Source organism: Enhydra lutris, unplaced genomic scaffold (genome assembly GCF_002288905.1).
Source record: "Enhydra lutris kenyoni isolate GAN:26980312 unplaced genomic scaffold, ASM228890v2 scaffoldscaffold67, whole genome shotgun sequence".
NCBI lineage: Eukaryota > Metazoa > Chordata > Mammalia > Carnivora > Mustelidae > Enhydra > Enhydra lutris.
The window spans coordinates 8,686,179-8,758,267 of NW_019154151.1; the positions used below are offsets into that span (position 1 = coordinate 8,686,179).

The following is a 72,089-nucleotide window of genomic DNA, read 5'->3' on the forward strand; positions in this document are numbered from 1 at the left end:
GAGAGATCACAAGTAGGCAGAGACAGGCAGAGAGAGAGGAGGAAGCAGGCTCCCCGCCAAGCAGAGAGCCCGATGCAGGGCTCGATCCCAGGACCCTGAGATCATGACCTGAGCCGAAGGCAGAGGCTTAACCCACTGAGCCACCCAGGCGCCCCACTCCAGCTTTCTTTTGACACCCATTTACATGATAAATACTTCTCCATCCCCTCATTTTCTTTTTTTTTAAAGATTTTATTTATTTATTTGATAGACAGAGATCACAAGTAGGCAGAGAGAGAGGAGGAAGCAGGCTGCCCACTGAGCAGAGAACCTGATGCAGGGCTCGATCCCAGGACCCTGGGATCATGACCCGAGCCGAAGGCAGAGGCTTTAACCCACTGGGCCACCCAGGCGCCCCTATCCCCTCATTTTCAATGGTGTGGTATTTTAGGTGTAAAATGAGTCTCCTATAGGCAGCATGTAGATGGGTCTTTTTTTTTTTTTTTTTTTTTTAAATCCATTCTGGCACCCTATGTCTTTTGATTGGAGCATTTATATTTAGGCCTCTTTAGGTCAGGCTGCTGTGTTCTGAGCCAGGTTAACTTATACTGAAAGAAAGGAACTGTTTTTTGATAGGCTGCCAGAAATTCCTTATTGTAAAATAACTGTTATATGCTACTCCTGCCCCTTGTCACCTTATCACAGGTAATGCTTATGCAAATAACTAGGTGTCTGGGTGAACACTACTCTATCCCCGGAGCCCTGGCCTGAACACCTGCCCACACTTTGTTTTACTAGAATTAGCTTTCAATCAGTATGCTTAGTTTTTAAAAGACTATGTTTAGGGTGTTTTTTTAAATTTCAAAATAATTTCAGATATTCAGAAGAGCTGTGAACATAGTACAGAGTTACTGTATATACTTCACCCAGCTTCCATTAACACTTCACATAACACTAGTATGGTGATCAATACCAGGACAATAACAATATAGTACAATACTATTTACTAAGCTACAGACTTTATTCCATCTTCACCGGTTTTTCCACTAACATCCTTTTTCTGTTTAGGATCCAATCTAGAATCCTATGCAGCACCTCCTTTTAAGAGGTGGAAAGGGTAAGCCAAGAGAGGTTCTGTGCAATTTATGATCCTGAGCTATTCTACCCAGAAGGGAACTTTATCAATTCTGTACCAAAGCCCTTAATTCATGACACCTCATGATGGTTATTTTCAGAAAACATGTCTTACATTAGCACTTCTCACAGCAGTACAAGGGGATTTGACAAATGGGTTATTTTAGTAACCAATATTTTGAGGGTGACAAAATGAGAGGGATGGCCTTATCTGTTTTCTATGCTTCATTTTTTCCTCCAAACTCTATTTAAACTTTTTACTAGAAGTCACATTATTTGACTATAACATAAATGCTGAGAAACACCAATACCAACAGGGAAGAGACTCTTTCCAATGTGTGGTTGGTTTTATTTGCCTGAAATTAAGTGTTGAAATCCGACAGAAACCAAATTGATTAGGTTATTTTGGTTCGTTAACCTCAAGAGAGGGAAGGGAAAGCAGACTATGACATCCATTTATTCCTTTAACTAGTAATTGGATTATTAATAACTCCTGCCGAGGGGCCCCTGGGTGGTGCAGTGGGTTAAGCCTCTGCTTTTGGCTCAGGTAATGATCTCAGGGGCCTGGGATCGAGTCCTGCATCGGGCTCTCTGCTCAGCAGGGAGCCTGCTTCCCCCTCTCTCTCTGCCTGCCTCTCTGCCTACTTATGATTTCTGTCTGTCAGATAAGTAAATAAAATCTTTAAAAAAAAATGAAATAAAGGGGCGCCTGGGTGGCTCAGTGGGTTAAGCCGCTGCCTTCGGCTCAGGTCATGATCTCAGGGTCCTGGGATCGAGTCCCGCATCGGGCTCTCTGCTCGGCAGGGAGCCTGCTTCCCTCTCTCTCTCTCTCTCTGCCTGCCTCTCTGTCTACTTGTGATCTCTCTCTGTCAAATAAATAAATAAAATCTTTAAAAAAAAATGAAAGAAAAAGAGGGGCACCTGGGTGGCTCAGTGGGTTAAAGCCTCTGCCTTTGGCTCAGGTCATGATCTCAGGGTCCTGAGATCGAGCCCCTAATCGGGCTCTCTGCTCAGCAGGAAGCCTGTATCCTCCTCTCTCTCTGCCTGCCTCTCTGCCTACTTGTGATCTCTGTCTGTCAAATAAATAAATAAAATCTTTAAAAAAAAAAGAGTAACTCCTGCCTTTCTGCATGCAAACTATGTGCCAGGCAATTTGCAAGGTGCTTTACAAATAATGTCTTGCTAAATGGGTCACGACAATCCCATGAGCTACGTACTATTATTACCCTTCTTTTACAGGCAGAGGGACAGGGAGCAGGAACAGGTTGGAGAGGTTAATAACTCACCCAAGTTCACACAGCATGTACGTGATGGAGTCAGGATTCAAGGCTAGATCAGACTGATTCCAAAGCTGGTCCTCTTGGCCGGTATGCTATATTGCCTCTCTGAGCACCTGTACATTTCAGACACTGGACTGGGTACTAAACAGAGATACAACAGTGAACAGGAGATAGCCTTATGCCTTCAAACTTACAGTCTAACTGGAGGAGGAAAACAATTAAACAGTTAAGTATATGATAAGGCCATCTCCTCAGGTATTCCTTGGACTGGTTACAAATAAAGGTAATCAGTCAAATGCAAGCAGTACATCCCAACAGTTTTAAATATTTAAATTCCTTTTTTCAGTCCTGAGAACAAAGGCCTCTCCCCCTCCATGTACTCTGAGGATCCCTAAAAGTTAGGAATGGGCTTGGTATTGACATGTTCCTCCACTATATAGAATCTGGGCTACATGTCAGCATTGCCATCCCACTTAATCTTTGACAAGAAACAATGGGAAATATAATGTGGAAATACATATAGTGATAAAAACCAAATCAGCTGATGGAAAATTTTTAAGTCTGGGACATAATTATATTCCATTTCAATTTTCCTTTTGCACTTGAATTAATTGATAAACTCTGAGGGAGCTTCAATTGGTTCATGACTGCATTTTATGACCATGCCATTTTGAAATGCATCTCTTAGAAAAATGACAATGATGCCCCTGTCAATTATAAATTGACAATATGATTTTGAAGGTGAAGGGTTAGAAGGCTTACATCTCAGCAAATGACAATCATCCTATTCTCTCTCCCAAACCCCCCAAAATCAAATACCCTCACCCTGTGGTTCTCAACACTTGGTTGCACATTGAAATCATGGGGAAACTTCAAAATTACCAACGCCTATGTCCCACTCCAGAGGCTGTGATTATTTAACTGGTGCAGGGTGTGGCCTGGGTTTTAGAAGCTTTAAAAGATTCCTGGGGAATTTTATTATGCGGACAGGTTTGGGAACCACAGCCCAAATCAGAGGATCATAACCCCCACTGCACATTTCAATCACCTTGGGGAATCCTTGAAAACCCCAGATCCTTGAGCCACACCCCAGATTAATTAAATCAGAATATCTGGGGTTAGGGACCAAGCCTCAGGAACCAGGAGCTTTTTTTTTTTTAAGCTCCCAGATGAGTCCATTGTGCAGCTAAGACTAGGAACCATTGCCGTAGGTAAAATTCTAAGCCTGCATTCAGGGCAATGCCAAAATCGCACTCATAGGTTCAGCAACTCTAGGTTGAGCCTAATGAGAAGAAGCTAGTTCTGGAAGACAGGTAGAGACAGGCTAAAGAGAAATCCTTAAAACAACTGTCCTACTTTAATATTAAAAGAGTTCACGTTTTGGGCTACCTCGGTGACTCAGTGGTTAAGTGTCTGCCTTCAGCTCAGGTTATGATCCTGGGGTTCTGGGGTCGACCCCTGCATTGGGCTCCCTGCTCAGTGGGGACCCTGCTTCTCCCTCTTCTGCTCCCCCTACTTGTGCTCTCTCTTGCCATGGCTGAGGGTTACATTAAAGCTTGGCTAGAATTAATAGCAACTGATCGTATCTCAAGCCCCGCTCACTACCACACCCACCAGAATTAACTGCTGGAAGAATGGGAAAGGGAATGCTTTCAAGGGATGAAAATCTTTTCAAAGGAGTGCAAACCAGTGCTTAGAAACCCTGGGTGGGCTAGACAAGGAGGAAGCGAAAAAGCAAGCTATTTGGCCTATGCATTACACACCTAGTTAGTTTTTTAATTTTTAATCATTTTTTTTTAATTTTCAGCATAACAGTATTCATTGTTTTTGTACCACACCCAGTGCTCCATGCAATCCATGCCCTCTCTAATACCCACCACCTGGTTCCCCCAACCTCCCACCCCCCCACCTCTTCAAACCCTTCAGATTGTTTTTCAGAGTCCATAGTCTCTCATGGTTCACCTCCCCTTCCAATTTCCCCCAAATGCCTTCTCCTAACTCCCCATGTCCTCCATGCTATTTGTTATGCTCCACAAATAAGTGAAACCATATGATAATTGACTCTGTCTGCTTGACTTATTTCACTCAGCATAATCTCTTCCAGTCCCGTCCATGTTGCTACAAAAGTTGGGTATTCATCCTTTCTGATGGAGGCATAATACTCCATAGTGTCTGTGGACCACATCTTCCTTATCCATTCGTCCGTTGAAGGGCATCTTGGTTCTTTCCACAGTTTGGCAACCGTGGCCATTGCTGCTATAAACATTGGGGTACAGATGGCCCTTCTTGTCTTTCTTTTTTTTTTTTTTTAAAGATTTTATTTATTTATTTGACACAGAGAGAGAGATCACAAATAGGCAGAGCAGCAGGCAGAGAGAGAGAGGGAAGCAGGTTCCCTGCTGAGCAGAGAGCCCGATGCGGGGCTCGATCCCAGGACCCTGGGATCATGACCCGAGTCGAAGGCAGAGGCTTTAACCCACTGAGCCACCCAGGTGCCCCGATGGCCCTTCTTTTCACTACATCTGTATCTTTGGGGTAAATACCCAGTAGTGCAATTGCAGGGTCATAGGGAAATTCTATTTTTAATTTCTTGAGGAATCTCCACACTGTTCTCCAAAGAGGCTGCACCAACTTGCATTCCCACCAACAGTGTAAGAGGGTTCCCCTTTCTCCACATCCCCTCCAACACATGTTGTTTCCTGTCTTGCTAATTTTGGCCATTCTAACTGGTGTAAGGTGATATCTCAATGTGGTTTTAATTTGAATCCCCCTGATGGCTAGTGACGATGAACATTTTTTCATGGGTCTGATAGACATTTGTATGTCTTCATTGGAGAAGTGTCTGTTCATATCTTCTGCCCATTTTTTGATATGATTATCTGTTTTGTGTGTGTTGAGTTTGAGTTCTTTATAGATCCTGGATATCAATCTTTTGTCTGTACTGTCATTTGCAAATATCTTCTCCCATTCCGTGGGTTGCCTCTTTGTTTTCTTGACTGTTTCCTTTGCTGTAGCTAGTTTTTTTTTTTTTATCTGCAATTTGATGTGCATTTTTGCTAATCAAGTCAAACACCGGGCTTGGAGACAAAAACCCCAGGTCACGGTTTTCAGCCTTACTTGCACATTAGAGTCATCTAGGGGAGTTTTTAAAATAACAATGCTCACAAAACAAACTGAGGGTTGCTGGGGGTAGGGGGGTCAGGAGAGGGGTCGGGGTTATGGACATTGGGGAGGGTATGTGCTATGGTGAGTGCTATGAAGTGTGTAAACCTGGCGATTCACAGACCTGTACCCCTGGGGATAAAAATACATTATATGTTTATTAAAAAAATTTAAAAAAAAGAAGTTAAGAAAAAAAAAAACAATGCTAGGGCCACACCCAAAATGAAGGCAATCTGACTCTTTGAAGGGGTGACACCCAGAAACCTGTTTTGAAAGGTCTCCAGGTGATTCTAGTGTGCAACCAAGGCTGAGGAACAGTTGCTCTGAACAAGTGGGTCTCAAACTTGAGTGAGCATCAGCACCACCTGGGGAGTATGTTACAACACAGATTGGTGGGTCCCATCCCCAGTTTCTCATCCAGCTGGGATGAAGTCTGAAAGTTTGCATTTCTAACAAGCTCCTAAGTGATGATGCTAATCCTGCTGGTCCAGATGCCACACTAGGAAAGGCAAAGCCCTGCCCAGATCACTGGTTCTCAACCCTGGCAGCGCATGAGAATCATTGGGCGGGGGGACAATTTTTAAATACTGACTCCTGAGACTCCTCCTAAACCAATTAAATTGTAAAGTCCCTGGCCCAGGGCTCAGTACTTTAATTTTTTTAAAGATTTTATTTATTTGACACAGAGAGAGATCATAAGTAGGCAGAGAGGCAGGCAGAGAGAGAAGGGGACACAGGTTCCCTGCTGAACAGAGAGCCCAATGCAGGGCTCAATCCCAGGACCCTAAGCCAAAGGCAGAGGCTCAACCCACTGAGCCACCCAGGCAGCCCTTGGGCTCAGTACTTTAAATTGCTCTCCAGGTGATATTAATGCACAGTGAAGTTTGTGATCCACTGCTCTAAACCTAGATATTTTACAGCTGGAACAGATTTAATACAAACCCTTAACTCCCCTGGTAATTTACAGCTACTTTAGCTACTACCAGTATACATATCACAACCCCAATTTCCATTGTTCCTTCTTAATCATTACTATTAACAATGTGACCAATTTAGGGTCACCACCTTGTTCTACCTGTTTGCATAGGATGCTCTTGGTTTTAACACTGAAAGTTCCAGGTTCAGAGTAAATCAGGACAGTTGGTCACTGTACTAATGCTTTACAGCTCACTGACAGAAATGCAGTAACTATTAAATTTTGCTTCTAACATTCAGCATCCAGAACTTGGTTTCTAAATACCATTCTCCATTAGAAGGAACGAGCGTTCCTTGGAAATGGCTGTTTCCAGGACTGGGGCAGGGAAATGTATGGTTGAGCCTAGGAATCTTGCACCAGAATCTAAGGAAGTGCTTGAAGACTCATGGAGGAATGTCAAAAGGACATGACAGTTTAGCCATTCTGAGAGGGGGAGGTGATACCTCATTGTAGTTTTGATTTGCATCTCCCTGGCGATGAGTGACACTGAACATCTTTTCATGTGTCTGTTGGCCATCTGTAGGTCTTTTTTGGAAAAATGTCTATTCATGTCTTCTGCCCATATTTTAATTGGATTTTTCATTTCTTGAGTGACTACAATCAACACAAGAAAGAGCAGGTGTTGGTGAAGATGTGGAGAAAGGGGAGACCTCTTGCACTGTTGTTGGTGGGAATGCAAACTCACGCAGTCACTCTGGAAAACAGTATGGAGGCTCCTCAAAAAGTTAAAAATAGAACTACCCTACAATCCAGCAATTGCACTACTAGGCATTTACCCAAAGAATACAAAAATACTAATTCAAAAGGATACATGCACCCCAGTGTTCATAGTTTCTTATACATGCACACACACACACACACACACACACACACACACACAGATTATTATTCAGCCATAAAGAGAATGAAATCTTGACACTTGCAATGACATGGATGGAGCTAGAGAGTATTATGCTAAGCAAAATAGGTCAGAGAAAGACTTCACTCATATGTAGAATTTAAGAAACAAAACAAATAAGCAAAGAAAAAAAGAGAGAAAGAGAGAGAGAGAGAGAGAGAGAGGTAAGCCAAGAAACAGACTCTTAATGATAGAGAACAAACTCGTGGTTACCAGAGGGGAGGAAGGTGGGGGTGGGTTAAATAGGTGATGGGGATTAGGGAGGGCACTTGTTGGCACGAGCACTGGGTGGTGCATGGAATTCTTGAATCACCAAATTATACACCTGAAACTAATATTACATTGTATGTTAACTAACTGGAATTAAAATAAAAGCTTTAAAAAATGGGGGTGCCTGGGTGGCTCAGTGGGTTAAAACCTCTGCCTTTGGCTCAGGTCATGATCCCAGGGTCCTGGGATTGAGCCCCACATCAGGCTCTCTGCTCAGCAGGGAGGCTGCTTCCTCCTCTCTCTCTGCCTGCCTCTCCCCCTACTTGAGATCTCTGTCAAATAATAAAAATCATTTTAAAAATGTACAAAAGAAGGACGTGGGAGCCAGCCTCAAGGGACTATATCACTGGACAAATGAGAAGATTTGAGCTAATATTACAAAGAAAATGTCTGAAATGAGTGTATAATACTGAATTTAAATAAGAAAAACACTGAGTCAAGTGACATGAAAATAAGTCAGTAAAACTAGCTACTACTGGAACTATTACATCAACTTCTTGCTCTGAAAATTGGTGTTCAAGGAGAAAGAATTAGGTTTTTACTTCCCCTTTTTGATTCATATTCCACAGATGAGGAAAATCTCATCAAAACACAAGAAACACAAAACACAAAACAGCTAAGAAATATAGACTGGATGACAGAATTAGGAAATCAACATTTTCCAACCCCAATTAAATCACCAAGCCAGGGAATACATTTTAAAAATCAGAAAACCAAATTACTAAATAAGGAAACAATAACCAACAGATGATGCTAAAATCTTTAGTTTCTGGGGGACAGGACAATCACACTGTACCAAAGTAACACCCCACAGATTTCTTGTTAATTACAAAGAGAAAATCACATGGAGAGTTCTGAGGGCCACCACCTAAATCATCAACCTAAGAGTGGACAACTGACATTACGTGTCTCCTGATAAGATGTGACTGACATAAAGCACACAACATTGCTTATGAAGCATTCTTATCAAAATATGGTTTAATTGAATCAAATCAAGCTTCTGATCCCAAGTACTCCACATTTACGGGAAATTCAGGGGCTGGAAGGAAGAGCTAAAGACCACCATAAGGAAACAAAGCATCCGATCCCAGGAGGGATACAGGATCAGTCCTTAAAGCAGGACAGTCACAGGCAAACCAGGATGGCTGGTGACACTACAGTCAGATTCCTAATGTGGGGCAGAGCCAGTCTCTAAATGTTAGTACCATTTAAAAAAAAAAGTGGAGAGACTGTTGTAAATTAAAAGAAACACCACACCCAAATGCAACCTATAAACTGGCTATAAAAGACATTTAGGAGGGTGCCTGGGTGGCTCAGTGGTTGAGCCAAAGGCAGCTTTGGCTCAGGTCATGATCCCAGAGTCCTAGGATTGAGCCCCGCATCAGCCTCCCTGCTCAGCGGGGAGTCTTCTTTCTCCCTCTCCCTCTGGTGTGTGTGTACTCTCTCTAATAAATATATAAAATATATATTTTATATATTAAATAAAATATATAATATTTTATTATTAAATAAAATATATAAAATAAATTTATATATATTTATCTAATAAATGTATTAAATCGTTTTAAAAAAAGACATTCGGGGTGCCTGGACGGCTCAGTTAGTTGGGCACCTCCCTTCAGCTCAGGTCATGATCCCAGGGTCCTAGGATGGAGCCCTGCCTCGTTGTCAGGCTCCCTGCTCAGCAGAGAGCCTGCTTCTCCCCTCTCCCTCTGATGCTCCCTCTGCTTGTGTTCTCTCTCTCTCTCTGTCAAATAAATAAATAAATATATACATACATACATATATACATAAATACATAAATAAACTAACTTAAAAAAAAGACATTTAGGAGACAGCTGGGGAAATGTGAATACAGAGCAGTGCTACTCAGCCAGCCTAGAAATGTAAATGAACAATGTCACTAAGAACATTGTTTTTTTTCAGCTGAATTTTTTTATGACAAAACTTTCTCAGTGAAGTAGGCAATGCACTGACTTACTACGGTCCAAGCTCCTTAACTCCCTGTGTACCAACAGGCAGTTTGCAAACCATACTTCAGGAAGCACTGGTTAGATATTAGACAATATTTGCAAAGATTGGTGAGGCAAAGATCGGTGAAGTACAGTTAATTTCTTTCAGCTGTGCTTACGGTATGATGTATCATACAGTTACACAGAAAAAGGTCCTGCTTAGAAGATGTATGCTGAGGGATTAAAGGTGAAATGTCATGTCTACAACTTACTTTCAAATAGTTTACCAAAGAGCAGATACACAGACAAAGCAAATATGGGAAAATACTAACATTTGTTGAATCTTGGTGAATATACTGGTGTTCGTTGCACTAGTCTTCCAACTTTCTTGTCTATTTCAAAGTTTTCAGGATAAAGATGACAGAAGCATGATTCTAAAATCATCTTACAAGATAATGACACCAACAAAATTAGCAGGAAGCTGATTATTTACAGCTAATTCTATATTCCTTGGGGAATACCTAAGTTAAAAACATAAAGATAAGTAAAATTAGCCAGAAGAGGCAATGAAAAGTGCATTCCAAGCTGTGGAACAGAGTATGAAAAGGACCAGAATAGAAGAAATTTATCTTTTCCAGGGAAAGGAATTTAATGCATATAGAAAAATGAGGCTGTCCAGATTATGAAGGGGTGTTGAGGGTGCATCAAGAATTTTGGACTTTTGGTGGCACCTGAGTGGTTCAGTCGGTTGGGTGTCTGCCTTTAGCTCAAGGTCGTGGTCTCAGGGTGCTGGGATCAAGCCCCCCCAACAGGGTCAGGGGCTCCCTACTCAGCAAGGAGTCTGCTTCTCCCTTCCCCTCTGGCCCTACCCCTCGATCATGCTCTCTCTCGCTCTCACTCTCTCTCTCAAATAAATAAATAAAATCTTAAAAAAATTTTTGAAAAAAAAAAGAATTTTGGATTTTTTAAAAGCAGTAAGAAGTCAATAATATTTTAAGCACTGGAGAAACACAATGACATTGGCATTTTAGAAAACACACTACGGCTGCAGAGAATGGAATGGATGGGGGCAAGAGTGGATAGAGCAGCAGCAGTTAAGAAGATGGCCTTCTGAGGGGTGCCTGGGTGGCTTGGTGGGTTAAACGTCTGCCTTCAGCTCAGGTCATGATTCCAGAGTCCTGGAATTGAGCCCCGAGTGAGCTCCCTGCTCAGCAGGATGGCTGCTTCTCCCTCTTCCTCTGCCCCCAGCTTGTGCTCTGTCTCTCTCTCTCTCTCTCAAATAAATAACAAAATAAATAAAATCTTAAAAAAAAGAAGATAGCCTTTTGAGCAATAATGTAATAAGAAATTATGGTAACCTACAGGGATGGAGACTTGGTGATATGTTGGGTAGGGGAAAGAGATAGAGAAGAAGGACTCAGATATAATTCCCAAGTTTTTGACTTGAGTGACTGAGTAGATTGGTATATTCATCAAGACTGGGAATATAGGAGCAAGAACAAGTTTGGGGGACAGATGTGAAGCATGCAACGTTAGACATTGAGTTTGGAGTATCTGGAAGATATCCAGGTGGAACCCCCTTTGTAGGCAGTTGGGTATGAGACTGAGAGAGCTAACTCTGGTTTCTGGCTTAGATAACTAATAGACAGTTTTGCCATTTACAGATATGGCCAACAAAAGGAGAAGATAAAAGTAGCTGTCCCATTACATAAAATGAAAAATCAGGAAATGAAAATAAAACTTATCTGACTGCCATAAGCCAACACTTTTTTTAATCACTTTATTCCCTTCTAGCATTTTTTTAAATGGATATGTATATAGTAGCCTTAATAGCCACATTTTTTTTTGAGAAGGAGCCTTCTCCAGAAGTATTTAGGATTGAGAAAAATACTAGTTGACCCAATATCATTTTGTAAATCAGATTTTTGTACATGTCCTTAGGCTATTAAAAGATTCAAAACATAATCTAAATTGTTGGGGAAGCAACCAAGGACAACTCCAGAGCTGAAGAAATTATGGACCAGAGAATGTCAGTTTCCATATCCAGTTTATTATAGTATATACTGGATCATTAGGGGATTCTGGAGCTTTCTGCGTTCACACTACATAGCACAATTATAGGTATTCAGTCTCTTCTTTGAAGATCTTCTTTCCCAGTGTCTCTACTATAACCAATTCTCCTTCCATAGGTGAGAGCTAATTGGTGCTATTGTTCCTACCATTTTTAAAGGGTATTCTAGAACTTCAAAGCCTAGAAAACCCAAAGGAATGAAGCTCTGAGATCATGCAGTCACCCCGCAATCACATTATAGCTTACTCTGCTTTTTTTTTTTTAAAGCTAGATTTTGGGGCACCTGGGTGGCTCAATGGTTAGGCCTCTCTGCCTTTGCCTCGGGTCATCATCTCAGGTCCTGAGATCGATCCAAAGGCTGGTTTCTCCAATAATGCTCTGAGGATCTACAATGTAGCAAGATGCCAAACCTGGAAGGAACTGAAACTTCAGCCTTAACAGCCTGCAGTCCCGCAGGAGGCTGCTTATCGAGTGAAGAGGAGCACCAACTCACAGTGTAGGGTGTGGGGGAACAGATCCACAGGCACAGCTTTTCTCAGGACAAAAGGCTCACCAAGGAGCTTCTTAGCCGAGTCTGGAGGACAGCACAGCCTAGAGAAACAGAGCATAATATCAGTTCCTCGATACCAAGGAGAACCTATAGGAACACAACTTCTTAAAAATTAAGCCCTTCTGGGGCACCTGGGTGGCTCAGTCGGTTAGGTGTCTATCTTCGGCTCAGATCATAATCCCAGGGTCCTGGGATCGAGCCCCACATCAGGCTGCCTGCTTCTCTCCCTGCTTGTGTGCTCTCTCCCCGCCACCCCCCATCAAATAAATGAATAAAATCTTTAAAAAAAAAACTTAAGCCCTTCCCTGTATTCTGACAGTCCCCTATGTTTCTCTCAATAACAGCATTTATCATATTTAGTGTAACTAACCTGGGTTTTTTTTTTTAAAACCTTCTTCTTCAGTGGAATATAACCTTTTCAAGGGTGGAAACAAGGCACTAACTGCTTATTATTCATCTCTGTGTTCCCAGTTTGTGATAGAGAGTTCAGTAGTGAATGGAGCAAGCTGTCCAAGTCATATATGCTTCTGTATAATTTGTATATGAAAGGTAATTAATTAACAAATATTACTGGATTAAGTTATTCTATTGAAATGTTTCAAAGCAGATTACTCTTTTCACTTATCTCAAAGGCAGTCAAGTAAAAATAAGCACAAAAATTCACCTATAAACTCACCAAGAACCACTGCTGACTTCTCAGGATGTATCTTTCTAAATATGTATATTTAAATTGGTTTCTTAAAATGAAGTCACACTGTACATATTGTACATACTGCTTTACAACTAGTTTCTTCAGTTCATCATAGATCACATCCATCTTTCCACTATATGTCAGATTACCTCACATTTATTGGCTATATGGTATTCCATTAAATGTGTTAATCATAGTTTATCTGCCTAATCCCTTGCTACTGGAAATTTAAACTGTTTCTAACACTTTGCTATTTCAAAAAGTCCCTCCATGAGTATCCTTAATAGTTACATCTTTGCATACATTTTTAGTTGTTTAGTAGAACTGCTGAGTTGAAGGGCCTATATGTTTGTAAGGCCCTAACATATATACCACTAAACTGTTCTAAAAAAAGGTTGTACCAATTTATTCTCAAACCAACAAAACAGAAGAGTTCTTGTTTCCCTGGCTGACTCTCAACAGTTTAAATAGCACTGTCCCACTGAAATCAGAATAAGGCAAGATATTCACTATTCCTTCTATAATGGAACATGTTCTTAAAAATTTTTTTAAAGGTTTTCCTTATTTATTTGAGAGAGAGCCCGATGTGGAGCTTGATCCCAGGACCCTGAGATGATGACCTGAGCCAAAGGCCAACCCTTAACCATCTGAGCCACCCAGGTGTCCCTAAAATGCAACATTTTCTTATCCAATGTAATAAGAAAGAAAAAATGTATTGGAAGGAGAGAGACAGAACTGGTTTTGAGATGGGGGTCACATGGCCAGCTACCAAGCAAGATGATCAACTAGAAAACAAATAAAATGAATAAAAGAATGAGGAAGCTGGGCACAAGGTTGGCAATAACCACTTAGAAAAAGTAATGAAAAAGATCCCATTCATAATAGCAATAAAAACTTTACAATATCTTATATTAACCTTAAGAAGAAAAGACCTATATTGGAAAAAATTAGAAAAAGCTTTATCTATCTAAATAGAGATATATAGATACAGATATAGATACAGATATAGCTTTAGAGAATTATGTAAGACTAGAGTAATTCAGGGTGCCTGGGTGGCTCAGTGGGTTAAAGCCTCTGCCTTCAGCTCCGGTCATGATCCCAGAGTCCTGGGATCGAGCCCTGCATCGGGCTCTCTGCTCAGCAGGGAGCCTGCTTCCTCCCCTCTCTCTGCCTGCTTCTCTGCTTACTTGTGATCTCTGTCTGTCAAATAAATAAATAAAACCTTAAAAAAAAAGACTAGAGTAATTGAAGAGACATACCATATACTTGGACAGAAAAAATACTGTAAAGATTTCAATTCTCCCTAAATTAATAAGTTCAATGTACTTCTAATCACAATTCCAAAAGGATATTTTTGATAAGTTGATTCTAGAGCTTTCTTAGAAAACAGCTGAAAATGTTTAAAGTAAATATCCTTTAACTTAGCAACTCCAGAACAGGAATTTATCAACTATATATACTATCACATACACTTACTCATCACTTATAATACCTACATACTGCACATTATGTACACAAGGATATTCACTGTAACATTGTGGTAACAACAGAATAGAAACAATCTCAAAATTCATAAGCAAAGGACTAGTTAAATGACATATTTAGGTAAGTTAAAATTACATAGCCTATTTAAAAAATTAAGTAGACCTGTAAGTATTGATGTAGATTCTACATCATTGTAGAACAATCTCAACAATCTAATGTTAGTGAAAAAAAGTGAAAAGCATGGTGCAGGGGTGCCTGGGTGGCTCAGTGGGTTAAAGCCTCTGCCTTCGGCTCAGGTCATGATCCCAGGGTCCTGGGATCGAGCCCTGCATCAGGCTCTCTGCTCAGCAGAGAGCCTGCTTCCTCCTCTCTGTCTCTGCCTGCCTCTCTGCCTACTTGTGATCTCTACCTGTCAAATAAATAAATAAAAATCTTTAAAAAAAAAAAAAAGAATCTGCCTTCAGCTCAGGTCATGGTCCTGGGATCAAGCCCCGCATCAGGCACTCTGCTCAGTGAGTCTGCTTCTTCCTCTCACTCTCCCTCTGTGCAATCTCTCTCAAATAAATAAATAAAATCTTTAAAAAAAGGAAATTAGTACTCTTATGCTTCAAAGGACATCATTGAGAAAGTGAACAGAGAACCCACAGAATGGGAGACAATTTTGGCAAATCATGTATCCGATAAGGGAGTGGTATCTAGAATATATTAAGAAATCTTAAAAGTCAATAATAAAGAGACAATCCAGTTAAAAAATGGGAAGAATCTGAATAGACATTTCTCCAAAGGAGATTTACAAATGGATGACAAGCACATGAAAAAATGCTCAACATCATTAGCCACTGGAGAAATGGAAACCAAAACCACAAGGACATACCACTTTTTATCCATTAGAATGAATATAAAAGACAGACACTGACAAGAGTTGGGGAGGATGTGGACAAACTGGAAGCCTAATAGGCTGCTGGTGGAAATGTAAAGTGGGACAGCTCTTTGCAAAAGAGTCTGGCAGTTCCTCAAAAGGTTAACACAGAGTTACAACATGACCTAGCAATTCCACTCCTAGGTATGCACCCAAGAGAAATGAAAGCAAACATCCACAGAAAAAATTGCATATGAATGTTCATAGCAGCCTTATTCGCAAGAGGTAAAAGGTAGAAACAACCCAAATGTCCATCAATTAACGCATGAATATATAAAATGTGATACATTAGGGCGCCTGGGTGGCTCCCTGGGTTGGTTAAACATCTGCCTTCAGCTTGGGTCATGACCTCAGGGTCATGGGATCAAGCCCCGAATTGGGCTCCCTGCTCAGTGGGGAGTCTGCTTCTCCCTGTCCCTGTGCCCACACCCCCTCTGCTAGTGCTCTGCCTCTCGCTTTCTCTCTTGAATAAATAAAAAAAAATCTTAAAAAAAAGAAAATGTGATATATCCACAAAATGCAATATTATTCAGCCACGAAATAACGAAACAACTGATATATCCTACCACATAGATGAACCTCGCAAACATTATAAGTGAAAGAAACCAGGTGCAAAGAGCCACATTTTGTACGACTTCATTTGTATGAAGTGTGCAGAACAATCCATAAATCCATAAAGACATAAAGTAGATTAGTGGTTGCCTAAAGCCTGGGGCTTGGGGAAAAATGGGGAGTAACAGGTGAGAGGTGCAGGGTTTCTTTCTGAAGTGAGGAAAATGTTCTGGAAATAGTGGTGATGGCCACACAAGTCCAAGAACATACTAAAACCCACAGAATTGTGCACTTTAAATAGATGAATTTTATATGTGAATTATGTCTCAATCTGTTTAAAAATAACACACCTTAGAGATCGCTCTAGATCTGTACACAGAACATCTGCATTCCTTTTTATAGCAGCACAGTATTGCACTGTATGGATAGAGCGTTGATTTTAACCAGTTCTCCACTGATGGACTTTTAGGATATTTCATTGCTTGCTGTTTTAATATTGCAATAAATAACTTTGTATCTATGTCATTTTAGGTGTGTGTCATTACATTTGAAAGAACAAGCCTCAGGGGGACAAACTGTAAGAGACTCTTAATCTCACGAAACAAACTGAGGGCTGCTGCGGGGTGATGGGGTAGGGATAGGGTGGCTGGGTTATGGTCATTGGAGAGGGTATGTGCTATGGTGAGTGCTGTGAAATGTGTAAGCCTGATGATTCACAGACCTGTACCCTGAAGCAAATGATATATGTTAATAAAAAAAAGAAAAAGCCTCAGGAATGGAATTTCTGGTTTAAGGGGTATATATACACATTTATAATCTATATTGCTAAATTTTCCTCCATAAAGATGCTACCAATTTACATTTTGACTAGTAATTTTTTAGAATTCATGTTTCCTCTTAGTATTGCCAACAGTGTATTATCAAACTTTTGAACTTCTTTCTGCCAATCTGAAATGTAAAAAGCGGTATCTCGGGGTACATTTAATTTGCATCTCCATTATAATGAAAGAGACTGAGCATCCTTTCATAGTTCATAAATTTATATTATTTCTTCTGTTCATTTTTCTTATGTTTTCTTTTTATTTCAAGCTTTTATTTAAATTCCAGTTTGTTAACATATAGTATAATATTAGTTTCAAGAGAATTTAGTAATACATCATTTACATTCAACACTCAGTGTTCATCACAAGTGCCCTCCTTAATCCCCATCACCCATTTAACCCATCTCCCTGCCCACCTCCCCTTCAGCAACCCTCAGTTTGTTCTTCCACAATTAAGAGTCTCTTTTATGGTTTGCCTCTCTTTTTCCCCCCATGTTCATCTGTTTTATTTCTTAAATTCCACATATGAGTGAAATCATATGGTATTTGTCTTTTTCTAACCGACTAATTTTGGTTAGCATAATACACTCTAGCTCCACCCATGTCATTGAAAATGGCAAGATTTCATTCTTTTGGATGGCTGAGTAATATTCTCATGTGTGTGTGTGTGTGCGTACATGTGTATATATACACACACATACACACATATATATACACACCATATCTTCTTTATCCATTCATTGGTCAATGGACATTTGGGCTCTTTCCAAAATCTGGCTATTGTTGATAATGCTGCTATAAACATCAGGATGCGTGTGTCCCTTCAAATCACTACTTTTGTACCCTTTGGGTAAAAACCTAGTAGAGCAATTGCTGGATCACAGAATAGCTCTATTTTTAACTTTTTGAGGAACCTCCATACTATTTTTCAGAGTGGCTGCATCAGTTCGCATTCCCACCAACAGTGTAAGAGGGTTCCCTTTCCCCGCATCCTTGCCAACACCTGCTGTTTCCTGTGTTGTTAATTTTAGCCATTCTGACAGGAATGAGGTATTATCTCAGTGCAGTTTTGATTTGCATTTCCCTGATGATGAGTGATGTTGAGCATCTTTTCATGTGTCTGTTGGCCATCTGCATGTCTTCTTTGGAAAAATGTCTATTCATGTCTTCTGCCCATTTCTTAACTGGGTTATTTGTTTTTTGGGAGTTTGGTAAGCTCTTTTTTTTTTAAAAAGATTTTATTTATCCATTTGTCAGAGAGAAAGAGAAAGCACAAGCAGGAGGAGCAGCAGGCAGAGGGAGAAGCAGGCTCCCCACTGAGCCAGGAGCCCAATGTGGGACTTGATCCCAGGACCCTGGGAGCATGACCTGAGCCAAGGGCAGCCGCCCAACTGACCGAGCCACCCATGCATCCCAGTTAAGTTCTTTGTACATTTTGGATACTAACCCCTTACCAGATATGTCATTTTTTAAAATCAATCTCTAGGAGTTTGTTAAAAATTAAGGAAAAAAATTCTTTATGATATAAACTACAACTATTTTTCCAATTTGTATACTGCCTCCCATCTTTGATTTTGGTGCTTTTTGTCATGCAAGTTCTTGATTTTTTTTAACAGTTTGAGATTCACATACCATGCAGCTCACTCATTTATACTGTTCAGTGGTTTCTAGTACACTCACAGAGTTGTCCATCTACCAGAACAATCAATTTTGGAATATTTTCATTAACCCAAGAAGGCATCACGCACTCTTTAGCCCTCCCTCCCCATTTCTCTGCAACCCTCCAACTCTCAGCCCTAGGCAACCACAAATCTACTTTCTCTCTCTTGATATCTGCCTAGTCTGGACATTTCCTATAAATGGAATCATGTAAGATGTGGCCCTTTGTGTCTGGCTTTTGGATACCTGTCCCTTACTAGATAAATGATTTGCAAATGTTTCCTCTCATTCTATGAGTTGTCTTATCACTTTCTTGATAGTATCATTTTGTAGCACAAAAGCTTTTTTTTAAACTTTGATGATGTCCAATTATACACGCACACATCCGATACATGTATTTTTTGCTGGTACTGTTGTTGCTTGGGTTTTTGATGTCATATCTAAGAGAGCTTTGCCTAACCCAAGGTCACAAAGATTATCCCTGTTTCAACTCTTACATTTAGTTCTATGATCCATTTTGAATTCATTTCTGTGTATGGTGTAACAAAGGGAGAAATTATTTTTTTATGTCGGCAAACTTTACCTTTCACTATATGGCTTTTGAATGTTCAGAGTTAGAAAGGGCTACTGCACTCCAGGATTATAAAGAAATTCTATGATTTCCTAGGGTACATTTATGGTTCTCCTTCTTACATTTCAATTTCTGACTGCTTTTTCCTGGTGTAACAGATGTGAAATACAGATCCAACTTTTTTTCACCCTCACTACCCAGTTGTCCATCACCATTTATTGAACAGTCCATCTTTTTCCCATTGGTGTGAGGTGCCACCTTTATCATATACTCAAAAACATTTTTAAATAGTATAACAAAAGTTAAAGTAAAGGACAACTGGAAGAGGTAAACACGTAAGAATAGACAAGGAAATGAGACTGTGAAAATACATGGGCCTCATGCTTTTATTTTGGGTAAAAGCTCTTTGACAACTTTCTCAATTCTTTTCCATGGTTACCAATCTGTGTAGGTTCACTTACATCCTTTGCAATTAATACTATCCATTTTCATTTTCCCAGATAATTGCCCACCTAGGTTTTCAAATGTATTGTAAGCAAGATGTACAAAGTACTTTCTCATTATTTTTAAAAATTTCCTCATAGCTGTAGTTCTGCTTTTTCTCATTTAAGGCTTTCTATTTTTATGTTTTATTCCTTTATATTCTTGATTAGATTTATATATTTTTTAATTTTCTTCTTCTAATCTTCTAAATTCTTCTAATTTATTTTTCATCTTTTAATAACATCTTCTTGCTTATTTGTCAAGTCTACCAGGTTTTTTTGTGGGGTAGTTCATTCATTCATTTCTGGATTTTATCTAACATTAATTTTTCCCTTCAGTTTCCTTTAGGTTTATTACTTTTTTCTAGATCACTGACTTGACAGCTCGGCAAACTTAACTACCTCAACAGCTCAATTCATTTACTTTTAATTCTCACTTATTTCATCCAGGTATATCACCCCTACTTCATATCCACCTATGTTGCTCAAATATTGCAAATTGTATTGCTTATGTAAAAGGGAGAGGGAGGGAGGGAGGGAGGAAGAGAGAGACAGAGAGAAGGGAAAAAACTTTTCAAAATTCAAAAGAATTGACCAGGGTCAGAACTGGAGTGAAGCAAGAGGCATTCACCTTGGGTGCAAAATTTAAGAGGGTGTCAAAAAATTCAATAATCAAAACAAATAATATATTTTAATGCAACATTTTGGAAAATAAAATTGGAAATAACCTGCAGACTGACTCCCTGCTTTTTAAAATAAAGTTTTATTGGAACCAGGACCAGGATTAGAGTAAGGTGAGTGAGACAGGGTTTAGCAAGCACAGGAGTGGATCTTGCTTTTTTTTAAAGATCTTAATGTGTTTTTCATCATGGATTTCTTGGGACTAATTTTGACTTTTGAAAGTGATGCATTATAAATACATCTTAATTACCGAGATTTTGTGCACCCTCTCACTAAATTTTCCACCCAAAGTAAGTGGCTTTACTTGCCTTACTCAGGACCTGGCCGCACAACTAACTGTTGATGTAGTATAATGACTTCCTTCTGTCTCTTTATATTGCTCTGTTTTCTTAATCTGTACAGTAAGTACAGATTATTTTGATAATCAGGAAAAAATAATTTAAAAAAGAAGTCAATTGGGGGCGCCTGAGTGGCTCAGTCATTAAGCATCTGTCTTAGGCTCAGGTCATGATCCCAGGGTCCTGGGATCAAGCCCCGCATGGGGGGGGTCCCTACTCAGTGGGAAGCCTGCTTCTCCCTCTCCTACTCCCCCTACTTGTATTCCCTCTCTTGCTGTGTCTCTCTCTCTCTCTTTCTCTCTCTGTGTCAAATAAATAAATAATATCTTAAAAAAAAAAAAAAAGTCAGTCAGGGCGCCTGGTGGCTCAGTAGGTTAAGCAGCTGCCTTCGGCTTAGGTCATGATCCCAGGGTCCTGGGATCAAGTCCTGCATCAGGCTCCGTGCTCAGTGGAGAGTCTGCCTCTCCCTCTCCTCTCTCTCCATCTGTCCCCCCTTCTCGTGCTCTCTCTCTCCATAAATAAAATCTCTAAAAAAAATTTTTAAAATATAGTTTCAAAAGAAGTCAAGACTCACTCAATGATGTTCCTTGTGGCTTCACCATGGGGCTTGCAGGAAACAAAAATCAGTGTGTGGATAGCCCTGCAGTTTCGAATGGCTCGAACCACCTGATAGTCTGAAGGAAGAAACACATTGCTATTACTATAACTATTTTTGTTTTGTTTTGAAGATTTTGTTTATTTGAGACAGAGAGAACGACAGAGTGAGCACAAGTGGGGGGGAGGGGCAGAGGGAGAAGCAGGCTCCCCGCTGAACAGGGAGCCCCACATGGGGCTCCATCCCAGGACCCTGGGATCATGACCCAAGCCAAAGGTAGACGTTAAACAAAGGGAATCACCCAGGTACCCCGCTATTAATGTAATTAAACTATCATGGTCTGGGTTATCAAAACTACCACCTGGCTAGCACCTAGGATTGGTTAGGAATAGAGAAGTAGGTTCAGAGCCAGCCCACTTGGGAGCCCCTTTAGCACTGTATGGGAGTAAGGGACTAAAGATGGTGGACACCATGAGAACACCCAACTAGCTGTGTTAACGAGAAAGCTACCCATTCTTACGCAGTCCCGCCCGAGCTGGGTTCACTACAGCAACAATGACCTGCCCATCTTCCTTTGATTTTAGTAGCTGTGGTAAAATCTTCTCTGCTCGACCAGTGTGGAATTCACAGTTGGTGATGCCTATAGAAGAGAGGTCCACATGACAGAATTCAACACTCAAGCCCAACAGTGAGGGAAGGGGTGCGGTTGGGGGGGGTGTTTCAGCTTTACAGATATGTACAGGAGCCAGGGCTCTGCCAGCTTCCCTTTGGGTCTGGCACATCTCTGAATAACGAGGAAAAAAAACCGCTTTGGACCTGCCTCATTGTTGCTAACACACTTTCTTTTCCAATATCTCAGTAGGCCTTTCAGCTTGAGATACTAGAACATGTTATTTTAAAGCTTAGCGACATGTAGCACATAAGTACCTATACCAAGAAGAAAACCTTGACTTTTACTCAAGTGCTCTTTCTGCTACATTAGAGATTTTCAGAGCCTCAAGGGTTGTCTGGAGGTAGGGTAGAGGGAACAAGGAGACCTATTTTCTACATCAGAGTTTGGCATATGATTTTGTTCAAAGAAAAGGTTCTGTTGCTAATAGTTGTTTGAAATCTACTGCATTATGTTATAATGCCTCATGAGTCTAATGTCATGAAGGCTCTTCTATGTTACCCAAAGTTTTGCCAAGTTCTCCTCCTATCATGTAGGCCTGTTCATTGCCTCGGGCTTTTCTTCCGGACAGAAGAAAAAAAGGGGGGTGGAGATTAGCTATTGGGACCTCTTTAAGAAAACAATTAGGACCCAACTCCAATCACTCCAGGACACCCTCCCTCCCTCTGCACAGGTCATGGATACAGTCAATGCCCTTGCCCACACAATCCTTTACAAGCACAGAAACAACTGCAGCTCTTCATTTTGTCTCCAGAATGTGAGCAATGTACCATTGAAGGCTGCAGTCCACCTGGCATCCTCTACTGCCTGCTCCACCAACTCAATCCCAAGGATCTGGGAGGCATACTGAGCCAGAGACAGACCAATCACACCTGAGGAAGTAAAAGGATGAGAGGAGGGCATTTTAGGATTTGTTTCTTTTATTTATTTGTGAGATAGAGATAGAGAGCACACAAGTAGGGGGAGCAGCAGACAGAGGGAGAGGGAGAAGCAGGCTTCCCACCAAGCAAGGAGCCCAATGCAGGACTTGATCCCAGGACCATGAGATCACGACCTGAGCCAAAGGCAGATGCTTCGCTGACTGAGCCCCCCAGATGTGCCTATTTGAGGATTTTAAACCAATGATGGTGTGTCTGCACCATCACCATCGCCTCCCCACCTGGGCCCTGGCTGCTGGGTGGATGGAAGCTAAGCAGCATGTAGATTCTGCCCTGAGCCGTCACTTGCCGGTTCCACAGCAGATATCAAGGAGAATGGTGTTAGAGTTCACTCTGCTCAGCTCCCCCACTGTCCGATACAGCACCTCTGCACCAGCAGTGTTAATCTGGAAAAAGGCATCTGGAGAGATGCGGATCTTCAAGCCCAGGAGATCTTCAAAGAGGTGGGGTTCCCCAGACAGGAGCTGATAGGGGGACTGCTGATGGCTGCAACGTGTCACAGTGCTGGAAAAGAATCCTTTTTAAAGATGTTACTTATTCATTTGAGAGAGAGAGCACAAGCAGGGGGCAAAGGGAGAGGGAGAAGCAGACGTCCCACTAAGCAGGGAGCCCGATGCGGGGCTCGATCCTGTACCCGGGGACTACGACCTGAGCCGAAGACAGTCGCTTAACCAACCGAGCCACCCAGGCTCCCCTGGAAAAGAATTAAAAAAAAAAAAGCATTTTGGAATAGCAGGCCGTTCCCTCTCTAGTGGTTTGGGGGGTGGGCAGCATCTCAGCCCAAAGACACAGCCTCCATGGCATGGCCCTGAGAGGTCTAGAGGAGTTCCCTCTCAGAGGATGGAAGTATATGCAGATGCCCTCTCATCTAAATCCAGCCTGGCTTCTGGGACCTGACTGGTGTACAAGAGCTGGGATCAGTTAGTCCAGTTCCTCCACGGTCAGAAGCCCTCCCCTCAGTAAGCCACAACTCAGAATATGGCAAGCCATCCTGCTTGCTGTCTGACTACCCCAGGTTTACCTTTCCTGGAAGTAAAGTGATGTCAAGTCACAGACAGCTCCTGGCCCAGTGGTGAAAAACTTCTTTACAGCCTCCTTCTGAACCCCGAGCTCCTCCTGCTCAGATCACCAAATCAGAGGAGTCAAGCAAAGACTCATCTCAGACAAATTTTCTCTCCAAGCTCTACAGTAATCAGCTCTGCAGTAGTCAGACAAGAAGGCACATTTCTCAAGTCTTATTATAACACTTAACATAAAGCAAGGTTCTGTATAACCAAAAAAAAAAAAAAAAAAAAAAACATTGTTATACAAAAAAAAAAAAAAAAAAAAAAAAAAGAATACGCTATTTTCCCATCTTGGCAGAGACACTGCTTTGCTTATCAGCTTTTGACAAATCCTATACCGTAGACATAGTGCTTTCTCTAGTTTGAGCCTCCTTAATAGTTTTCTAAAGAAAGTGTGAGAGTCATCCCTATTGTAAACAAGGAGCTAAACTAAGCTTTTGCCTCATTATAAAGAAGCAATAACTTTTCAATTTCCTTTATACCTCTCTACTTCAAATATCTCAACCACCCACCCAAACACCACCTCAAAGAAAAGAAAGAGGGCATGGAAGGGAATGATCATGGTAACTAAATTCTTTCTTTGGATTCCGAACATTCTGAAATTTTTACATCACTGCAGAGAGCCTAAACATTAGCTTGACACAGGATATACCACAATAAACTATGTCAGAGCTCTAGAGTTAAAAGGCCATGAATTGTATTTTGGGGATAAATACCCAGTAGTGTGATTACTGGATCATAGGGTAGTTCTATTTTTAACTTTTTGAGGAACCTCCACACTGTCCATTCTGTTTTCCACACTGGGGTCATACCAGTTTGTATTCTTACGAACATTGCAGTACCCTTTTCTCCACATCCTTGTCGACATTTGTATTTTTAGTTTTATTTATTTTATCTTTTAATTTATTTTCAACATAACAGTATTCATTGTTTTTTGTACCACACCCAGTGCTCCATGCAATCTGTGCCCTCTCTAATACCCACCACCTGGTTCCCCCAACCTCCCACCACCCCACCTCTTCAAACCCTTCAGATTGTTTTTCAGAGTCTATAGTCTCTCATTGTTCACCTCCCCTTCCAATTTCCCCCAACTCCCTTCTCCTAACTCCTCATGTCCTCCATGCTAGTTTTAGCCATTCTGACAGGTATAAGGTGATCATCATAATGGTTTTCACTTGCACTGATGAGTGATATTGAGCATTTTTTCATGTGTCTGCTAGCCATCTGTATTTCTTCTTTAGAGATATATCCATTCATGTCTTCTGCCCATTTTTTAATTCAAGAATTCTAATTCAAAGGGATACATGCACCCTGATGTTTATAGCAGTATTATTTACAATAGCCCAATTATAGAAGCAGCCCAAGTGTCCGTCAATGGATGAATGGATGAAGAAGAGGTGGGGTGTGTGTGTGCACGTGTGCGTGTGTGTGTGTGTGTGTGTGTGTGTGTGTGTGTAATGGAATACTATTCAGCCATCAAAAAGAATGAAATCTTGCCATTTGCAACAACACGGATGGAGCTAGACAGTATAAATGCTAAGTGAAATAAATCTATCGGAGAAAGACAAATACCGTATGATTTCACTCATATGTGGCATTTAAGAAACAAAACAAATGAGCAAAGGGAAAAAAGAGAGAGAGACAGACAAACCAAGAAAACTCTTAACTATAGAGAACAATCTGATGGTTACCACAGGGGAGGTGGGTAAGGGGACAGGTGAAATAGGTGATGGGGATTAAGGAGTACAGTTGTTGTGATGAGCACTGGTGATATGTATGGAATTGTTGAATCACTATATTGTACACCCGAGCCCAATATAACACTGTATGTTCACTACACTGGAATTAAATGAATGAATGAATGAATGGTTTTTTTTGACATATGTAAATTAAACTTACTAATATATTTTATTGTTATCTCACCAGTACTTATTGAATCTCTCATTAAATTAACATTGTATATTTTCCTGTAGTTCTCTCAGCTATTAGGTGTATGTAATTTTAAATTGTTTTATTTTCTTTTTAAATCGAACCTTCTAGTCTTCTTTTTTTAACTCTAGTAATACCCGCTGCCTTAGAATCTACTTTGATATTAACAGTTGTATCTGTTTAAACAAATATGCATATTTGCATATGCATAAAAATATGCATAAAAATAAAAGGCCAGGAATGGTGTCAACTATACTCAATTTTTTTAATTACAAAAAAAAAAAAATGGTCAGAAATCAATGACATGGGTTTATGCCCCAGCTTGGCTATTTACTGGCTCTTCAACATTGGGTACTTCCTTTTTTTTTAAGATCTTATTTATTCATTTGACAGACACACAGAGAGAAAGCACAAGCAGAGGAAGCCGCAGAAACAGAAGGAGAAGCAGGCTCACTGCTAAGTAGGGAGCCCCACATGGGGCTTGATCCCAGGGTCCTGGGATCATGACCTGAGCCAAAGGCAGATGCTTAATGGACTGAGCCACCCAGGTGCCCCATTTCTATGCCTTCTATGCCTCCATTTGCTCATCTAAATGAGGATGACAATACTTTTCCTTCTCTTGCCTACTTTACAAATGGGTAGAGATGATCACATTAAGTATAGGAATACTTTAACATGGGAATGTTTGAAAGCCCTAAGTGAATTACAAATGTAAAGTATTATTTGAGTTATGAAATTCTGACTATATTCTCCTCTCTTTAATTGGCTTTTAGAGTCAGTAGAATACCTACCAACTTCCACGGGCAAAGTTCTTATGAAAATACTTGGGAGTCCTTACCTGATAATTAACTTGGTAACCTCACCTCAGTCTGTGGTTTCATTATGCCAGCAGTGCGGTTAAAGAGTATCCTCACTATCTGCTCCTCCTCACCCATGACTCCTCTTCCCAACCCACACTATAGTCTGTGGATGTGCAGTTTCTGCTGTCTGACCTGAAACTTCCAAAACCAACTGCAGGATAGTGTAAATAAGTCGCCCCTTACCATTCTGTGAGTCTCACCTGTCTTAATTCCTGGGGATGGAAAGTGACGATGGCCATCGTGTGCCCTTGGCTATTGGTGCGCACTATGAGCTCACGCCAGTACCCACCTTCATGAAACAGAAGGCAGGGTTCCAGTGGGGACTGTCGAAGGAATACTTCATAATACTAGGAAGAAAACAGCATTGTTACGCAGACAAATCTAACAAGTTTCACAGCTGATTATTCCTGCTGAATGATTGTTATAGGCTAAATTGCAACCAGCCCCATGTATACGTTGAAGCCTTACCCACCGTATCTCAGAACATGACCATAGTTGGAGATAAGGTCTTTAAAGAGGTGATTAAATTAAAATGAGGCCCTAATACAACTGACCGGTGTCCTTTTAAGAAAGAGAAAATTGGGACATACACAGAGACACCAGGGATGCCCAAAGAGATGAAAGATCATGTGAAATCACAGAAGATGGCCACCTACAAGCCAGGAGGCAGGCCTCAGAAGAAACTTCTATCTAGGACTTCTAGCCTTCAGAATTGTGAGAAAATACATTTCTGTTGGTTAAGCCACACAGTCTGTGATCCTTTGTTATGTACCTGGCAGATTGATACACATTTTGGTACCAAGAAGTGGCATGCTATTGTAAAAAATACTTAAAACTATGGAAGTGGCTTTGAAACTGGGAATGGGTAAAGGCTGGAAGCATTTTGAGGTGCATGCTGGAAAAAGCCTAGATTGTCTTAAAGAGACTATGGGTAGGAATATGGATATTAGAGGTGATCTGGTGAGATCTCAGGAAGAAATGATGAGCATGCTATTGGAAACTTGAACAAAGTTGATTGTTATAAAGTAAAAAAGAACTTGGACGAATGGTGTCCTAGTGTTGGGTGGAAGGTAATAATTCTAAGTGCTGAACATGGATATTTAGCTAAGGAGATTTCTAAGCAGTGTTGAAGGTGTGGCCCGGTTTCTGCTTGCTGCTCATAGTAAAATGTATAGAGAGGAGAAAAATAAATTGAAGAAGGAATTATTAAGTGATGCCTGGTTGGCTCAGTTGGTTAAGCCGCTGTCTTCGGCTCAGGTCATGATCCCAGGGTCCTGGGATCGAGTCCTGCATCAGGCTCCTTGTCCAGCAGGGAGCCTGCTTCTCAAAAAAGAAGAAGAAGAAGAAATTATTAAGCAAAAATGAACCAGAACTTGAAGATTTGGAAAAATCTCAGCTTATCCATATAATATGAAGCCTGTTCAGCAGACAAAACCGAGGTTAAGGCTGGACAATCTTTTTTTTTTTTTAAGGCTGGACAATCTTTTGATAAAGAGATTACAGGTGTGACTCATGGATCCAATCAGCCATCTCAGCAGAACCCAGGAATACAGAGAAGTCTGATCAACAGAAACTGCTAGCTTAGACTAAAGTGGACAGACATAAGGTATAATGAGGACAGGCATAAGATATAATGAAGGAAGGCTATCAGACTTCTGGGATTCCACTAGACAGGACAATAGACCTATCTGACTGCCAGCAGGTGTTACCACTCAAGAAAAGAGAATGACCCCCAAGGCAATTCAGAGATCAGCAGGGCTGATGCTGCCACTATAGGCCCAGAGGGGACAGGCCCCAGGACAGCAAGGCTGTATCCTCACTTTCAGTGGGCCAGACTGCCAATGTCCAGGGCCTGAAGCATCAGCCTGCCACACCAACACACCAGTAGACCAAAGGACAGAGCATCAAGCCAAAAAATCTAATTGAGCCTTAAAATCTAATGGAATTTGCACTGCTAGGTTTCAAACTTGTTTGGAACCTATAATATCTCTCATCTTTCCAATTTCTCCCTTTTGGAATGGGAATGACCACCCTCTTGTCTGTCCTACCTTTGTATTTTGGAAGCCGATAACTTGTATGGTTTAACATGTTCACAGCTGAAAAGTTTTTTTAAAGATTTTATTTATTTCAGAGATAGAGAGCGAAAGAGAGAGCATGAACAGTGGGCGGGGCAGATAGAGAAGAAGCAGGCTCCCCACTGAGCAGGCAGCCCAATGAGGGGCTCAATCCCAGGACCCTGAGATCATGACCTGAGCCGAAGGTAGACACTTAACCGAATGAGCCACCCAGGTGCCCTTGAAGGTTTTTGCCTTAGGATGAATTATACCTTGAGTCTCATCCACATTTGATTTAGATGATATTCAGATAAGCCTTGGGATTGAGAGTTGATGTTGTAATGGGTTAAAAATCTGGGGCTGTGGGTGCCTGGATGGCTCAGTGGGTTAAAGCCTCTGCCTTTGGCTCAGGTCATGATTCCAGGGTCCTGGGATCGAGCCCTGAGCCCTGCATCATCGGGCTCTCTGCTCAGCAGGGAGCCTGCTTCTTCCCCTCCCCTCTCTCTGCCTGCCTCTCTGCCTACTTGTGATCTATGTCTGTCAAATAAATAGAATCTTAAAAGAAAATCTGGGGCTGATCAAAAGAAATGAAATCTTGCCATTTGCAACGATGTGGATGGAACTAGAGGGTATTATGGTGAGCGAAATAAGTCAATCAGAGAAAGACAATTATCATATTATCTCTCTGATATGAGGAATTTGAGGGAGGGTTGTGGGGGGTAGGGAAAGAAAAAATGAAACAAAATGGGATCGAGAGATAAACCATAAGATACTCTTAATCTCACAAAACAAACTGAGAGTTGCTAGGGGGTGGGGGGTAGGGATACGGTGGCTGGGTTATGGACATTGGGGAAGGTATTGCTATAGTGAGTGCTGCGAAATGTGTAAGACTGATGATTCACAGACCTGTAGCCCTGGGGCAAATAATACATTATATGTTAATTTAAAAAATTAAAAAAATAAAAAATCTGGGACTGTTAGAGATACCTGGCTGGCACGTGACTCTTAATCTTGGGGTCATGAGTTCAAGCCCTATGTTGGGTGTAGAGCTTAAAAAACTGGGAGCTGTTAGGAAGGGGTGGATGTCTTTTGCATGTAAGGAGAGCATGAATTTGGGGGGTCCAAAGGATAGAGAGTTAGAGGCTGAATTGTGTCCCCCTAAAATTCATATATTGGAAGTCCTAATCTCCAACACCTCAGAATGTGATTATGTTTAGAAATAGGGCCTTTAAAGAGGTGATTAAGTTAAAAAGAGGTAGTTAGGGGGTGCCTAGGTGGCTCAGTCATTGAGCGTCTGCCTTCGGCTCGGGTCATGATCTCGGGTCCTGGGATCGAGCCCTGCATCAGGCTCCCTGCTCAGTGGGAAGCCTGCTTCTCCCTCTTCCACTCCCCCTGCTTAAAAAAAAGAGGTAGTTCAGATGGACCCTAATCGAATCTGACTGTTGTCCTTACAGGAAGAGGAAATTTGGACATAAAAAGCTATCAGGGATGCAGGTATAAACAGAGAAAAAAAGACTGTGTGTAGAGACATAGTGAGAAAGTAGCCATGTGCAGGGCAAGGGAAGAAGCCCAGAAGGATCCAAACCTGCTGACACCCTAATCTTAGACTTCCAGCTTCCAGAATTTGAGGAAATAAATTTCTATTGTTTAAGCTGCCAAGTCTGTGGTATTTCGTTATGGCAGCTCTACCAAACTAATGCAGTGGTGTAAGAAACATGATCCCTGCCCTGCAACTTTACAGAGGAATATTACCCATTGTATTCCAAACACTAAGTTCCATGAAGGCTTACAGCTGTAGCCTTAGTCTGGCACACAGTAGGTGCTCAATAATTGTTATTCAAGGAAAGTATGACTGAATGAACAGGAAAGGTGTTTCTATGGAGAGTCTCAATTTATTCTATATAGAGTATGAATGACAATAATCTTCTATTTCTGTGAATTCCTCCTGGAAGCAATTCCTAATATAGCACTAGGTTGCCATGATTCCACTCTTACTTATAACTCCCTGATAGAAACCCATCATTTCTATATTCCGTCAGATAACCAGGTACCAACTACACCACGGCTTATCTGGATGCTTCATTTCCTCCTTTTGAGTACAAGTCAGAGGCAATCCTGATTTAGTGGTCGGGATAGCAAAAATCCTTAAAGCTAAACTTTTCAAACACAAGCCAGTTGCTATCACAACAAGACACATGTGTTCTAGTTCCACTGTATTTTCAAATATACCCCAAATGATGCATGGAAGGAGGAGTTATACGAAAAAATAATGCTGCCTGAGAGGGTAAAATCAATTAAGGCTGCACTTAATCACTATGCTATGCTTAACTACACTGAACATATTTTTCAAATTTTGAGGTTGGTGATTTGAAAAAAGACCAGTTCATCTGTTTGTTACTGGCTGGTTAGAAAGCAATGTTTTCTGGAAGCAAGATTCAAAGGTCACTGGGGTCCTGGAAGGATGGGAAATTGAAAAACTGAGTCTGACCTAAAAGATAATGGTAAAAAGACAAAGGTAAATAGATAATGGTAAATAGATAGGAAATACAACTCCGCCACTGTATGAACTGAGACCTTGGTTTCTTCATTTATAAAATGGAGACTGAAACTCCAATTCCTGTATGGCAATCCCTAAGAATAAAGAATGAAAGGGACTTCTGGTTAAAATAACAGAAAAATCCTCATAGAAATCCTACTAAAATGGGGTTGCCTGGGTGGCCCAGTCAGTTAAGCGTCTGACTTTTGACTGTGGCTCACGTCATCATCCCAGGTCGTGAGATCGAGCCCCGCATTGGGCTCCATATTGGGCAGGAAGCCCGCTTTAGATTCTCTCTCTCCCTCTCCCTCAGCCCCTCCCTGCCCCTGCATGCAAGTGTGCTCACTTGCTCTCTCCTAAAGAAATCCTACTAAAATGAAACAAAGGAATAAAAAAGACACAAGCTTATTTAAGTTCATTACTTACCAATTCTCCCTTCTCTTTCTCCTGCACCATCATTTTCCTGCCTCACTACTAGAACATCTCCATAAATATATAAGCATGCTCTTACTCTTCCACCTTTAACAAAGAAAGGGAACTTCCTGACCCCACTTTCCCTACCAGTCACTGTTACATTTTGCTGTTTGTCTTTGCAGAAAAACTCAAAAGAACCATATATATTCACTGCCTCCCACTCCTCTCCTTCTGTTCACCCGCTAGAATCGGGTCCCCACCACTCCACCAAAATGGTTCATGTTAAGGTCACCAATGATGTCCTTGTTATACAATTCAACATCCTTCCATCCCACCACTACTATCACTGCTCTACATCATCTCTCACTTGGATTACTGCAACAGCCTCCCATCTAGTCTCTCCTTGTTTCAATCCTTTCCTCCAATAATCCATACACAACACAACAGCCACAGTGATTCTGTAAAACCTAAATCATATCATGACATAACCCCCCACACCAACAAAACCACCCATGGCTCAGAATAAAAGTCAAAGTCCTTACAATGACCACCCTGGGGCACTACATAACCTTGCCTTCATTTACCATCTCACCCCATGTCCAATACTTCTGGGCCTACTTTCAGTTCCTCTAAAAAGCCTGTCACGTTCCCACCTTAGGATGGGTTTTCTCTTTTCCCAGAAGCTCCTCCCTCAGACCTCTACATAGCCCACACCCTTTCAGCCTCTAAGTTTTAAATGCAAGGTTTCCCATCCTCAGCACTACTGACATTTTGGGCTGTCTGATTCTTTGTTGTGAGGAGCTGTCGCATGTGCTGGAGGACGTTTAACAGCATCTCTGGCCTCTATGCACTAGATGTCAGTAGCAATGCCCAATCATCCCCTAGTGATAAAAACCAAAAATGTCTCTAGAAAATGCCAAATGTCCATGCAAGGCAAAACTGCCCCTCCCCAGTTGAGAGCCACTGCTTTATTCAAATACTGTCTTCTTCATGAACCCTATCCTTGACCCCATCTAAAATTACAACCCATGCTCGCTTCAGGAGTACATATACTAGGATTGGAATGATATTGAGATTAGCATGGCCGCTGTGCAAGAAGGACATACAAATTCATGAAACATTCCATATTTTTATCATCTCAAAGGATAAACACTGAATAGAATCAAGATTTAATGCTCTACCTCTTCTCTAAATAAGCTTACTTAGTATTTTTAAGTTCTAGAACAACAACAAAATTACAAGCTATGCTTCCCCTAACCCTAGCATTTCTTATCCTCATGATACTGCTGTACTTTTCTCATGGCACTTGTCTTAATCTGGCTGGGCCCCTATAACAAAAATAATGCAAACTGGGTGGTTTATAAACAAGAGAAATTTATGTCTCACAGTTCTGGAGGCTGGGAAGTCCAAGATCAAGACACTGGCAGATGCAATGTCTTACAAGAATCTGTTTCCTCATATTCCCTGCATATTTTCAGACCACAGTGGTTTGAAACTTGAACTCAATCACAAGAAGAAATTTGGAAAGAACTCAAATACATGGAGGTTAAAGAGCATCCTACTAAAGAATGAATGGGTCAACCAGGAAATTAAAGAAGAATTTTTTTAAATGCATGGAAACAAATGAAAATGAAAACACAGCTGTTCAAAACCCTTGGGATGCAGCAAAGGCGGTCCTAAGAGGGAAGTATATAGCAATACATGACTTTCTCAAGAAACAAGAAAGGTCTCAAGTACACAACCTAACCTTGCACCTAAAGGAGCTAGAAAAAGAACAGCAAATAAAGTCTAAACCCAGCAGGAGAAGAGAACTTCTAAAGATCAGAGCAGAAATCAATGAAATAGAAACCAAAAGAACAGTAGCACAGATCAGCAAAAGTAGAAGCTAGTTCTTTGAAAGAACTGATAAGATCAATAAACCCCTGGCCAAACTTACCAAAAGAAGAGAGAAAGGACCCAGATTAATAAAATCATGAATTAAAAGGAGAGATCATGACCAACACCAAGGAAATACAATTATAAGAACATATTATGAAGAACTATATGCCTACAAATTGGGCAATCTGGAAGAAATGGATTCATTCCTAGAAACATATAAACTATAAAACTAAGACAGGAAGAAATAGAAAACCTGAAAAGGCCTATAACCAGCAAGGAAACTGAAGCAGCAATCAAAAAACTCCCAACAAATCAGAGTCCAGAGCCCGATGGCTTCCCAGGGGAATTCTACCAAACATTTAAAGAAGAATTAATACCTATTCTTCTGAAGCTGTTTCAAAAACTAGAAAGGGAAGGAAAACATCCAAACTCTATGAGGCCAGCATTACCTTGATCCTAAAACCAAAGACCCCACCAAAAAGGAGAATTGCAGACCAATATCCCTGATGAACACGGATGCAAAAATTATCACCAAGATACTAGCCAACAGGATCCAACAGTACATTAAAAGGATTATTCATCAGGACCAAGTGGGATTTATTCCTGGGATGCAAGAGTGGTTCAACAACAGCAAATCAATGTGATATATCACATTAATAAAAGAAAGGACAAGAACCATATGATCCTCTGAAAAGATGCAGAAAAAGCATTTGACAAAATACAGCATCTTTTCTTGATTAAAACTCTCCAGCATGTAGGGATAGAGGGAACAAACCTCAATATCATAAAAGCCATAAACAAAAAGCCCACAGCAAATATCATTCTCAATGGGGAAAAACCAAGAGCTATTCCTCTAAGGTCAGGAACACGACAGGGATGTCCACTCTCACCACTGTGACCCAACATAGTACTAGAAGTCCTAGCTTCAGACAACAAAAGAAATTAAAGGCATCCAAACCAGGAAAGAAGTCGTCAAACTCTCACTCTTGGCAGATGACATGATATTCTATGTGGAAAACCCAAAAGACTCCACCCCAAAATTGCTGGAAGTCATATAGCAATTCAGGAACGTGGCAGGATATAAAATCAATGCAAAGAAATCAGTTGCATTTCTATACACTAAAAATGAGACAGAAGAAAGAGAAATCAAGGAATTGATCCTATTTATAATTCTACTCAAAACCACAAGATACCTAGAAATAAACCTAACCAAAGACGCAAAGGATCTGTACTCAGAAAACTATAGAACACTTATGAAAGAAATTGAGGAAGACACAAAGAAATGGAAAAATATTCCATGCTCATGGACTGGAAGAACAAATATTATTTAAATGTCTATGCTACATAGAGCAATCTACACATTCAACACAATCCCTATCAAAATATCATCAACTTTTATCACAGAGCTAGAACAAATAATCCTAAAATTTGTTTGGAACCATAAAAGACCCCAAATAGCCAAAGAAATGTTGAAAAAGAAAACCAAAGCTGGTGGCATCACAACTTTGGACTTCAAGCTGTATTACAAAGCTGTAATCATCAAGACAGTACTGTACAGGCACAACAACAGACACATAAATCAATGGAACAGAACAGAGAACTCAGAAATGGACTCTCAAGTCTATGGTCAACTAACCTTCAACAAAGCAAGAAAGAATGTCCAATGGAAAAAAGACAGTCTCTTCAAAAAAATGGTGTTGGGGAAAATTAGACAGCCATATGCAGAAGAACGAAACTGGACCATTTCCTTACACCATACACAAAAATAGAGTCAAAACAGATGAAAGACCTAAATGTGAGAGAAGAATCTATCAAAATCCTACAGGAGAATGCAGGCAACAACAACCTCTTTGACCTCGGTCACAGCAACTTCCTGCTAGCCACATCTCCAAAGGCAAGGGAAACAAAGGCAAAAATGAACTACTGGGACTTCATCAAGATAAAAAGTTTTTGCCCAGCAAAGGAAACATTCAACAAAACCAAAACACAACAATGGGAGATATTTCCAAATGACTTATCAGATAAAGGGCGAGTATCCAAAATCTATAAAGAACTTATCAAACTCAACACCCAAAGAACAAATAATCCAATCAAGAAATGGGCAGAAGACATGAACAGACATTTCTGCAAATAAAATACAAATCAAAGCCACAATGAGATACCACCTCACACCAATCAGAATGGCTACAATTAACAAGTCAGGAAACAACAGATGCTGGCGAGGATGTGGAGAAAGGGGAACCTTCCTGCACTGCTGGTGGGAATGCAAGCTGGTGTAGCCACTCTGGAAAACAGTATGGAGGTTCCTCAAAAAGTTGAAAACAGAGCTACCCTATGATCCAGCAATTGTACCACTAGGTATTTACACCAAAGATACAAATGTAGTGATCCAAAGGGGCACCTGCACCCCAATGTTTATAGCAGCAATGTCCACAATACCTAAACTATAGAAAGAGCCCAGATGTCCATCAACAGATGAATGCATAAAGAAGAAGATATGGGGTGTGCGTGCGTGCGTGCATGCGTGCGTGTGTGTGTACATGTGTGTGTAATGGAATAGTACTCAGTCATCAAAAAGAAAGAAATCTTGTCATTTGCAACAATGTGGATGGAACTAGAGGGTATAATGCTAAGTGAAATAAGTCAATCAGAGAAAGAAAATTACCATATGATCTCATTCATGTGTGGAAATTAAGAAACAAAACAGAGGAGCATAGGGGAAGGGAGAAACAAAAGATGAAATCAGGGAAGGAGACAAACCATAAAAGACTCTAAATCATAGGAAACAAACTTACGGTTGCTGGAGGGGAGGGGAGACAGGTGGGGGGATAGGGTAACTAGGTGATGGACATTAAGGAGGGCACATGATATAATGAGCACTGGGTGCTATGTAAGACTGAAGAATCACTGAACTCTACCTCTGAAACTAATATTACACTATATGTTAATTAATGGAATTAAAAATAAAAAATAGAAAATAGGGGTGCCTCAGTGGCTCAGTTGTTTAAGCATCTGCCTTCGGCTCAGGTCCTGAGATCAAGCCTCACATCGGGCTTCCTGCTCTGCGGGAGCCTGCTTCTCCCTCTCCCTGCCACTCCCCCTGCTCGTTCTGGCTCTCTCTGTGTCAAATAAATAAATAAATAAATAAATAAATAAAATAAATAAAATCTTTAAAAATCTTTTAAAAAATTTTTAAAGTAAAAAAATAAAAATAAAAATAAACCTGTTTCCTCACTAATGACTGTCTTTTCACATAACCTCCCATGGAGGAAAGGACAAGCTAGCTCTCTGGGGTCTCTTTCATAAGGGCACTAATCCTAATCATGAGGGCTCTGCCCTCATGACCTAATCATCGCCCAAAGGCCCCACCTCCTAATACTATCACCTTGGGTGTTAGGATTTCAACATATGATATTTGGGGACCACAGCCACACTTATAAACTTCAAACATACCATATAAGTTATTTTATTATGTTTTTTAAAAGTCTATCTCTCTGACTAAAATGTAAGTTCTACAAGGGAAGGGATATTTTCTTCATTATTATACCCTAAGCACTTGTAGGTACTCCATAGTACTTGTTGAATTAATACATGAAAGGAAAAACAAAGATAATGATAGAGTAGAAAAGAGCAAAATAAAGTCTTAGGAGATGGAAAGCAGACTCAAGTGCCAACTGAAGCAAGATGAAGGAAACTATATCCAGACTGCCTACAAAGGGGGACCTGATGAGATATAAGGCTTATCTGCTATATACAACCCTGGGAAGGCTCAAACCAGAAGGTCCAATTAAGGCACAAGGTTTGAAAGAGGGTGTGGGCAGAGCCTGGGTGGTTAAGTTGGTTGAGCCTCGGACTCTTGAGTTCAGCTCAGGTCATGATCTCACAGTCCTAAGACAGAGCCCTATATCGCACTTCATGCTCACTGTGGAGTTTGCTTGACTCTCTCCCTCTGTTCCTCCCACTGCTGCTCTCTCTCTAATAAATAAACAAAATTGTTTTTAAAAAGAAGGTGTGACTGAAAGTCTAGACACAAAACTGGTAAACACCCTCATCCTACCAAGAACATCCATCTTCCTGTAGCAAGAGACTGGAGATCTTTTTCTCAGGAGAAAATGAACCCACAAAAGCCCTGAATTTGGAGGTACCAGGCATTGTAGTAACAGAGGGGTGGGAACAGGCAGATTCCATTAAGTCTGTATTCTGAATGGTGGAGATCCTACCCCTTTTCCATGCCTTAATTCTAAAAAGCCAGCAGCCAGGCAAGAAACTTCGAGATAATTCTCTCAAGAAACTGAATAGCTCCAGAGGAAAGATCTCCTGAGACAAACATATGGGGACACCCCAACATAATCACCAACAGTAAAGTCAAGAATCAACAAACCCACTTATGCTGAACTGCCATTCAGGTTTTTAAGACCTCACTCTTAAATAATAGTCAAGTATCATCAGCTCTTTGGTTAAAGTCTCCATTGTGAAAGACAATGACTAAAACAGGAAAAAATTCCTGAAGGAACAAACAATTCAAAGAACAGAAAACACACACACACATACACACACACACACTACATTACTTAATTATATTACCAAAAAAAGTAGTTATAGAAAGGATCAGAGAACAAGAAAAATCTTTTGAAAATTAAAGGTAGGATAATAGAAAATATTTCATTAAAGATGTTGGCTTTTATATAAAAAAATTTCACAGAAAGGAAAACAAAAAGGCAGAGACAGAAAATAGGAGAAGAATGAGAAGCAGATCACTGGCTCAATCCATGATGTCCTAAATTCAAATAACAGGAGATATAAAGAAAATACAGAAAATGAAGTAAGAAATAATACAGGAAATTTTCCCACATCTGAAAGGAAAGCATTAGCTTCCAGATTGACAAGTCCTAATTTGTACCCACCACAATGAATGAGAAAAAAAGGCCCACTGGGTCATGAAGTTTCAGAGATAAAGAGATTCCCTAAGAGCTTTTAGAGAAAAAGAGGAGAGAAATTACCTACAAAGGATCAGGACTTAAAGTAGCATTTAGACTCACACAACACTGGTGGCCAGATGACAAAACCATTATCTTCAAATTTATAAAAGCAAATTATTCAAACCCAAATCTAGAAATCTAGAAAAAGTTTCAGTCAGATGTCAGGGAAGAAAAGACATTTATAGACATGAAAAGACTCTAAAACTTTACCTCCTAGGCACCCTTCCTCAGGAAGCTAATAGAGGTTGTATTCCAGCCAAATGGGGGTATAAACCAGAAAAAGGAAGACAGGAGAGCAGCAAAAGGAGTTGTGGGATAATAAGCCATGCTGAAGGCCTCAGGAGCCTAGGATGGAAGATTCCAAGAAAAAAGGTCTTCAGGGAAAAACAACTCAAGTTGTTGAGCATATGGAGAATGCAGATGAATGTTTGACAGAGCTTTTAGAGTACTTGGGAAAAATTAGCAATAGGTTCTAGAAAACTAAACCAATGGAAAAATAAGGTAATTATCCATGCCAATAAAAAGTTCTAAAAATCCATCATACCGAACAGAAGCATGTGGCTATTAAAAGGGGAAAAAAAAAAAGGAAGTGCAGGGGCACCTGGGTGGCTCAGTTGGTTAAGTGTCTGCCTTTGGCTCAGGTCATGATCCCTGAGTCCCAGGATTGAGCCTGGCATTGCGTTCCCTGTTCAGCAACAGGGCATCTGCTTCTCCCTCTCCCTTTGTCCCTTCTTCCACTCGTGCTCTCTCTTTCTCACTCTCGCTCACTCTTTCTCTCAAATAAAAAAATAAAATCTTAAAAAAAAAAGAAGCGCAGGGGCGCCTGGGTGGCTCAGTGGGTTAAGCCTCCAACTTCAGCTCAGGTCATGATCTCAGGGTCCTGGGATAGAGCCCTGCATCGGGCTCTCTGCTCAGCAGGGAGCCTGCTTCCTCCTCTCTCTCTCTGCCTGCCTTTCTGCCTGCTGGTGAACTCTGTCAAATAAATTAATTAATTAAAAAAAAGAAGTGCAATATTACAAGAAAAAAATCAGGTACAGGGATGACTGGCTGGCTCACTCTACTCTTGATCTCAGGGTTATGAGTTCAAGCTCCACATCGGGTATAGAGATGACTTAAAAATAAAACCTTAAAGGGACACCTGGGTGGCTCAGTCTGTTAAGCATCTGCCTTAGGCTCAGGTCATGGTCCCAGGGTCCTGGGATTGAGTCCCTCATGGAGTTCCTTGCTCAGCAGGGAGCCTGCTTCTCCCTCTGCCTGCTGCTCCCTCCCCTTGTTTGTGCTTTCTCTCTCTCTCTGACGAATAAATAATCTAGAAAGAAAGGAAGAAAGAAATCCTTAAAGAATTAAAAAAAAACACAGGTGCAGAACAGGGCCCATATTAAACTTTTTCAGCTAAGAAAAGGTTACTTTTTAAAAAAATAAGCAAAATCAAAACTTGTTACTTATAGAAGGAGGGAAGGAACAGGGCAGAAGGGACAGAGATGAAAGCTAGACCTCTATAGACCTTATTTTGTAGATCTGACCTTGGAAATATGTAAATATTTTACAAAGTTGTAAAATAAAATTTAATCAAAATGAAAAGAACTTAACCTCTAAAATGTGAAAATAAGCAAAATGAAAAAAGTTAAAAAAGAACCTGTGTATCAAGTTAGTGGCTTTTTTAAAAAAGATTGTATTTATTTAGAGAGAGAAAGAGAGACAGTGTGAATAGGAGGAGGGCAGAAGGGGAGGGAGAGGATCTCAAGCAGACTCTGCACAGAGTGCAGAGTCCAACACGGGGCTTGATCCCAGGACTGTGAGATCATGACCTGAGCTGAAATCAAGAGTTGGATATTTGACTGTCTAAGCCACCCAGGCACCCCAAGTTAGTGACTTAACTACAAAAAATGGTAGTATCTCAAGAGGCACAATAATGTGACAAAAAGAACTGGATGGGGTGCCTGGGTGGCTCAGTGGGTTAAAGCCTCTGCCTTCTGCTCAGGTCATGATCCCAGGGTCCTGGGATCGAGCCCCACATCGGGCTCTCTGCTCAGCTAGGAGCCTGCTTCCCCTCTCTCTCTGCCTGCCTCTTTGCCTACTTGTGATCTCTGTCAAATAAATAAATAAAATCTTTAAAATAAAATCTTGAGCTCTTTTCAGTTATCACTTATTGGTAAGTAATATTGGTACTCACATTCTGAAATTGTTATATATATACATATATATGGAAATATATATATATATATAGTAGGATAGAATAAATAATTATGTTAATGTCAGGACTCAAATTTTCATTCTTAAGACAAAAGATAAAAATATAAAAATCAAAAGATTTCAGTAAAAGTTCTGTCATTCTAAATTTGATTTTAATATATCACATGAACTAACATTTTTTCCCTAAAAAAAATATTCCCTGGCTCTGTCCACTAGAAGGCCTTGAAGTCTTACCAACCCAGTATAAGTAAGCACACCTAGCACCCATACTGTGCTTCCAAATACCATTTCCCACTAAAAGAGACAAGGATTCCTTGAAGAAATGGCTGATTCCCAGTCTCAAGCAGAAAAGACTAGATGTGCTAGAAATATCTTATCATTCCAGAACTACTAGGGCCATCCAAGGCTGAGACAACTTAAAGCAGTTCCAGTTGGCTAAAAATGGAACAATTTGCATACCAAAAAATAATAGTAAATTCAGTGGACTAAAACATATCAAGTATGTTAAAAATCCATGATTGCGGGGCACCTGGGTGGCTCAGTGGGTTAAGCGTCTGCCTTCAGCTCAGGTCATGATCCCAGGGTCCTGGGATTGAGCCCTGGGTCAAGCTTCCTGCTCAGTGGAGAGGTTGTTTCTCCCTCTCCCCCCCCCCCCTCCCCCCCCCCCCCCCCCCGCCGCAGTTTGTGCTCACTCTCTTCTCTGTCAAAGAAATAAAATCTTTTTTTAAAAAAATCCATATTTCATAATGATACTGAAACAAACAAATTTAACTGACCATCTTCTGAAGAAGGTGAAAGAACCAGGATTTAGGGGCGCCTGGGTGGTTCAGTGGGTTAAGCCTCTGCCTTTGGCTCAGGTCATGATCCCAAGGTCCTGGGATCGAGCCCCACATCGGGCTCTCTGCTCAGCGGGGAGCCTGCTTCCCCCTCTCTCTCTGTCTGTCTCTCTGCCTACTTGTGATCTCTGTCAAATAAATAGATAAAATCTTAAAAAAAAAAAAAGAACCTAGGATTTACCCTGTCTTGATTGTATCAGTACATCAAAGTAACCAAATGGCTGATAAGGAAAAGTCATTTTTAGAAGAATTCTAACTAATAAATGAAGATGTGATAGAGTAGTCAATGATCACCAATGACTCAAAAACCATTAGGTGAAAATCTGACAAGAAATTTTTTAATGAGTGGATCAGGCTGATGACACTGAATAGATGGTTCAATTTTAACGTCACTGAAAGAGAGCCCATCAGACATATATGTGTTAAAAAATTTTCTCACCTCAAGTTAAATCTGAATCTAATCATGTAGATCTACCAGTTTATAGGAAATACAGAGGACAGAGAAAAAACATTAAATGACATCATGAGAATTCAGTCAGCAAAATCCAGAACAAGAATTTCCACAGGAAAACCAACCAGTTTCTTCAAAAAATAAATTGCAAGGACAAAAAAATTAAGAGGGAAGGGTACTTACAAATTAAAAGAGAATGAAGAGACATGTTGGTAAAATGCAATGTGTATGCCTTGTTTGAATCCTGATTTGAATAAACCACCTATAAAACTCCAACTATTTATATGATACATCAGCGTCAAACCTAAACATTTACTGGATATTTGATGATATTATGGGATAAATGTTTATTTCTGGATGTAATAATGGTATGAAGTTATGTTTATTTATATATTTTTAAAGATTTTATTTATTTATCTGACAGAGAGACAGAGAGCACAACTAGGCAGAGTGGCAGGCAGAGGGAGAGGGAGAAGCAGGCTCTCCACCGAGCAGGGAGCCCACTGCAGGGGATCATGACCTGAGCTGAAGGCAGCCACTTAACTGACTGAGCCACCCAGGAGTCCCTATTTATTTATTTATTTAAAGATTTTATTTATTTATTTGACACAGAGAGAGAGAGATAGAGACAGACACAGGGAGAGCACAAGCAGGGGGAGCAGCAGAGGGAGAGGGAGAAGCAGGCTTCTACTTAGCAGAGAGCCTGATGTGGGGCTCCATCCCAGGACCCTGAGATCATGACCTGAGCAAAGGCAGATGCTTAACGCTTGAGCCACTCAGGTGCCCATGAAGTTATGCTTAAAAAATTAAGTGGGAATGCAAGTTGGTGCAGCCACTTTGGAAAACACTGTGGAGATACCTTAAGAAATTAAAAATAGAGCTACCCAGGATGCCTGGGTGGCTCAATCTGTTAAGCAGCGGCCTTTGGCTCAGGTCATGATCCCAGTGTCCTGGGATTGAGTCCCACGTTGGGCTCCTTGCTCAGCAGGGAGCCTGCTTCTCCCTCTCCCTCTGCCCCAGCTCATGTGCACTCACTCTCTCTCTCACTCTCCCTCTCTCTCTGTCAAATAAATAAATAAATAAATAAAATCTTTTTTAAAAAATAGAGCTACCCTATGACCCTGCAATTGCACAACTGGGTGTTTACCCCAAAGATACAGATGTAGTGAAAAGAAGGGCCATCTGTACCTCAATGTTCATAGCAGCAATGGCCACAGTCGTCAAACTGTGGAAAGAGCCAAGATGCCCTTCAACAGAGGAATGGATAAAGAAGATATGGTCCATATATACAATGGAATATTATGCCTCCATCAGAAAGGATGAATACCCAACTTTTGTATCAACATGGACGGGACTGGAGGAGATTATACTGAGTGAAATAAGTCAAGCAGAGAGAGTCAATTATCAAATGGTTTCACTGACTTGTGGAGCATAAGGAATAACAGGAAGGACATTGAGAGTTAGAGAGGAGAAGTGATCTGGGGGAAATCAGAGGGGGAGACGAACCATGAGAAACTGTGGACTCTGAGAAACAAACTGAGGGTTTTGGAGGGGAGGGTGTGGGTGGTTGAGTGAGCCTGGTAGTAGGTATTAAGGAGGGCACGTATTGCATGTAGCACTGGGTGTGGTACATAAACAATGAATCTTGGAACACTGAAAAAAAATTAAATTAAAAAAAATTAAGTTCATTCTTTTAGAACTCACACTGAAGTATTCACATTTTATATGATATATAATATCTGGAATTTACCTCAAACTAATCCAAATGGGTTGGTAGAATGTGGGATGGGTGAGAGTATAGATAAAAATAAGACTGGACACATACTGATAGTTGTTGAACCTTGGGAATGGGTATACGGAGTTCATTACACCATTCTCTACTTTTATATGTTTGCAATTTTTCACAATATTAAATGAAAGGAAAATTTGTACAACGAAGGAAAACAAAATCTTAGTACGTGTACTTGGCTCAGGAATGAATCTATGATGATCTACGTGGTCATAACAATAGAAACACTAAATATTAATTTAACCAAGAATTGTGCTATAAATATCAAAGAAGGGCACTTCAGGAAGAGAGACAAAGTAAGGGAGAGAAATTCTTATATGCCATAACTGGAAGTCAACAAATAATTTGTAACTTGGATAAAGCAAAACGCATCAGAATAGTGTACTACTTAGAAATAAGAACAACAGAAGAAATACGTAAAATAAATGCTGTGGTTTCTGGAAAGCAAGACTCAAGAGCAAGGAAGGGTAGGACAGAGGAGCATCACTTTTCCTTACTAACCTATTACTATTTGACTTTCTTATTTTATTTATTTGAGAGAGAGAGAGAGAGAGAGAGGCAGGCAGAGGGAGAGGGAGAAGTAGGCTCCCCACTGAGCAGAGAGCCCTATGTGGGGCTCCATCCCAGGACCCCGGGATCATGACCCGAGCCAAAGACAAATGCCTAACTGACTGAGCCACCCAGGCGCCCCTATTATTTGACTTTTAAAATTATGTACTTGTATTTCCTTGATAGCATTTTATTTATAAACTGCTTCTTAGGTCTTGGAGCTCTGGCTATCAGCAACCATAAAATTTGTATTTTGACTCAAGACTCAAGAAGAGATACTGAAACCTCATATCAGGGCAAACTGGGGTTATTCTATCATCATAATGGAATGCAATGTCACTACCAGGAACGAGGAAAGAGAGACCAAGGTATTTAAAAAATGAGAACAACCTAGAGCTATACATATGGTATTACTTTTATTACAGTGGACATCTGGCCTATATTTGAGTACCTACTAGATTGGTTCTTAGATCCCAGTACAAATTTTGCAGGGAAAGAGAATTCCTCTGGATAGATGTGGAGGGTAAACTATTTGCCTCACAGAAGCTGGAAGGGCTAGCAACTGGGGCAAATATTGCAAAGAGGTATTCATTCACCAAACATTTGATGAGCACCTACTATGTATAGGAATCTATGCTAAGTGCTGGGCTACAAAATTAAATAATACACAGTGGCTACCTCTGCAGTCTCGTGTGGGAAGCACTGACACACAACAATGCAATCTGGTGTAACAAATGCAACAATAGGAGATAAGCAATGGGAGATTAGGTGAGGGTACAGAAAAGGGGAGCCCTAATCAGACTGAGGAGTCAGATCAGGTTTTCTACAGGATCTAATGCTTGACATGAATCTTTGAACATAAGCAGAAGCCAAGGGGAGAAGCCTGAGGGCACTATGGAGAAAGGACAAGTTCAGGCAGGAGTGAGAGAGCTCAGCAGGGTAACTTGAGTTCCACACGAATGGAGAGATGAAAGCAGATGAGGATGTGGCAGAAGATGAAGCTAGGGAGCTTCTCATGAAGATCTGTCAGTGCAAAGACAACAAATTTAAGCTTTATTCTAAAAGCTATTGGGTAACTACAGAAGAATTTTAAGCAACATTGTGGTATGATTTTATTTGCATTTTAAGGACACCTCCAGCTGCATTGTAGAGAATAAACCAAGGTAAGGGGCTGGAACTAGTGAGACCACTTTGGAGGTTGTTGTAGTAGTTTAAGCAAGAGAAGATGGTAGCTTGGAATTGAGTGGTAGTGGTGGTAACGGTGGTGGAAACAGAAGAGGATGGAGTCAAGGTATTTTTAGAAAGGAAAAATGAGGGGACTTGGGAGACTGATTAGATATGGCTGGAGGACGAAGGTGAGGATTAAGACAGAGGAGTCTAGGATGACGTGTTTCTAGTACATGGTACTACCATTTCCTAAGGTGAGAAAAAAGAAGCAGATTCTCAAAGAGGATAAATTTGGTTTAGGGCAGTATTTCTCAACTAGAGGCAACTTTTCCCCCCAAGAGACATCTGGAGATATTTCTGGTTGTCACAACTAATGACATCTAGTGGGTAGAGGCCAGGGATGCTGCTGAAGTCCTATAATGCACCTAACAGCTCCACACAACAAAAAATTATCCAACCCAAAATGTCATTAGGGCAGAAGTGGAGAAATCATGATCTAGGGCAATGCTGATTTGAATGTGTAGGCCAGTTAAGTAAGGAAGTTTGAGAGACTTTTAGAAATGCACCTCCTAAAGCTCAAGAGGGAACCAGAATGCAAATATAAGTTTATCAATTTGTAGGTGGTCATTCCACCTACAACTCTACTTGGGTACAATCTCCCATGAATGTTTTGAAAAGAAGGTTAAGGACAGAGTCCTGGGGGGTACGAATGCTTATAGTAGGAAAGGAGAGGGGGGAAAAGATGACATGGGAAAGACTAAGTAGTGGCCAGCAAGACAGGAGGAAAACCATCAGAGAAAGAAATAACAGAAATCAAAGAAAGAAAATGTTTCAAGGAGAGAAGAAAGATAAATAAGTGGTGTCAAAGGCAGAGAAAAGTTGAGTTAGGGCAAGTTTCCACTGGAGTTGGCAACATAGAGGTCACTGATGACTTTAACAAGATCAATCTCTATGGGGTATTAAGGGTGGAAGAACCATGAGATTTTTTTATGATATTTATTTATTTGACGAGAGAGAGACAGCAAGAGAGGGAACAGAAGCAGGGGCATTGGAGAGGGAGATGTAGGCCTCCCACCAAGCAGGGAGCCCAAAGCAGGGTTCGATCCCAGAACCCTGAGATCACGACCTGAGCTGAAGACAGACAAGAACAGAGCCAATAGGGGTCATAGGGAAGGAGGTACAGAAACAGGAGAAAGAGGGTACATAATGAAGGAGCAAGGCTCTAACAGAGGGAGGAGATGAGTCCAAAATGGTGTTTCAAGGAAGGATAGACAGACTTAGACAGGGAAAGGCCAACCCACCTCTTTCACTGAAATAGGAGAAAAAGAGGGATAAGATTTCAGTGAAATTGGTGGATGTTAGAAGCAGCTAAGAGAGCTCTCATGTGATACCCTTAACTTTTCAGGGAAGAATGAGGTACAATCATCTGCTAAGGGCAAGAGCAGAAGTGAAGGGGAGGGAATTGAGGAGAGGTAAGGGTTTCACTGAAGAGAATAGGAGAAGAAATTGATGAGGCCCATATAGAAAGACTTTTGGAGAACAATTCTAAAAGGAAGCTGCATCCTAGCAGCAAAATCCTGGAGGTCAAGATGTGTCCTATTAGAAGGCACCACCCAAGTGTCAGGAATTTAAATCACTAGGAGGGTGGGTGCTGGTAAGAACCAACAGGGAACAAGAGTGTCAGCTAGGGAGTCCTGCTCAGTCCTCATGAGCAAGGCTTTTGACTTGTTTTTTTAAGTTCCACAGGGGCAGGTACCATGCCTATGTGAGCCATTGGATCCCCAGCACCTGGCAGAGTGTCAAATGCATAACAGGCTCTCAATAAATAGTAGGTGCATGAAAAGGGAAGGATATAAAAATGTCTTAGAGGCCAACCTCACCATGTAGATGCCTTACCACTTACATCTCCCATGGTATTTCTCAGTTCTGTTCTGCCGAAAACAGTAGCCATCCAAATATTTCAGACACTTGTCACCTATTAGACTGCCCTCACCCGTACCTCTTTTTCCTAATACCTCCTTTTTTTTTTAAAAGATTTTATTTATTTATCTGACAGAGATCACAAGTAGGCAGAGAGGCAGGCAGGAGAGAGGAGGAAGCGGGCTCCGTGCCGAGCAGAGAACCCGACGCGGGGCTCGATCCCAGGACCCTGGGACCATGACCTGAGCCGAAGGCAGTGACCCAACCCACTGAGCCACCCAGGCGCCCCCTAATACTTCCTTCTTATTAAATTCCTTGGATGGGACAGTTGGGTGGCTCAGTCGTTAAGCGTCTGCCTTCAGCTCAGGTCATGATCCCAGGGTCCTGGGATTGAGCCCCCACATCAGACTCCCTGCTCAGCGGGAAGCCTGCTTCTCCCTCTCCCACTCCCCCTGCTTGTGCTCCCTTTCTCACTGTGTCTCCTTCTGCCAAATAAATAAAATCTTAAAAAAAATTCCTTGGATGCCTGACATGTGCAGTAATGGATGAAGTTCTCTCTCCTGCTCGCCACCCTCCCTAAAATGCAACCATAGCAATATTCTCTCTGTGTTATAAGGTACACTTTCAGAACAGAGCCCCTCCTCCCCTATAGCACCAGAGGCCGCTCTATTATTAAAATGTCAGGGACATTACTGTTACAGATTGCAATGCCTAGGGTTATCTTCAGCCAGCCCTTGTTTCTCATTACCTGTGCCACTTGATTGTGTTTCTCAGGGATGTTTTTCAGATGGTTAGACCGTACACAGACGATACTTCTGTCTAAAGAAAGAAAACAAATTTGATTTATATGGTTTTCTTGATGAAAGATTATTTAGAAATGTCTGGCCATTCAAATCCCCTCCTTCAGAGAGGCATATGCAGATTTAAGAAGTACCTAATTCAAGCTCAAGTTCATTTTTCAGAGAAAACCTGTTTCCTGGTCTAGCTATTACAAAACTGATTCTTAACAGAGCTTGTCTGCGATATTTTCTTTCTTGCCACAAATGCACAGTATGACAAGGTCTGCTTTCTGTTCAGATTTTAAGAGGGAAATAAAATGTAATGGGTTTTGTTTTTATAACTGAATAATAGAACACTGACGTCATATACTCATTTTATCAAGCACATGGTCGGGGGAGGACAAGTGCCTGCCCTAATGAACTGTAGTTTAAGGCATATGGGTATTAAACAGTGTGACTAATAAAAAAATAATGGTGTTTCAAGTGTATTTATTGAAAATGGGCAAATGGAAAGTTCAGGAATGGAATCTGGGAATGGGTATAGGGATTAAGTCTCAGAAATATGCCACTGTGAGCTCCCTTACCACCACTCACCTCCTTTACCAATTACTTTAAGGCATATTTATCACAGAAAGCTCTAGTTTTCAGGGATATGGAGATATGAAATAGAAAAGGCAACTCTCTAATAAAGAGGAGACTGCTCCCAGTACAGAAAAGGAGCATAAAATGATGATGAGGACAATGGTGAGTGAGCAGTGGCAACATTAACATTTACTAGGTGCTAACTGGGCCTCAGGCATATGACTTTTAGAGGAAGAAAGGGTGAAAGTTGTGATTCCCACTACTACGTGACAATGGCCACCCTCCAGAAGGCATCCACAATTAACTTTGTGATCCCATTCTACATCAAGGAGTTCATCCTTCTCCTTCAAGGCTGCCGTATTTTCCACTCCTCTCCATGCCCACCGATGCTGTTCCTGCACCTTCCCTCTCCTCGCAGCTCTTGGTTTGCTATTTCTACTAGTCATTGCCTTCAACTGACCTCTCCAAGTTCCCAGGTAGTACCCCACAGTCTTTGGGTTGCCATCTGGACCTCGGTTCACAGAGAAGGTGGACTTATTTCGGTAGCCATTGATGACAGGCTGAAGAAGGCAGGGCACGAGAAGCACAACAGGACAAACAAAACCAAAGAGAACAGCAATAAAAGGAACGTGAGAATGTTCTCTGGATAAGGACAAATAAATGGTGCTTGCTCGGAAAGTGTGGCATTTGTGAAAGTGCACAGCTGAGGTCAGGACACTCCACAGACACTCCATAGTGGAAAGGAGTTTCAATCTTGCCGTGAAGCAGGGGTCAGCAAACTTTCTCAGTAAAGGCCAGATAACAAGTTATTTTAGGCTTTACAAGTCATATGGTCCTTATCACAACTACTTAACTCTGCCATGCAGTGCAAAAGCAGCCCCAAACAATCCATACACAAGCAAGCTTAGCTGTGTTCCAATAAAACTTTACAAAATAAAGCAGGGGTGGGGGACAGATACGGCCTAAGGACCATAGTTTGCCAACCTCTGCCATAAATTAAGTTCTGCCTCTTTGAGGCCTCATTAGGTTTCCAAAGTCTGAAATCTTTCTACAGAGGTAATACTGTAGTGGCTGAGACAGTGAGCTTTGCATCAAACAGACCTGAGTGTGAGCTTCAGCTCCAGCACTTTCTAGATGTGTGTCCTTGGGCAAATTACTTAATCTCTTTGAACCTCAACATCTTCATCTGTAAAACCATAGTGTCCACCCCTTAGGGTGCCTATAAACAGTCAGTGATGATGCATGCTCATCACTTAGCAGAGGGCCTCATCCCCAGAAAGTGCCCAGTAGGTAGTGGCTGATATTATTAGCTATTAAGGGGACTTAGTAGATGAAGGATAGGGAAGTGGTGGCTTACAGAGGGGATAATAGGATGGAGAAGACAAGAGAGCCCCTCAGCTCTGGGTGCAGATGTTGTCACATTGACTCCATTGAGCTTCTGGAGGTAAGACTCCAGTCTCCGTAAAATTTTCTTCTGAGCTTCAAATTTAACCTGCAAAAGAACGTATGTAATGAAACAAAGAGACTTATGCAGTATCACCGCAAAGAATGGAAAACAAAGAGGAAAAGAGAAGGCTGACCCACAGATGACTGGGTCATGGTCTTAGCAGATAAGGAACCCATAATGATGGGACAGCAACAGACCTAAGAAGGTATTGGGAGAAAAGAGTGAGCTCTTGTGTAAGCTCTTCATTTTAAACGATCTTTCAGATTGAACACCCAAGCTATAGGTCAGTGCTGTGATAATAGAAATGTTTTATGCTGGTATTATGTGCTATATAATTTAGTAACCACTAGCCACATGTGGCTAATGAGCACTTGAGATGAGGCTCATGTGACTGAGGAACTGAATTTTTAATCTCATTTCTCTTTTTTTAAAGATTTTATTTATTTATTTTGACAGAGAGACACACAGGGAGAGAGGAAACAGAAGCCAGGGGAGTGGGGGAGGGAGAAGCAGGCTTCCCGCCTAGCAGGGAGCCTGATGTGGGGCTCGATGTGGGGCTCGATTCCAGGATCCTAGAATCATGACCTGAGCTGAAGGCAAATGCTCAACAACTGACCCACCCAAGCGCCCCTTTAATCTCATTTAATTTTAGTTAACGTATACAGTCAGTCACCTCTGCTGAAACAGGACATAAGCATTTCTATGCTATGCTATGCAAAATCACACGAAGGAAATTACAGGGCATTAAGAATATACTTATCTTGATGAGCACTAATATACAGAATTATTGAATCACTATACTGTACACTGGAAACTAATTTAATGCTATATGCTAACTATACTGGAATTAAAATTAAAAAAAAGAAATCAAAGAGCTCATGGGAAAAATGGGGTTAGGCACACACATTCCACAACTTTATCAGTAACGCACATAGAAAGGATAGGAACCTAACAAAAAGGGTAATACAGTTTTACACGTTAAATGGCTAAGAAATGAGGCACCTGGGTACCTCAATTGGCTAAGTGTCTGCCTTCGGCTTGGGTTGTGATCTCAGGGTCCTGGGATGGAGCCCTGCATCAGGCTCCGGGCTCCCTGCCAAGTGGGGAGTCTGCCTCCCCCTCCCCAACCTTCCCGCTGCTTGTGCACTCTCTCTCAAATAAATAAAATCTTTAAAAATAATAAAAAATTAAAAATTAGGGTTGCCTGGGTGGCTCAGTCATTAAGCATTGCCTTCAGCTCATGTCATAATTCCAGGATCCTGGGATTGAGCCCCACATCAGGCTCCTTGCTTGGTGGGAAGCCTGCTTCTCCTTCTCTTACTCCCCCTGTTTGTGTTCCCTCTCTCACTGGGTCTGTCAAATAAATAAATAAAATATTTTTAAAAACTTAAAAATTAAAGATAATAAATGGCTAAGAAATGTATAGATACATACTACAGTAAGAATGGTCCTTTACCCTGACAAAGACCTGAAGTTTGCTTGTGGAGGTGGCTGCCACTTGTGAATGATCCTAAAGCAGTGAAAGGATGGTTATGTGTCACACACAGAAAGATCTAGCAACAGACATGGATGAGAGTGGCCCATGCCACATTCAGTGAACTGTGGGAACCTGTGGATGTTTGAGGCGTGTGCATGTGTTCATTTTATGTGTTCTTTTTTTTTAAGATTGTATTTATTTATTTGACACAGAGAGAGAGAGATCACAAGCAGGCACAGAGGCAGGTGGAGAGAGAGGGGGAAGCAGACTCTCTGCTGAGCAGAAAGCCTGATGTGGAGCTTGATCCCAGGACCCTGTGATCATGACCTGAGCCGAAGGCAGAGGCTTAACCCACTAAGCCACCCAGGCGCCCCCATTTTATGTATTCTTAATGCAGCTCAGTTCTGCTGGGTACAGTTTGCTTCTTTCATCTGGTGTTTCTTGTGGACAAAAAAAAAAAAAAAAGAATCACTTGTAAGCCACTGTGAAATTTGCGTTATGTTCAAATTGTTCCTTAATCTATCAATCCCTTGGAACAAATTTGTATTTTTAAGATAAGCATTACAGCAGAATTGACTGTATTTGAAATCAAATAGCCACATGTAGCTCATGGCTACCAGGCTGGAAAGTGCAGCTACGTATAAAGCAGCAAGAGTACTTACTACTCACACATACAGAGAATAACAAAAAAGCAAGGAAGAAAGGAAACAGGCATTTCCCGATATGGCTTCAGAGTTTGGAAGACGTAACAGGTGTAAAGTTAAAATTTCAGATCCATATTACTCAGCCACCAAAAAGAATGAAATCTTGCCATTTGCAATGACATGGATGGAACTGGAGGGTATTATGCTAAGCAAAATCAGTCAGAAAAAGACAAATAGCATACAATTTCACTCATATGTAGGATTTAAGAAACAAAACAGATGAACAGAGGGGAAGGGAAGAAAAATAAATTAGGATGAAATCAGAGAGGGAGACAAACCATAAAAGACTCCTAACTCTAGGAAACAAACTGAGGGTTGCTGGACGGGAGGTGGTGTGGGGATGGAGTAACTGGGTCATGGGCATTAAGGAGGCCACTAAGTGATGAGCACTGGGTGTTGTTTGCAACTGATGAATCACTAAATTCTACCTCTGAAACTAATAATACAGTATATGTTAATATAAAGAAATAACTGCATTTGAAAAAAAAAACTTTTCTAGATTCATTAACATACTGATTTTAAGCACCTGTTGGGGCATCTGAGTAGAGCTGTCCAGTCAAGCTTCCTAGAAGGCTGGCACCATTCCCCCGATGGAATCAGGGAGTGAAAACGTAAGCTGGGTACCAACCTTGAGCTGTTCCTCGTAGCTCAGCCTCCAGAGTGGTGTCACAACATCAGCTAGCCTTTAAAAAAAATAATTCAGGCACTTCGTTCATTATATAAATATGTACTGAGCACCTACTATGCATAAGTACTTCCTGCCACCATTTTCTCTGGCATTTTACTTATTCAGGAAACCTAACTCTCGTGCCCCTGGGGAGATACAGTCTGGGAGAAGAGCCCATTTTGGTGCTGTCTACTTATTCAGGAAACCTAACTCTCGTGCCCCTGGGGAGATACAGTCTGGGAGAAGAGCCCATTTTGGTGCTGTCTACTTAACAAAGCAGAACAGATGGGCAAACTTAATATAAGAAAAATCCAGATTTATCAGGAGGTAATTAATCATATTACAAAAGGCTTCACTGTTGGGTTCCTTTAAATAGCTCACCTCCCTAATGCTTTTAAAATATAATTTGATTTAGAAAATACATTTGTTGCATAAAATGAGGTATATTTGTGTTTGCATGGCTGCAACGGGACTATTCATTTGTAAGCCATCTGATCACTCCCTGGATTCCTGGTTTTCAGTGTATCTGCCCTGGACCTTTATAGAGACAAGGTCCCAGTTTAATATCTCATTTCTGTGAAAAACATACTTAGAGGCAAGGAGAATATTTTCTGCCATCAAAAAGCATTTCCACCAACATTATTCGGGTGTCTTCAAAGTTGCCCTGGGTATCCTATCTTAGGCGCCCCCTTGAACACTTGCAATGCCATATTAGTTGCATCAGGAATACAGAATTTCAGTAGGCCCAGAAATTCAGACTTGCTAATGGAAAACGGTATCTGCCTGGACCTTACCTTTCCTGCCAGGAACCATCAAGTGGTCCAATGTAGCTTGGTTTCTTCTGACTTTTCTGTCCTCTTTGACACTTCTTGGTTATCACGTTGGTGAAGTTTCCCTCACCTGCTGAGCCCAAAAAGAGCTTTGACCAACATGGATGTTTTGTGGCACACCAGGGGAGCAATCCTGGTTTGGAGAGGGGACCCACCCTGGAGAGGAAACAACTCGGGCTATGCATTGGGACTCTTCTCTTGATCTCTGCCAACCACAGAAACACTGACATTCACCTGCATGAAAGGTGAACAAACAGAAGTTGGGAAACAGAAGCACAACTCCCAAACCCCTTCATTCATTTACAAACCCTTACAGAAGCTCGGCACCCAGCACAGCGCCTGGCACGGAGTCAACACTGGGTAAAAGCAGGCCTGCTGAATGGAACTGAATTACTGCATATCAGGTACTGGCTTAGGTTCCCAAAATAAAAAGATGAGGAAAGTATACTCTTTGTCCTCCAGGGAAGAGTTTAACTCTCCGTATACACTCCAATGGCTAGACCCTCTCCATATTCTACCCTCCGACCCAAAAACCAATCGGTGAACTACTATTCAGTAAGTGCTATGTGCAAGACATCGTGCCACACAAGATTACAATCTAATAGAGAAGATCAAGTCCAGATGCAGGAAAAGATGAGAATAAATAACACAATGTGATTAGTTCCTGACAAATGCCCAGGAAAAGCTTCCCAGAGCAAGTAAGCCTTGTACCAGGTCTTAAAGGATGGTAGGGAGGTGAATCAGATATTTATAGGGCAATGGCTAGACCAGTCTGGCTAAAACAGTAATTCATTTTGGGGAACAGAGGAAATAAGGTTGAAAAGTTACATCAAAGTGAGATCTAGAAGAAAGTTAATGCCTGAATTATTATATTAATATTATAATAATATTAATTATTATATATTATATATTATATGATATATAGAATATGATACAGTATTTATTACATACAATATATATTATTATATGTTAATATTATTATTTATTGTGAAGGCAACAGTGAGTTGATGGAGGCTTTATATAGAGAAATAAAGATGAAATAGGGAGGTTAATAAAAAGGAAGTTCAACAGGATGTCCACTCTCACCACTGTCATTCAAAATGGAACTAGAAGTCCTAGCCTCAGCAATCAGACAACAAAAAGAAATAAAAGGCATCCAAATCAGCAAAGACACAGCCAAACTGTCACTCTTCCCAGACAAAATGATACTCTACACAGAAAACCCAAAAGACTCTACCAAAGAATTGCTAGAACTGATACAGGAAGGGGCGCCTGGGTGACTTAATCGGTTAAGCAGCTGCCTCAGTCTCAGGTCATGATCCCAGGGTCCTGGGATAGAGCCCAGCAGCAGGATCCCTACTCAGCAGGGAGCCTGCTTCTCCCTCTCCTTCCTGCTTGTGCTCTCTGTCGCACTCTCTCGCTCTCATTCAAATAAATAAAATCTTTACAAAAAATAACTTCTTAAAAAAAAAAGAACTGATACAGGAATTGAGCAAAGTGGCAGGACACACAATCAATGCACAGGGGTGCCTGGGTGGCTCAGTCGTTTAAGCGTCTGCCTTTGGCTCAGGTCATGATCCCAGGGTCCTGGCTCCCTGCTCAGCGGGAAGCCAGCTTCTCCCTCTCCCACTGCCCCGCCACCAGCTTGTGTGCTTGCACTCTCTCTCTCTATATATGGCTCACTCTGTCTCTCAAATAAACAAATAAATAATCTTTAAAAAATCAATGCACAGAAGTCAGTTACATTTATATATACTTACAATGAGGCAGAAAAAGAGAAGTCCATGGGGTGCTTGGGTGTCTCAGTCAGTTGGGCATCTGCCTTCAGCTCACTTTGCCTGCTGCTCCCCCTGCCTGTGTGCTCACTCTCTCTCTCTCTGTGAAATAAATAAATAAAATCTTTAATAAAAAAGAAAAAGAAAGAGAAATCAAGGAGTCCTTCCCATTTACAACTACACCAAAAACCTTAAGATACCTAGGAATAAACCTAACCAAAGAGGTAGAGGATCTGGGGGCGCCTGGGTGACTCAGTCATTAAGCCTCTGCCTTTGGCTCAGGTCATGACTCCAGGGTGCTAGGATCAAGCCCTGCATCAGGCTCCCTGGTCCGAGGGAAGCCTGCTTCTCTCTCTCCCACTCCCCCTACTTGTGTTCCCTCTCTTGCTGTGTGTCTCTCCATCAAATAAATAAATAAAATCTTTTTAAAAAAAAAGAGGTAGAGGATCTGTATTCAGAAAACTATAGAACACTTATTAAAGAAACTGAAGAAGACACAAAGAAATGGAAACATTCCATGCTCATGGACTGGAAGAAGAAATATTGGCAAAATGTCTATGCTAGGGTGCCTGGGTGGCTCAGTCTTTAGGCACCTGCCTTGAGCACAGGTCGTGATCCCAGGGTCTTGGGATCAAGGTCCGCATCGGGCTCCCTGCTTGGCAGGAAGCCTGCTTCTCCCTCTCCCACTCTCCCTGCTTGTGTTTCCTCTTTCTCTGTGTCTCTCTCTGTCAAATAAGTAAATAAAATCTTTAAAAAAATAAAACAAAATAAAATGTCTATGCTACCTAGAGCAATCTACACATTCAGTGCAATCCCTATCAAAATACCATCAACTTTTTTCACAGAGCTGGAACAAATAATCCTAAAATTTGTATGGAACCAGAAAAGACCCCAAACAGCCAAAGAAATGTTGAAAAAGAAAACCAAAGCTGATGGCATCACAATTCTGGACTTCAAGCTGTATTACAAAGCTGTAATCCTCAAGACAGTATGGTACTGGCCCAAAAACAGACACATAGATCAATGGAACAGAATAGAGAACCCAGAAATGGACCCCCAACTCTATGGTCAACTAATCTTCTATAAAGCAGGAAAGAATATCCAATTTAAAAAAGACAGCCTTGGGGTGCCTGGGTGGCTTAGTTGGTTAAGCATCTGCCTTTGGCTCAGGTCATAATCCTGGGGTCCTGGAATTGAGACCCACATCAGGCTTCCTGCTTAGTAGAGTCTGCTTCTTCCTCTCCCTCTGACCCTCCCCCTTGCTTGTGCTCTCACCCTCTCTCTCTCTCAAATGAATAAAATAAATAAAATAGGCAGTCTCTTCAATAAGTGATGTTGGGAAAACTGGACAGCCACATGCAAAAGAATGAAACTGGGCCACTTTCTTACACTGTACACAAAAATAAACTCAAAAGGGATGAAAGACCTAAATGTGAGAGAGGAATCCATCAAAATTCTAGAGGAGAACACAGGCGGCAAATTCTTTGACCTTGGCCTCCGCAACTTCTTGTTAGACATGTCTCCAAAGGTAAGAGAAACAAAAGCAAAAATGAACTATTGGGACTTCACCAAGATAAAAAGCTTTTGCACACCTGAGGAAACAGTAAACAAACTAAAAGGCAGCATATGGAATGGGAAAAGATATTTGCAAATATCTTATCAGATAAAGGGCTAGTATCCATAATCTGTAAAGCACTTATCAAACTCAACACCCAAAAAACCCAAAAAATCCAGTCAAGAAATGGGCAGAAGACATAAAGACATTTCTACAAAGAAGACATACAAATGGCCAACAGACACATGAAAAAGTGCTCAACATCACTCCAAATCACTCCAAATCACACACAAATCAAAATCACAATGAGATACTACCTCACACCAGTCCGAATGACTACAATTAACAAATCAGGAAACAACAGATGTTGGCAAGGATGCAGAGAAAGGGGAAAGTTCTTAAAATGTTGGTGGGAATGAAAAGTGGTGCAGCCACTCTGGAAAACAGTATGGAGGTTCCTTAAAAAGTTGAAAATAGAGCTACCCTATGACCTAGAATCTGCACTAGGTATTTACCCAAAGATACAAATGTGGTGATCCAAAGGGGCACCTGCACCCCAATGTTTATAGCAGCAATGTTCCATAATAGCCAAACTATAGAAAGAGCTAAGATGTCCACTGACGATGAATGGATAAAGAAGATGTAGTGTGTGTATGCACAATGGAATATTACTCAGCCGTCAAAAAGAATGAAATCTTGACATATGCAATGACATGGATGGAACTAGAAGGTATTATGCTAAGCAAAGTAAGTCAATCAGAGAAAGACAAATACCATATGATTTCACTCATATGTGGGATTTAAGAAACAAAACAGATGAACATAGGGGAAGGGAAAGAAAAATAAAGTTAAGGTGAAAATAGAGAGCAAGGTAAACCATATGAGATGCTTAAATCTAGGAAACAAATAGAGGGTTGCTGGAGGGGAGGTGGGTAGGGGAAAAGGTAATTGGCATTAAGGAGGGCACTTGAAGTAATGAGCACTGGGTATAATATGCAACTGATGAAACATAAATTCCACCCCTGAAACTAATTAATACAGTATATGTTAATTAAATTGAATATACAAAGAATTTAAATCAAGAATTTAATAAAATTCTATTATTCTAATCTAATTCTAAATCAAAAATTTAATTAAAAAATAAAAATAAGGAGCACCTGGGTGGCTCAGTGGGTTAAAGCCTCTGCCTTCGGCTCAGGTCATGATCCCGGGGTCCTGCAATCTAGCCCCGCATTGGGCTCTCTGCTCAGCAGTGAGCCTGCTTCCTCCTCTCTCTCTGCCTGCCTCTCTGCCTACTTGTGATCTCTGTCTGTCAAATAAATAAATAAAATCTTTAAAAATAAAAAAATAAATAAAAATAAAAAAAATTAAAAAGAGGGGAAAAAAGTGAGCTCAGGAGGGCTTGGGTGGCTCACTCTTGGTTTGGGCTCAGGTCATGATCTCATGAGTCATGAGATCAGGCCCTGCATCAGGCTCTGCACTCAGTGGGGAGACTGCTTGAAGAATTCTGTCCCTCTACCTCTCCCCCTACTCACACATGCTCTTGCTCACACTCTCTCTCTCTCTCAAATAAATAGATAAATCTTAAAAAAAAAAAGTAAATTCGTGTTTGAGGCACGTGTTTTCAATGGTAAGGAAAATATCCAAATGGAAACATCTAACAAGTAGAGAAGCAATACTATGAGTCATGACAGAAGTTGGGGTTAGGGATTTGGTTGAGTGTCTGTAAGTATAAGTTGTAAGATTTTTTTTTTAAGAGCTTTCAGGGGCACCTGGGTGGCTCAGTTGGTTAAGCATCTGACTTTGGTTCAGGTCATAATCCCAGAGTCCTGGGATCAAGCCCCACATCGGGCTTCCTGCTCTGTGGGAGCCTGCTTCTCCCTCTCCTTGCCACACCCCCCTGCTTGTACTATTTCTGTGTCACATAAATAAAATCTTTTTTAAAAAATTTATAAATAAATAAATGTGAGCTTTCAGTAAAAAGAGCAAAAGACCAATGACTACACCTGGGAAAAAGGCAGTATCTGGAGAAGAAGAAGAGATGCTTGTGACCCAGGAGAACATGGAGTTTAGAGGCCAAGGAAGATGGCTTTAGGTAAGGCCCTGACATATCCAGTAAGTCTGAGGCCAAAGAAAGAAGGGAAATAAGGCAGTACTAAGTGGCAGACAGGAAGACCAAATGAAGGTCTGAAATCTTAGGCGTGTAGACCCTAGAGTCAGGCAGACCTGAGTGGTCCCCTGACTCTATCACTTACTAGTTAAGTGGGCTTTGGCACGTCAATCATTCCCCATGGCTTTCCTTTTTTTTATCTGTAAAATCAAGATAATAATAGTACCTACCTCATATAGTGGTTGTAAGAGTTAAATAAAGGATAATTAATAAAAAGTACTCAGCAGATTAAATACAGATGATGAACAAAATACATACATACATACATACATACAAATGATGTTTGTTAAGCTCTGAGCATAGCACCCAGTACCTGGCGAAAACTCAGTTAACTGTCATGATGCTTAAAGACAGTAGAGGACTGGGTGGTGGTGGCAATACTGATGGGGGTGGGAGGACAAGGAGGAGTAACTATAAGACAAAAGCAGCAAGAACTAGAACAGGTGAGGGCCACACTTTGGATGGAGGAAGGGATCCCTTTGCCTCCAACACAAGAGTCAGTGTTGTTGCCTATTTACTTTATGGTGCCTGATCATGGCTGTGTAACTTGTTTGGGTACCAAGGACACGTGAATGGACTTGGCTGGACACCTTAATGATGAGCTGTGAAATTACCTTTTTGCCTTTGTCCTCTACATTGGATTATATCCCAATGTTAAGTCATACCTTAATTCAGAACACACACACTATCCCCGACGTGTGTAACAGATTTATTGACAGAAATTCCCCCATGGCTTCCTCTTATTACTGTGAAATTCGTATGCTATGTCCACTGGGTACTTAAAGGATGCTGACATGGGTGCTATAATATTTAGCCCATATACCATTGTGTGTGTTTACCAAATACTAAAGAAAGTAACTGTCACAACATGGAGGCATTTGCAGGGTGCAGGGGGGGACTTCACAAATTTCTAACAAAACAGATTTAAGCTGTCTCAAAGTTGAGGTGTTCATAGATAGCACCCAGGAAAAGGCAAGTTACTAAGAAAATGGGCTTCAGGGGCGCCTGGGTGGCTCAGTCGCTAAGCATCTGCCTTTGGCTGAGGTCATGATCCCAGGGTCCTGGGATCCAGCTCCCCCCACTGGGCTCCCTCCTCAGAAGAAAGCCTGCTTCTCCCTCTTCCACTCCCCCCTGCTTGTGTTCTCTCTCTCGCTGTGTCTCTGTCTGTCAAATAAATAAATAAAATCTTAAAAAAAAAAAAAAAAGAAAATGGGCTTTGGAACCGTATTCTAATCTCAGCTCTGTTGCTCACTATCTATGTGACTTTCCAGCAAGTTACTTAAGCATTATGAATGTCAGTGCCATCATCTATCAAAACAGGACGAGAACCTGGGTGCCTGGGTGGCTCAGTGGGTTAAAGCCTCTGCCTTCAGCTCAGGTCATGATTTCAGGGTCCTGGGATCAAGCCCCGCATCGGGCTCTCTGCTCAGCGGGACGCCTGTTTCTCCCTCTCTCTCTCTGCCTGCCTCTCTGCCTACTTGTGATCTCTGTCTGTCAAATAAATAAATAAAATCTTAGCCTTTCAGGGTTGTGCTAAAATTAAACAAGCTCGGACACCTGGTGGCTCAGTCCGTTATGCATCTGCCTTCGGCTCAGGTCATGATCCCAGGGTCCTGGGATCCAGCTCCCCCCACTGGGCTCCCTCCTCAGAGGAAAGCCTGCTTCTCCCTCTTCCACTCCCCCTGCTTGTATTCTCTCTCTCGCTGTGTCTCTCTCTGTCAAATAAATCTTTAAAAAAAAAAGAATTAAAAAATAATAATAAATTAAATTTAAAAAAAAAGAATTAAACGAGCTCATATATACAAAGTGCTCAGGACAGCGCCTAACACAGCAGGAATTTGATATGTGTCATTATCTCTCCTTAGGCTCTGATTCAAAGCACATCACTTGACTTCTTTATGCCTCGGTGTGTCTGACCTACAAAACTGGCGAAATGTAATAAAGCATGTGAGTGCTGCTAGGATAAGTAAAATTATGCAGGAAACTTATAAAACAAAACACAAACAAATCAACTTTCATAACATTCTGATTTAGTGCCTGCTGGAGTGTGGTGGGCTTAAGGCCTGCCCTGGACCACCTAGTAATACCACCAAAAGTGTGTGATCTGTGACAAACATTTTTCTAAAGTGAGACAAAAGTATGTATTTGATATGAAGAAAAGCAAAAACTGGAGAGAGGAAATGAGTGAAGAGGTAGGAGACAAAAAAGGACTGGGCAGAGTAGAGGCAGACTGAAGGGGGAGGGTGTGCTGCAGGCCCATTTAGGGGTTGGCACAGGAGGGACAGGGGAGCTGAGGACTGAAGACAGCCATCTGTACCCCACAATATTTAGACTTATTTTGACTGTGTGGGGTCCTCTCACTGGTGAATGCCACCATGACTGTGCTCCACTTGCCCTGTATCCCAGCAAAGGGGTCTTGTGCATCTATGTTTCTTCCTCCAAATTATCAGATATGGTCTAAAATAGGACCCTACTATTGCCAACAAGTCACGGCTCCTGGTAAAGACCTTTTTACCATATTTAGTAATTTCTGTAGTGAAATATATTTTTCAAGGCAGCATAATAATACCAGTCAAAGCGAATTATGTTTGTTTCTTGATGTCAGAGGGGGCATTTGCCCACAGGAAAGTCTGGTTTCATTTCAGAGTTTTTCCTATCCAAAAAAAAAAAAAAAATGCTTGGGTAAAAAAAAAAAAAAGTGTGTGACATCTACTCAGTTTCTCCTATAGGAATTAATTGGAAAGGGACTCTTGGTCCAGAGATGCCAGATAAGAAGTGATTCTTTGTTTCTTGATGTCAGAGGGGGCATTTGCCCACAGGAAAGACTGGTTTCATTTCAGAGTTTTTCCTATATATATATAAAAAAAATGCTTGGTTAAAAAAAAAATGTGTGACATCTACTCAGCTTCTCCTATAGGAATTAATCGGAAAGAGACTCTGGGTCCAGAGATGCCAGATAGGAACGTAGACTAAGTCTCTAGGGTTGGAATAGCTAACCTGCCTGAAATGCTCAGAGAGGTTCCAATCCGAGATTATGTGGTAGGTCCTGATCCGTGTGGGGCCAAGGAGCTTCTTGGACCAAAATGTTTACACACAGACCAGGGTCCTTCTTACATTCTCTGTTCATCCTTCCTTCAGCTGGCCTGGCCCCCAACAAGGTTCTCGGCAAAATGAGACGGACATAGGGGTGTATTGCAGAGTCCTCACTGCATTGCACGTTCATTCAGGTCCTTCCCCCACCAGACCCCTTCACCAGCCCCTCCATCCCCCTCTTCTTCGGGCAAATTCTACCCACCGTGTCTGTAGGAAAGACTATCACTGAATTTGGGCCAAGAGAGGGCTGAGGTCACAGCACAGGCAGACGCCGGGCTGGCCGCAACCTTGGACAGCTAGCGTATGTCCCGTCCGTTCCCACTTCCTCCGGCCTCAATTCTCCGCCCCGCGGGCAATTGGGCTCACTAAGCAGTTTTCTCTACCGTAAGGGTTCCACCGGGCTTTCCGAGCTCTTCACGTACCCCCCGCCATACCTTTGCAACCAATAAGTCCTCTTACAAACCTGAGGCGGCACGCGAAAAAACCAGCGGGCGGCCTGGATAGCTGCCGCTGGGGAGAGTCACTTCCTGGTGCTGCACGGCTGCTCGACTCCCGACGCACACGCAGCCAGACCGGGGCAGGCGCAACGGGACGCGGGGCTCCTCCCAGGCGCGGGTCAGCCGGCCCTGCCAGGGCCGCCAGTTTCTGGGAGCCCTCCTCCCTACTTTAACGGGACGCTTCTCTACAGACCTTCCTCAAAATCACCCAACGCCCTGTTGCCCCCTCCCCCCCCCCCCCGCACCAAGGTTTCTCCCCAAGGTGCCCTCTCCTCCCCTCCCAGCGACCCCGCCCACCGCCTGCTCTTCTCCCAGTCCCATTGGTGGATCTGGATAAGCCTAAAAAAAATCACAAAGAAATTTGAACTACAGTGTGAATAGTGCTGCCTATCTCAGGGTGCTTGCGATTTAACTCAACCAAAATTATGGGCTCAGATCCATGATGGATTGGTTGGAAGATTGGGAGATGAAGGGTAGGGCGGTTTCTTCAAATCGCAACTTTTTTTTGAGTCGGCCTTCCTTGGGGCCATAGGGACTTTCCGGCATTCGTTCTCCCTCTATATTTTACATTGCTTCAGAAAAGTGTTACATTCTCATGACAAGGTAAACCTGGTTTCTTAAGTGGATCCCACGTGAGGCTACTAAATCCTCAGGGCAAGAATTGCTTTTCAACTTCAAAAGACAGAAGGAGACTAGCTACTGATGTGGGAAACAAAGGCAGAAGGAAATGCAGATAAAATTAAATATCCTTATAACGCGTAGCCTAATGACAAATACTTGAGGCAGGAGGAGTATAACCTTTCTCCCGGAAGCTCCCAACTGTCTTAAATGCCTTGCTAGAGGTGAAAACAACCTTAGTTTGACACTACCAAGGTCTCCAGGACCCTGTCAATCTTTGTTAGCATATGAAAATCCTTTTAGAACTTCCCTTATCTTTACTTCCCCCAACTCCAAAGTATATAATCTGTCCTCCTCACAACACCCCCACCCCACACAACAGCAGCTATTTCTGCTGGCGGAACCAGTCCCATGCTTTAGTAAAACAACCTTTATGCATCAAAGATGTCTCAAGAATTGTCTCTTGGCCATCGGCTCCGGACCCCACCAACACAGCACTACTCCAAAAATACATCAGATACCAATAATTCATTTACCAGCTCCTGGACTACATTCAGTGATTCCTCTAATTTTTAGAGGGGTCGGGAGCCCAGCCAAATGAGTAAGAGAATGTTGAAATATACACACATGCGTGTGCTGTTAAAAAAAATGTTTTTAATAAAATTAAAATTTAGGGACGCCTGGGTGGCTCAGTTGGTTAAGCAGCTGCCTTCGGCTCAGGTCATGATCCCAGCGTCCTGGGATCGAGTCCCACATCGGGCTCCTTGCTTGGCGGGGAGCCTGCTTCTCCCTCTGTCTCTGCCTGCCATTATGTCTGCCTGTGCTTGCTCTCTCTCCCTCTCTCTCTGACAAAAAAAAATAAATTAATTAAATTAAATTAAATTAAATTAAAATTTACAGCAAAGTAAGTCCACATTTAATGACACTTAATTTTTATTTTTAATAGTAATTAGACTTTAGTGGAAAGCACTTTATAGCTAAAATTTCAGTTATTTATTCAAAGCATAATATGCCTGTTATGTGCAAGGCAATGCATTAGCCCTAGTGAGTGCAGCAGTAGGTTATACATGGCAAAGTGCCTCAAATAACAGCATACATTAAGTCAGCCAGACCAAAGTTAAAAGTCTGACCTGCCAGATAGAAGGTGTGTGAACTTGGGCAACTTAATTGCTCAATGCCTCAGTTTCCTCATCTGAAAAAAATGTCCATAGTAATTGCACCTACCTCACAGGGTTGTGATAGAGTAAATAGTTAATAAAGTACTTAGAACAGAGTAAGCACACACTTGTTAAGTGTTAGCTATTACCATCCAAAAATAATTTTATATATTGTATATGTATACACACTTGCACACTCATACATATATACCCTTTAAAAAAAAGAGACAAAGATCTTTTACTCCCCATTCCAAAGGCTTGAGCAGGTAAAGCTTTGACTCAATTTATGGCCTTTCCTTTTTTTTTTTTTTTTTAAGATTCTTTTTTATTTTTTTCACAGAGACACAGCAAGAGAGGAAACACAAGCAGGGGGAGTGGGAGAGGGAGAACAGGCTTCTCATGGAGCAGGGAGCTCAATGTGGGGCTGATCTAGGACCATGACCTAAGCCGAAGGCAGATGCCTAATGACTGAGTCACCCAGGTACCCCCCGATTTATGGCCTTTCCTAAACACTCTAACAGTTCTTAAGCACGATTTTAACTCAAACCATTGCTTCATATTTCTAGGCTTGCACATTGCTATCAAGTGAGACCAGGCTGGAGAATGCACCTTTGGTTCTTTGGTTCTCTTCTCCCTTTCTCTCCTCTTAGACCCCCCCTTTTTTTTTAAGATTTTATTTATTTATTTGTCAGAGAGAGAGAGAGAGAGAGAGAGAGCAAGCACAGGCAGACAGAGTGGCAGGCAGAGTCAGAGGGAGAAGCAGGCTCCCTGCCCAGCAAGGAGCCCGATGTGGGACTCGATCCCAGGATGCTGGGATCATGACCTGAGCTGAAGGCAGCTGCTTAACCAACTGAGCCACCCAGGCGTCCCATCCTCTTAGACCCCTTTTATGCAGATAGACAGCTCTATTCCTTTCTCCACCTCTTCTTTCCTTTTCTTCTCCTTCCCATATCCTTCTGCTCCATTATCATTTCTCATCTTGGCATTCATTATTGTGCCTAGTACTGAGCCAGGTGCCCTAATAGAAGCTCCATGAATATTTGATGCTTTGAATTGAATCCTTCCCTTGTCTATTTGAAAGGGAAGGGCATCCCCCACCTGTTCTGAGCATCTAAGTGAACTCCTTTAAAGCAAGTCTGTCATTTGAGAAGGCAGAGAACCCTGAGGGGTACAGAGAGAAAAGAAATTAAGGAAGCTATAATGTAATTATTTAGCCATTAATCCTTTTATATTTATTTAATCTAATAAAGCATATTCTTCTATAAAAGAGAAATCATCACATTTGTAAGAGGGAAAAGAAATATCCCATATTAAAGAAAAGGTTAGACTCTTCAACTGGAAAAGACAATAAATGGACATGTCATAGGTGACAAGCAATATTGTTTAATTAAATAAGAGTTGAAGCCGAGACAACCTTTGCTTAACTGGGTTATCAGCAAACCAAATCACAACAACGTGAAGTTTCTAAAAATTTGTCATTCTTGTTTTGGTCTAGAGATTTCAGAGAGGCTACCTCATTAGCTTTCAGAAATAACAGGTATTATAATCACTTCCATTAACCACATTTCTTCAGGTGCAACCGCCTTAGAGGCTGAGAGGAATAGATGCACAGACCATGCCCTCTAAATTGCGTGACCCAATGGGAAGACTCACAAGGGAAGAATACACAACAATGGGCTTTGGTAATTCTAGCAAAGCAGGGCATCATCCCGGTAGTGAGGGAAGGAAAAGAATGTGAGGATTGAGTTTAATGCTTAAGATTTAAATAACCCGAGAAGAGGTAGGAGCTGCAGCAGGAAAACAAGAATGAGCAATTTGTGTCCAAGGCCCAGGAGGAGGCAGGCCAGGCTAGATGGGAGGGTTGTGCAGAAGTCGTTAGCGTTCTAGAAGGCTGATGAGGTCACTAGGTCAGGAAGGATAATGAAGGGCCTGGAGTGCTGAATGAGGGATTTGATTTAGTTTTTTTTTTAAGATTTTTATTTTTATTTATTTGACAGAGATCACAAGTAGGCAGAGAGAGAGGAAGGGAAGCAGGCTTCCCGCTGAGCAGAGAGCCCGATGCAGGGTTCAATCCCAGGACTCCGGGATTATGACCTGAGCTGAAGACAGAGGCTTTAACCCACTGAGCCACCCAGGTGCCCCTTAGTTTTTTTAACAATAGGCAGCTAATGAAGAGTTTTTCAGGAGATGTTTCTGGAACAGAACTCTGGATGCTGTGTGTAGGATAGATTTTAGGGTGTATTGGGGCGCCTGAGTGGCTCAGTGGGTTAAAGCCTCTGCCTTAGGCTCAGGTCATGGTCTCAGAGTCCTGGGATCGAGTCCCGCATCAGGCTCTCTGCTCAGCGGGGACCCTGCTTCCTCCTCTCTCTCTGCCTGCCTCTCTGCCTACTTGTGATCTCTGTCTGTCAAATAAATGAATAAAATCTTAAAAAAAAAGAAAAAAAGAAAAAGATTTTAGGGTGTATTGGCTTGGAAGCTGAGGGAGACTGCTGCAGTCATCCAGATGGGAGGCATTAGGTCTCTCTCTGTACCAAGGCAGGTTACACTGCGTTCTATTTTTTTTTAAGATTGCATTTATTTATTTCACACAGAGAGAGAGAGAGAGAGATCGAGAGAAGGAATTCAAGCAGGGGGAGTGGGAGAGGGAGAGCAGACTCCCCGCTGAGCAGGGACACCCCCTTCCCATAGGACTCCATCCCAGGACTCAGGTCATAGCGGAAGGCAGACGCTTAACGACTGAGCCACCCGGGCGCTCCTACACTGCGTTTTGTAAGAATTTCTCAAAATGTGTGGGGCACCTGGGTGGCTCAGTCCGCTATGCATCTGCCTACCGCTCTGACCTGAGTCCCGGGTTGGAGTCCTATTGGGGGGGGGGCCTGCTCAGCGGGGAGTCTGCTTCTCCCTCTCCCTCTGATCCTCCCCCATGCTCATGCGCTCTCTCTCTCTCTCTCTCTCAAATACATAAATAAAATCTTTAAAAAAAAGAATTTCACAAAATGTGGACAAGGGCTCATCTACAATGTAATTAGCTGGGGTGACTGTAACAAGTACTCATTCGTGAGCCCCGCCCTGTACCTACAGACTCAAAATCTCAGGGGGATAGAACTCAGAAATATTTGTTTTTATTAAGATTTTATTTATTTATTTATTTGTCAGAGAGAGAGAGAGAGCACAAGCAGGCGGAGAGGCACACCGAGGGAGAAGCAGGCTCCCTGCTGAGCGAAGAGCCCCATGTGGGAGTCCCAGAACCCCGGGATCATGTCTTGAGCTCAAGGCAGACTCTGAACCGACTGAGACACCCAAGGCATCCCATATTTGAGTTTTTAACAAGCACTGATAGTGATGTTCATCAAATTTTGAGACTTACCTCTACGCATCAACTGAAATACTAGATGATTAGTCGAAAGGTAAAAAAACTCAAATTATAAAAGCCCTAAAATAGAATATAGATAATTATGCATCTGAAATTTGGACATAGGAGGACCTTCTAAACTGAAAACCAGTAGGGAAAAAAAAACCACCAAGTAGGTAGAGTTTACTACATAAACCCTAAGAATTTCTATATGACAAAGATATAATGAACAAATTAAAAAATATACAACAGACAGAAAAAGATATACAAGTATGGCAAAGGATCATTATCTTTATTGTATAAAGAGCTTATATAAATGGATAAGAAAAACACAGTGACCCTAACAGAGACCTTGGCAAAGGTTTGAAGAGATAATTCATTCACAGGAAGAGAAACATAATTGTTCTACCTCACTAGTAATGACAAAACATGCAAAGTATATAGATGAGCAAAGATTTAAAAAGATCTGTTATTCCTCGAAGTAGACCATGGACAGTGAGGCAGATGCTCTTGTGCATTGCTGGTTGGATTATAAATTGATATAAAGTTCCTGGATAGCAATTAGAATCAAGAATCTTTTTTTTTAAAGATAGATAGATAGATAGATTTATTTATTTATTTATTTGACACAGAGAGAAAGATCACAAGTAGGCAGAGAGGCAGGCAGGGGGGTGGGGTAGCAGGCTGCCTGTGAAGCAGAGCGCCTGATGCAGGGCTCGATCCCGGGACCCTAAGACCAGGGCCCAAGCCGAAGGCAGAGGCTTAACCCACTGAGCCACCCAGGCACCCCAGAATCAAGAATCTTTTAAAATATCACACTATTTGCCCCCGAAATTTCATCTCTGGAGTTTATTCTAAGGAGACAGAGATGTGAACAAAGATATGCCTAAAGGGTCTCACAGTTAAAAATTTTAAAAGCGTCGGGGCACCTGGGTGGCTCAGTCGGTTAAGTGGTTAAGCATCTGCCTTCTACTCAGATCATGATCCTAGGATCCTGGGATGGAGCCCTGGGTCGGGGTCCCTGCTGGGCAGGGAGCCTGCTTCTTCCTCTCCTCTCCACTTGTGCTCTCTCTATCTCTGTCTCTCTCTCAAATAAAATAAAATAAAATAAAATAAAATAAACAAAAAAGCATCTTTAAGGTCTAACATTAGAAAACAAGGAATGATTACCTAAAATATGGTCTATCCATAGACAATTTCAGAAATACTAAAAATGACACCCATGGTATGGTGTTAGAAGTCAGAATGGCATTACCTCTAGGGTGTGGGGAGTAGCTGGCAGGCGGAATGAGGGGTATTCTGAGGTGCTGATAATATTCAGTTTCCTCATCTGGGTGCTGGTTATAGAGGTGTGTTCACTTTGCAAAAAATGATCAGTCTATACTCTTGATATGTGCACTTTTCTGTATGTGTGTTACACTTCAGGAAGAATTTAACTTAAAACTGTGTCTTTGAAAAGTTTGTAATGACATCGAAATACGTGTAGAAGGCAACCTTAAATGAAAAAAAACAGGATAAAGAATTACCCATTCAGTACGATTCTATATGTATAAAGCAAAAAATGCATTGGAAGGCAATACACCAACTATTTATAATTGTTGCCTCTAGATAGCAGGCCTAGGAATGAATCATTTGTCAGTTTCCTTTTCATTTCTGTACTTTTCAAATTTTGTTTTACAATAGACAGGCATTACATTGATAATAAGGAAAAAGAGTAAAATATCAGAGAAAAAAGCAAATTGATGCATCTTGGTAAAGCCCCCATAGTCCAAACTGTGAAAATGAGAACTAGATTTTATCAGTTCCCGTGAAAGTGATTTAGACTCTGAGGGACTAACATACACGAAGCAGATTTGTAGGATACTGGCTTACAGGCCAGTTTCTAGTGGCTGAAATATTCTTATCTCCTATCTAGGGTTATAACTATCAGCTATATGTACTGGAGAAACCAAACTAGCAATCAGAAGGTCACTTGCAACTTAAACAGACAGAGATGAATGGTTTTGATAGAGGTCTTTGGGTTAATTGTAACATGCTTTCCAGACTGGCGTTCTTATTACTTGAACAGTGTTGGATAAACGCTGACTCTCCACTGTTCTTTTTTCCATCACCTCTAACTACTTACCAGAATTTTCTGTCATTACAATATTACCTGCCCCCTATCCTCATGTCACAGTTACCAAGGTAACAGCTCATCTTACATGAATTACATTCTGGGTTGGTTGCTCCCAGGTGAGATATTGGGAAGCATCTTAATCTAATCTGCAGTATATCTACAAATTATATTTACAAGAAGTTGCTTCAGGGAAGAGTCACAGATGGTTAGTTTCATTCACTGTGAGCTTTTTAAAAAAATTTTTTTTCAATTGAAGAGTCTATCATTTCCCGATTTATGTTTCTAATTTTTTCTAAACTGTATCTCTTAGGTTTGGAGATACATATTACTTTTGGGGCCCTTCAGTTCTCTGATAAACATCAAGGGTTTTTGAAGAGAGTACTTAGGAGAATGGCATTGGCACTTACAAAAATAGGGAAGTCAGAAAGGGAGTTTTTTGAGAGAGAGAGAGAGAGATGATAGTGGAACATTGAGTGAGGGTCCCATGGGATTGTAGAGAAAGAGTTAACATAATAGGAAAGCTCTCATGTTGTATGTGGGAGGAATTACCCTGGAAACTGTCACCAAACTACCTAGCTACCTTTATCTTCTGGTTTCTAAGGTAACAAAGATATTTACTACATCACATTTATATGGTTGGTGCTGATGTTCATTTTCTCACTTAAAAAGGTCCCAACCCTTTGCTTTTTATAATGTTGGAATTTGCAATTCAATATTAGTAGCATTCCAACACTGGCTTCTCTTCCCTCAAAGCTAGATATAGAGAAATAACATGGGGACACCTCTCCCATGTCCTGATCCACATTGGAACATCATGAGTACATGAATCTCGGCTTCATGCCTCGGATTCAACCCAAGGGCACAAATTCTACAACAACCTAGGGGTTACAGTTTCCATGCTCTCCAAATCACCATCTCCAGCAAATCTTCAATAATAATGACATTCCTCTCTACTTTCTTTTTCTGATGCTATATGCCTATATTTCTTTCAAAAGCCATTATCAAGTTGAATGGAATGGTAGGACTAGATTGTTTTTAAGATACTCCCCTATGCTTTTATGTTTCATGATTCTGTGACAAAACGTACCTGAAATACTTTCTGTTCTGTCCCCACTGAGTTGTTTAAGAAACTTTGCTTGGCTTCTGATCTTTTATTAAGATCTTTTCCAAAGGAATCCAATATGTTGGAAATAAAAGTGATTTTCCAGAACAGCCCTAATAATAATAATAATAATAAGTATTCAACATGTATTGAATCCTTATTCTGTGCCTCACTCTGTGCTTGGTGTTCTATGTGCATTATCCCACGTAGGAACATATTTTACAGAAAAGAAAATTGTAGCTGTATTTTACAGATGACGTAACTGACATTTAGTGAGGAAGAAACAACTTGCCCAAGGTCACACAGTAAATGGTGCAACCAGAACTTGAATTCAGTCGTCCGTGCCTGTGTCTCCACTTTTAATCTTTTAGCTTTTCATCGGTGGTTCTCAAATTTTAGTGTTCCTCCAAATTCCCTGGAGGAATTGATAGAACAGATTGCTGGGGCCCCTTTCCAGAGCTTCTGATTCAGTGGGTATAGGGTAGGGCCAGAAAATTTGCATTTTTTAAAAGATTTTATTTTATTTATTTGACAGCTATCACAAGTAGGCAGAGAGAGAGAGAGAGGGAGGAGGAAGCAGGCTCCTAGCTGAGCAGAGAGCCAGATGTGGGGCTCCATCGATCCCAGGACCCTGGGACCATGACCCAAACCTAAGGCAGAGGCTTTAACCCACTGAGCCACCCAGGCGCCCCAGAAAATTTGCATTTCTAACAAGTTTCCTAGTAATGCTGTTGTTGCTAGAGCAGAGGACCTGTACTCTGCCTTCTATGGCCTTCCCTCAAGGACAGAAGAGCCTCTAGCTGTAAGGACAGGCAGAAATCTTGCTTGCTCCACATGGCTCAGTGCTCAAGGACCCTGGGGATGTTCTGAACTGC

At 41.4% G+C, this 72,089-nt stretch overlaps 1 protein-coding gene across 1 annotated transcript; it reads right to left on the reverse strand.

Moving 5' to 3' along the window:
* Nucleotides 1-12,049: 12,049 nt before the first annotated feature.
* On the reverse strand, nucleotides 12,050-54,076 carry LOC111159217 (tRNA methyltransferase 2 homolog B). The gene is made up of 12 exons (XM_022521660.1): nucleotides 53,744-54,076; nucleotides 52,911-52,965; nucleotides 50,012-50,146; nucleotides 49,115-49,214; nucleotides 48,042-48,112; nucleotides 26,728-26,874; nucleotides 23,696-23,790; nucleotides 22,964-23,178; nucleotides 22,507-22,608; nucleotides 21,587-21,706; nucleotides 21,046-21,145; nucleotides 12,050-12,313 (listed from the first exon to the last, which is right to left on the reverse strand). Exons 1-12 carry the CDS (start codon nucleotides 54,007-54,009, stop codon nucleotides 12,187-12,189), a joined length of 1,533 nt encoding a protein of 510 aa, XP_022377368.1. The 5' UTR covers nucleotides 54,010-54,076; the 3' UTR covers nucleotides 12,050-12,186.
* Nucleotides 54,077-72,089: the final 18,013 nt, after the last annotated feature.

Coding starts and splice junctions, on each gene's coding strand:
- LOC111159217 (XM_022521660.1), bottom strand. CDS start 54,009: ATGTCAGTGTTTCTGTGGTTGGCAGAGATCAAGAGAAGAGTCCCAATG. Junction 22,609..22,963: donor TGATATCTGCTGTGGAACCG/GCAAGTGACGGC, acceptor TTACTTCCTCAG/GTGTGATTGGTCTGTCTCTG. Junction 21,707..22,506: donor GTGGACTGCAGCCTTCAATG/GTACATTGCTCA, acceptor TCTCTTCTATAG/GCATCACCAACTGTGAATTC.